The sequence below is a fragment of the Arachis hypogaea genome, chromosome 6 (genome assembly GCF_003086295.3).
Source record: "Arachis hypogaea cultivar Tifrunner chromosome 6, arahy.Tifrunner.gnm2.J5K5, whole genome shotgun sequence".
In the NCBI taxonomy this organism is placed as follows: domain Eukaryota; kingdom Viridiplantae; phylum Streptophyta; class Magnoliopsida; order Fabales; family Fabaceae; genus Arachis; species Arachis hypogaea.
This window is the reverse complement of record NC_092041.1, coordinates 99,276,508-99,343,967: the sequence shown is the minus strand read 5'-3', so window position 1 is coordinate 99,343,967 and position 67,460 is coordinate 99,276,508. Positions and strand designations below refer to the sequence as shown.

Genomic DNA, 67,460 nt, shown 5'->3' with positions numbered 1-67,460 from the left:
CCCAAAACAAGTTCTCACCGTGATAGAGAAAATTTTGACGCCGGGTTCCTTATTGACTTGCTGGGCACTGAGAACTTCTTCCAAGACAAGGATCAGGCCACTCAAGCAAGGTGGACATACTAGAGTCTTCTCCGGGCTGCCGATATAATTAGAAAAGTGGAGCCAGTTTTAGCTCAGTGCCAGGTTTTGGAGGAGAAACCTAGAGCTGCTCAAAAAGACATTTCCAACTTGGAAGGCCGAGGGGGAGGCCATGAGGACCCAACTTGGTGAGGGCAAGAAAAAGCTAAAGAGATCAATCACCTCGTTGACCAGGACCTCTCCCTCTCCAAGCAACTTAGCGATGCTCAAGGTCGGGCCACTGCGGCAGAAGCCAAAGTGATGAGTTAGACGAGAAGCTAGCAAAGGCTATGAAATCAGTGGACTCTACTTGCCAGGAGGCCGCAAATGTGAAAAAGAAAAATAAGGAGATTCACAAGGATGCCAGGGACGCCATAGCTGCTACCGTGGAGGCGATCAAGGCCCAAGTCTCTTTGCTTGCTTCCGACTTCAACACTTCCACTGTTAGTACCTTTAAGATGATTCAAGATGGCAAGATCGTCGATCTGCCGAGAAAATGACATATTTCTGAACTTTGTAATTTTTAATCCTCTTTTGTTATCGAGCCGATGTGATGCCCTTCTATTCTTGAACTTGTTTCTTGTTGGGCCGTTGTGATTCCCTTTCGAATCCCCGGTTTCTAAGTTTCATAACTTGTGAATTTTGTATGCTTAAAAAATCTAATAATGATTGCTTACTATTATATTGTTCCTTTACTTGGCCGTTTAGCCGTATTATAATGGATATCAGTGTCTTCGCGTAGGGGCTTCCAGGGTGATCAATCCCGAGAAGCCGATTTGATAGCTGGGTAACAATTAATAAATCTCAAAACAAAAAAAAGAATGTTTTTCAAAAATGGGCTTCATTAAAAGCCCTTGCTGCCGTCCTGTTCTAACGACAAGGGAAAAGAGTACCCCTTCTTTTACTAAGTCATGACAATACAAGTAGACTTGAAAAAGTAAGACAAGGTAAATGAAAATGAAAACATTTAAACGAACTTATGAGAAAGAAAAAGATAACCATGGAGATGGGAAATCGTTAGACTGCTAGTGGTAAAATCTTCTAAGGTTTGTTGCATTCCAGGTCATCGGTGCCTGCTTCCCATCTAATTGCTCCAGTTTGCAAGCGCCTTTTCCATGCACTTCCTTTACTCTGAAGAGTTCTTCCCAGTTAGGGGAGAGCTTCTCCCAGAGTTGGTGGACCGATATCGTTGCATTGTAACACCAAGTCTCTCTCTTCAAACCTTCTATAAAGAACTTTATGGTTGTACTTTAGTGCTAGCCTTTGTTTTAATGTTGCTTCCGACAAGTGGGTCATCGCCATGGTTTCATCGATCAAGTCTTTTTCGGTTGCCTCGTCGCCTCCCCCCAATAGCAGTCTTGGACTTGGCTCCCTTATTTCAACGGGAATCACAACATCCACTCCGTAGGTAATCCAGAAGGCGTCTCCCCGGTGGAGAATTGCGGTGTCGTTCTATAAGACCACAAAACTAAGGCTAACTCATCTACCTAGAAATCCTTCCTTTGATCCAAGCACTTCTTCATCCCATTCAGAATAATCTTATTCGCTGCCTCGACCTGTCCGTTGCTTTGGAAATGCTCTATAGAAGAGAACTTTTGCTTGATGCCAATGTCTGACAGGAACTCTCCAAACTTTCTGTCGGAGAACTGTGTTACGTTATCCGACACCACGACCTCGGGAATTTCAAATCTTGCGACCACCTGTCTCCATAGGAATTTTCGATAATTCGTGAATGATATGCTTGCCAAGGGCTCTGCTTCCATCTACTTGCTATTATGGCCACAATTTAGATATTTGACTTGTCTTGGGGCCATCGGAAAAGTGCCCAACAAGCCAACTCCTCATTGGGAGAAAGGCCGTGAGGCTAAGATGGAGCTTAACTCTTCCGCCGGTGCCTTGTGAAAACTTGCATTTTCTTGGCACCTATGATCTTCTTAATGAACTCATTGGCATCAATCATCATGGAGGGCTAATAATAGACAGCACTGATGAGCTTCCAGGCCAAGTATTTTTCCTCTATGTGGTGCCCACAACACCCCTCGTGTACCTCCTTTGATACATACTCCACCTGTTCGCAAGGGTTGGCTAAGTCTTTTTTTTATATAACTGCTCTTGTACCACCCTGTATTTGGCGGCCCCTTTCCTTATGACCTTAGCTTCTTCCCCATTTTTTGGCAGTTCTCCTTCCTCGAGAAACCGTTGGATCGGGCTAATCCAAAAAGGAGGTTCCTTTTGGCTTTGAGTCAAGCATAGGGTCACCAACGGCTCCTTTATCAAGCTTTGGATGAGAGATCGCTTTTTCATTCTAGGATTGGTGCTCGCCATTTTTGACAAGAGGTCTGCTCTGACATTTCTCTCCCTAGGTAAATGTTGGACCACTACCTCCTCAAAATCTTTGCACAATTGTTTGGTTATTTCCGAATATTTTTGCAACAAGAAATCCCAAGCTTAGTATGTCCTATTTACCTGAGCTGTTATGACCTGTGAGTTGCTGTTAACTTTAAGCTTTGCTACTCCGTCCTCCTTGGCTAGTATTAAGCCTCTGACCATAGCTTCATATTCTGCTTAGTTGTTAGAGACCAAGAACTCAAATTTAATGGATTGCTTGTAAGTCACTCCTTCCAAGCTTTCTAAAATGATCCAGCTCATCCGAACACTTGGTTGGAGGCTCCGTCCACATGGAGCTACCATCGTGTGCTTGGGACCTCGAGAGCATCGCCATTCACTTCAACCAAGAAATCCACCATTGCATGTGCTTTGATGGCGTGTCGGGGTTCATATCGGATATCATATTGGGACAACTCTATTGCCCAGGTCATTCACCCCGCTAGGTCAGGCTTCTACAGGATTTGTCGGATCGTCTGGTTAGCTTGCAGAGTGATTAGGTGCCTTTGAAAATATTGCCTCAGCCTTCGGGAGGAAATCAACAGGGCAACAACCACTTTTTCTAGCCTTGTGTACCTTTGCTCTGCACCTTGAAGCACCTTGCTTATGAAATACACAGGCTGTTGTTGCTTGCCATCCTCTCGGACCAATGCAGCCGCCATGGCTTCTTCCGTGACCACCAAGTACAAGAACAAGGGCTCCCCTGCTTTCGGTTTCTCGAGAACCGACGGCTCTGACAAGATCTTCTTGAAATAGTTGAAAGCTTCTTCGCAAGACGGGGTCCATTCAAAGGCCATTCCCTTTTTCATCAAGTTAAAGAAAGGTAGAGCTTTGGCTGCCGATTCCCCAAGGAAACAAGGTAAAGTTGTCAACCTCCCTGCTAGTCTTTCACATCTTTCACGTATCCGGGGCTTGCTTGCGAAGGACGGCTTCACATTTGTCTGGGTTGGCCCCTACTCTCCTCTGGGTGATCATAAACCCCAAGATTTTTTTCCGCTTCCATGGCGAACGCGCACTTCAAAGGATTCAATCTCATGTTGTGCTTTCGGTGTGAGTCAAAGATGACCTGCAAATCGGTTACCAGGCTGTTCAGCATGGCCGTCTTTACCATGTCATTGATGTAGACCTCTAATGACTTGACGTGTGTTACTTGAAGAACTTGTTCATTAACCTTTGGTACATTGCCCTTGCATTTTTCTGTCCAAATGGCATGACCTTGTAATAGTACGTCCCTTCTGGCGTTATGAACACCATCTTATCCTCGTTAGGTCAGTGCATTAGGATCTGGTTGTATCCTGAATACGCGTTCATAAAGCTTAAGAACTTGTATCCCGACGCCGCACCCACCAAGGCATCTACGTTAGGGAGGTGGAATGAGTCTTTTGGGTATGCCTTGTTAAGGTCTGAATAATCGACACACATGCTCCACTTTCCGTTTGCTTTTTTCACAAGAACTACATTTGATAGCCATGTGGAGTAAGTGAGTTCTCTAATGAAACCAGCTTCCAACAAGCTAGCCGTTTGTTTGGCTACCTCGCTTGATCTTTCCAACGACATTTTCCTCCTCCTTTGTGCCACAGGGTATGCTTCCGAGCTCACGTCCTGACAGTGTCACATAAAGTCTGGGTCTATCCCTGACATGTCGGCTGGGATCCAGGAAAAGAGATCCAACATTAGCATGGATGGCCTCTATCAGAGGCCCTTTCAACTCGTGCGCGGGGGTGGGGTGATTATGGTCCACAAACGTGAACTTGTCCTCCGTTTCCCCTACTCGAAACTTTTCCAGATCACCTTGTGGCTCGGGACTTGGGTGCTCGTCAATCCTAGCGTCCAAGTATGCTAGGAATACCTCGGCCACGTCCTTAGACTTTTTCCTCAATGTTAAGCTGGCATTGTCACAAGCAATAACATTTCTGGGTCTCCTCAAATAGTGCCCACCGACCCGTTATCCGCACGAACTTTATTGTGAAGAACTTCATGTAGATTACCGCCAGTAATTTGTTGATAGTTCTCCTTCCAAGGATGACGTTGTATGCCGTGGAATCTCTTAGCACCACAAACGCAGCCATTGCCAACTTCCTGCTCGAACCAGAACCTACAGAGATCGGCAGGACAACGGAAGCATCTGGCTTGATATAGTTGTCCCCCAAACCTACAAATCTATAGTGATAATCCTTAATATCACTTTCTTTGAAGCCCAGGGCATTGAACAGATTTCAAAACATGATGTTCAAGTCAACCCCGTGTCGACCAGGATTCGCTTGACCAGCCCGGTCCCGATTCTAGCCGTAATAACCATTGGCAGGTCCTCTGGTAGGTCATCACACCAGTGATCTCCCGGACCAAAGGATATCTTAGAAAGTTCCTTAGGAGACAATTTTTTGTTGTCCAATGTCATGGCCAGCATCTTGGCGTCTTTCTTTGCCGCGGATCTTGACTTTGGTGGGGCATTTCTACCGATCACCACAGTTACGTCCACCATTGGGGTTGTGTCCGAGTTCTCGGGATGGTCCTGCCTTGGCTTGACGATTCGGCTCCAGTCTTCTTTAGAATGCTCTCTCTCTTTCTTTCTTGGTTCTCGGATGAACTGTGAAAACTTGTTTAGCTTCCCTTCTCGGATAGCTTGTTCCAACGTGACCTTCAGGTCAAAATAATCATGTGTCTTGTGACCAAACCCCTTGAGATAATCGTAGTAAAGGCTCTTGTTTCCCCCAGTCTGGTCTTTTAGTTGTCTGGATTTGGCCAAGATGCCTTTATCGGCAATCTGTTGGTAGACTTTCACGATGGGGCGGTCAAGGGAGTGTAATTTGTAAACTTTTCCACCCGGGAAAATGGCTTGAACGGTCTCATGGATGTCATTTTTCTTGGTACCTCCCTTGGCTTTTCGGCACTGCTAGTCTGACGAGTAGGCGGGGTGGTTAGCTGTCGTTTGTTGGCAGCTACCACCTGGCTTACCTCCTCAACGTTTATGTACTTCCTCGCCACGCTTTGTATTTCTTGCATCGTCCAGACAGGCTTGGTGGTTAGATGCTTCTCGAAGTCTTCATTCAACAGGCCATTAGTGAGGCAAAAACTGGCCACAGAGTCCGTGAGGCCGTCAATTTCCAGACACTCATCATTAAATCGGTCCAGATACTTCCTCGTGGGTTCACCAACGCGTTGGGTCAACCCTAATAGGTTGATCAGGTGCTTTTATTTGGCAATTTGGGTGGTGAATTGTGCAAGAAACTTCTGAGAAATATCCGCAAAGGCCGTGATGAACCCTTGTGGTAAGGAGTTGAACCAACCAAGTTGTCAAACTCGCGAGTCTTGGTAAACTCGTGGAGCTGACCTAGACTTGTACGAGTTTACCTGTTATAAATTTTTTGTAAAAAATATATATATCGTATATAATATATATTTACTCAAATATAAGCATCAAATTTAACAATTTCAACGTCAAAATACATAATAAATTAACATAATATTACAATTATAATAAGTACTCTAGAACACACATTCAAATCCTTCACAAGTATGCATCTAGTTCAACATAAAACACACAGTCACACAATTAAAGTTTCATATAACACAACCGAAAAAAACAACAAAATAACAATTAAATATTCTAATAATCTAAACGTCTAAAACTGAAATCCTCCAAATATCTTCATCTTCCATGGCATCAACATCATCATCTTATCCTTTTTTGTCCCTAAATCAACAAAGTATAAACTAAATAATTAAGCAAAATTATCCACTTTTCCTTGTTAACAAAGTTGATAAATTCATATTTCAAAATTTTAGTCATTCAGATTCATTAACAACTAACTAACATAATAACACTAACAAGTAAGAAGTAAGAACTACAAATTCAGATTTAGGATATAAAAACTACATTACGAGTGAGTTGTAGTTATGGACACTTATAAGCTATAAGTTAAAGCTGTAGTTATGGACAAATAATTAACTAACATAATGTAATAGATGGTTAGAAGTTAGAACACACTTCTAGTTCCATTGTATGTGATAATCAATCCAAAACCATATAGCAACTTCTCTTTTATATCTGTTGTAAACGTAAGACCTCATTCACAGTTAGTAAATTTATCAAGTGATTTAGCTAAGATGCCTCTGTGCCTAAATAGAACTATCCTAAACTACATTAAAGATTAAAAGATTTAAAAAAAATTGATTCTACTTTAAGGATCATATTGTATATTCCTTTAAAGATTTTTCTTCAACAAAATATACCAAACTTACATGAAATTCAATTATAACAACACCTGAGGGAAGACTTGACTTGAAAAATGAAGAAAAATTTCATAAATACATCAAATAAAAATAAGTAAACAAGATCTGCTCTTGAGTACCGGAAAGAAAGCTATAAAAGAAATTAGCAGATTCAGATTTCAGAGTTTCAAATTCAATAACAACTAATAGTCTAACACACATTAACAAATAAGAAGTAACAACTACAAATTCCAAAATACAGCAATTCAGAACAGATTAAACTCACACTAACAAGTAACAATTACCAAATGCATCAATTGATTTAATTCAGTAACTAATTTTTTTTAAACATACCTGAAAGATGAATCTGAATGGCTAAATGGAGTAGGCTCAGCTGACACTGGCGTTGCTGTGCTGTGTGTGCAGACAAGCGACGGGCTGAGGATACGACGAGCGACGAAAGTGCGATGACCGGTAAAGGACATGACGACTGACGGAAGCGTGGCAGACGGCAGAGGCTCCACGAGTCCGTGTTCTTCGACGCAAAATAGGGAGTGAGAGAGTGAGCGTGTGTTCCGCTGAATGAGAGAGCGAGAGTGAGAGAACGGTGGTTTGGGGAACGGCAAACGACAGCGAGAGACCAGGGGGGACGGACGACGGCGAGGGATGGACCGTGGACGACCAAACGTGAAGACGAAGAGGGCTTGGAGGTGAGAGTGAGTAAGATCAAAGTGAGAGGTTTAATCGTTTAGGGTTAGTGGGTTATGTTGCTGCCTGTTTTTTGGGCCAAAAACGGCGTCGTTCTAGCGAAAGAGGCCAACCAAAGCAAACTCGCTGACTCGTGAATAAACTTGCGAGTTTGATCGAGTTTACCCGAGTCTACCCAGAAATGAGTTTGTGTCCGAGTTAACTCGATTCCACTACCTAAACTCGTAAATTCGTACGAGTTTACGAGTTAACTCGCGAGTTTGACAACAATGGAATCAACGGATCGCTGGCCCCACAAGGGTTATTGGGAAAGCCTGACTTCCTCTCCTACACCTTCCAGTTTCATCCTGGCCTCGAAGGTCGTGATGTACTCTTGTGGATCTTTGGTGCCATCGTATCTCATTTCTGTTGGTTTGTCAAAATTCTTAGGTAAGCAGACTTTGAGAATATAGGAGTGAAAGGGAGTTGCGCTGATCACTACGGGATCTCGACATTTCCTTTTCCTCTCCACCATGTGTTCCCGGCTTCTTGACTTGTCGCAGGAGTAAGGGGGCTGGGTTCGACGGTCAGTTTAGTCATGCCTGTCGTCCTCCTCTCCCTGGCACCGTTCTCCCGACCTCCTTACGTGGTACCAGGTGCGAGAATGACTAGGCTGGGGCTCAATGCGCGAGCCAGTGTTACGGCTAACCTTGGGATTGTAGGAATTCCTCGCGGCCAACTCTTTCTCCAAGTTTTGGACTCTATACCTAAGCTCCTGCATGATCCAGGAGCTATCGCTGCCGGTACCGCCGAATAGATGCTTCTCTGAAGATCGATCACGGGTGTGGTCTCGGTCAAAGGGAGTTTCTGGGCACCTCCGAGAGGTCCTCAAGCTCACTCTGCTCATGAGCCGACCTCCAGGACGTTCGGTGCCTCCACCTTCCTCTCGTACCTGCTCAGGATGAGGAATGAGTTCCATCTTCTGCCTGCGTTAGGTTCCCACAGACAGAGCCAGCAATTGTTCGTCGATTCGTTGAGCCGGTTGGTTGGGTGAAACGGTTGATGGTAAGTACCGGGACCTGTGTGCACTCGTCGCGGAGAGAGATGACGTCCACGAATGTCGGTAAGTCGGCGGGTGGAGTTACCTGTCAAGGACACTCCGATGCTAAAATAAGTATCTATACGAAAAGATAGCTAATTAGAATAAGAATATGACGTACTTTGGAAAAGGGGTAAATCCCTCCCTTTTATTCACTGTATCCAGGTAGACTCCGTCGCTTGGGCCTATTCACCTGGAAACTCCTGCCATCTGATCAGGATTTTTCTAAGAGATCGTGTAATGCATAGACTACTTTAACTTATGTGGGTCGAAGACTCACCGGGTCGACAATCCACCAAATAGATCTCCAGCCTTTATTGGACTAGTCCAAAACAAATTTGTTATTCATTTATTCAAGTAAAAGTTTAACAATTTCTACTAACAATAATTTTATGTCTTTAGGGCACATACTATCTATACCCTTAATTAAATTAGTTCCCAAGTTTTTTAAGACTGTCAAACGTCATAAATGTATCATATAATTGTATCATACTGGCATTCATTCATCAAGGTTTGATTAAGACGCAAAACGCTTATACTAGAAATGTACCCTTGCAAAAACGACGGATTTTGACTCCAATGTATTAATGAGAATGCTCAACAGATCAATCGTTTTAAAAGTTTCTCTTTCTATTATTTTTTGTATGAAGTTTATCACATATGAAAAAAGCATTTTTAACTCAAAAAGTAAACGTCCTTATCCAAAGGAAGAAATAACTGAGAAGAGAAATTTTCAACAAATCGTCAATGTCTTTAGACCTTGAAATCCTGAATAAAAAACAAAGTGCTGTAAAAATAAAAATGTTCATATTTTCTTAAATTCTCATTTCTTTTTTTTTTTGCTTTTCTCTTCTAAAAAAAATTAAAATAATTTGTAATATAGACCTTTTTAGTTCATATTTTAGTCCAAATTATATTATTCGAAATCTAAGATAGTTTACGTATATTTAATAACATCTTTGAATAAGATATCAAAAATTGTAGAATTTTTACAATTATTCTTAGATTAATGTTTGATCTATCTAAATCAAATTTCGTACAGAGCACAATGAAAGAGAGAAAAACTCTTCAAATGGTTGACTTCTTGAGCACATTGGTTAATGCAATTGATTTTGTGGTTGATAAAATACTTTATAATCACTTCGAAGTTATGCAAATATTGTGTAGTCTTTTTAGGTTTAATTTTATCTAGTTTGCTTTGATTATTTAAAAAAAAAATTCTTAGTATATTTAAACACTTGAACAAATGTTAGATAATAATTAATAAAATTTTTAAATTATATTTATGCTTATTAATGACCAAAATTCAATTTAAAATATAGAGCTAGCAGATAAATTTGAAATTCATCTCTGTATATAAAATTATTTCTCCTTTTTCTAATTGCATTTTTGTTGCTTCTTTTTACTCTTTATTTACTTTATATTCAGAATTGCTCAGTTATAATTTTCCTAGTAGTTAGTCTTCTTATTAAATGATATTATTAATTTCTTATTATTGTTAATAATCATGAAATAAAAAAGTCTAAAAACTAAAGGGCAAATGATATATAATTTCAAAGAAAATGTCTAGTTGTGCAGAAAAAGGAGGTTGAATCATGTTTTGATATTCCTTTTCAGAAAGTAAACTTTAATAAAGCTTATCAAGTTATTTAATTTGTGAGTAGCAAAAGATATACGTTAATTCAAAAAAAAAATTAATATAAAAAAAAACTTTTAAGGTGTGTAGACACCTCAGAACGAGTCTAAAAATAATTTTAGATATATATAAAGTATAAACACAATAAAGAAGAAATAAAGAGAGACAAGGAAAGAAAATATACATAAACAATATATATTGTTTTGATTTCAAATATCTACCTAACCTCCTCAATCAAATTAAGAGTTTTACTATTTGAATATGTATACAAGATATTATTTTTTTAAGTCTTTCCAAGATAAAGTTACTCGAATCACTTTTGATCTAAAAGTTATTAGATATTATTGCATCAAATCTTTTTAAGCTAAATTTGACTCAGAATCGACACCTAGATCTAAGAATTATAGATAATTTTAACATTTTTTCAAGTCTTCAATGACTCAAATCAACTAAAATAATCTAAAAGATTTATAGTCAGTGGTGGAGCTTAGTTCAGACAAGGGAGACATACCCCCAAATTTTTTATAAAAAAATTAGTAATATTTTTTTAAAAAATAAAAAATAGTTCAATTAGTTTACATACTTTACTATGACTTAAAGTACCCAATAAATTCAATAAGCAACACTTTCTCTACCTTTAAGTTCAAATATAAAAAATTAGATATTTTTATTTATTTAATTTAATATTATTTTATATTTTACTATTTATTTAATTTAATTTTTTATATGATAAAAAATAATAGAATATTCAATAAGTATTAATATTATTGTATTTGTATAAATTGATAAAAAAATTCAATAAATATTATAAATTTTAATATTTATACTTCTAACTTCTTCTTTACATATTCTATAGGATATATATTCCAATTTTTATATAAAATAATAATAAAAAATCAAAGAATTAATACATTTTTTAAGAAGAAGGCTAATATTTAAAAAGGAAAACATATAACTTTTATAATATCAACACCTGTAGATAGTTCTTCTACTTTAATGAATCACGAAAAAAGTGAGATACAACCTTCAAAAGTTCAAAAGTTACATCTGATGAGTTGACCTTAATTTTTTGGAACAAGACCTTGAAAACGGCTTTAAATTTGGCAATATCATCCAAATCAGAGAGATGAAATTAGACGAGTTTATCTTAAATGGAGTTCATATCAAAAGTTTTTTGATAATTATTTTCTATCATAGCCCCCTAAAAATTTATTTCAAGTTCCGCTACTGTTTATAATTTTCTCAAAATTTCTCAGGTTAAACATGATCACAAATGCATCAGATTGCAAAGATAGAAGTAAGTAATTTTTGAGGTTTTGATTATAGAATTTAACAAGTATTTGAACTATCTAAGATTTGTGCTTGAATCTAGTATAAGATAAACTCAATGTTTTGGACCTAAATTACAATTTCCGAAAATTCTAGAGTAAGCAGGGATTTTACAATGAATAAAGATTAAAGAATGAATACAATGGAGAACATTTGAAAGAATTTCGCAACAGTTAAATACTATTTTTAAATATAGGAGAATAAAAAATACTAAAAAAATAAAAAACAAAATATACTAAAACAACTATACTCCGGGCACAAAAAAATTAGTAATCAAATTAGTTACGGACAAATCGCAGTATTAAGCCAATTTGGATGAGATATTACATGATTCAACCAAATCGAAAAATGAGACATAGATCAACTAAAAGCATGTCTCTATGTAATTCGAATCAATCTAATTCGAACTAAAAACAGTAGTAATTCGAATCAACGCTGTTCGAATTATGAGGGAGTATGCATGCTAGGTAGTTCAAACCAAACTGATTCGAATCATGCATGGGGTAATTCGAATCACTCTTATTCGAGTTATGCATGGGCAGTTCAAATCACTCTGATTCGAATTATATGGTGAGCAATTCGATAGGCAGTTCGAATCTAGCTGATTTGAATTATGTATATATAATTCAAAATTGGCTGTTTCGAATTAGGAAGTCCCAGACGTGTATAAATATGGTGTGAACGTGAATTGAGTTCATTTGAGCGAGACAAAATGGCTAGTGAGGAGAGTTTTGTAGTGTTAGTGCATTATAAAGGGTCGATTAAGAGAAAAACACGCTCTGGTATGAAGTTCACTGATAAAGATTCTCTGAGTATTTTTATGAGACTTACGACGAGATTCGATGACTTCTTGAATTCTATAATACAAAAACTTGGGTTGTAAGGCGTGAAACGGGTTCAGAATTTATTTTATCGCATTTCGATCTTAGTGCTTAGAGATGACGTGAAGTACGATTCTTTCATTATAGGGAGTGACGAGGATTTGCAGGTCCTAGTCCATTGTCGTCGGCAGTTTTCCGAAGTCAGGACACCTGAGCTGTTGGCAAAGTTGGTTGATGTGGTATCTAGCTCGGGAGGTTCGAACCGGAATACCCAAACTCTAGGCACGGTAGCCGGTTCTAGCTCGAGACTTGTTGGTGCATCTTCGCCCGTGCCTGTGAATGCACCTCGGGACGAGCTTGTCGCGTCCCCATCGTTCGCCGTTGATCTCAACTGCAGTGGTGGCGGAGAGGTTGGTATCGTGGAGAGGGTGCCGATTTTTTTACAATGTGGGGCACCGGTTGGGATGGGTGATGCATTGTTGGATGATGATGGCAATGATGATATGGAGCCTGACCTCATTGCTAATGACAGTGGCGATGATATTGCAGCGAGTAATCCAAGTGGGGCTGGCGGTGGTTCTAGCTCTGGGACTCAATAGTACCCTCCGCACTTTTCATCTTTTGACTTGGATGCCATGAGACAGGACATAAAAAAATAACTTATTCACTCCTATTTTAAAAGAACAAGTTCTCACTAACCTCTTCATTGATAACACCAGCTATATGGGCTACTCCATCCAAACGATAAAGTCAGTCCGGATTATCTCCCATTGGCTAAATCTTCTGCTCAAGCCTTTTTTGGGAGTCGTACTGGATCGTTTTCTCTGGAATTTGGTGGGGCATGAATTTGAAATAGTGGTTCAAATGAGTTTATTTCAAACTCTTTATCTATAGGGAAATAGGGGGTAATTCGAAACAGTTTGTTTTGAATTACTGTGGGCACGAAATTTCGGACTAGTTTGAATGATGCTGTTTCGAATTAGTGTGTGTAATTCGAATCAGGGTAATTCGGATTAGTGTGTGTAATTCGTGACTCTAATTCAAACTATATAAAAAAGTGCTCTTAGTAGAACCTTGTAACATTTTTATCTTTGGTGAAATTGTGTAAAATCACCCTCTACTTAGTTTATATGCATCATTTGCCTTAAATATTTTATATTTTAATATAAATTTTGTACGAATGACTAGTATTTTTTGCACACATAACATGATTATTTGAGGATATTTTGTTTTTTATTTTTTGGTATTTTTTATTGTCCTGGATTTAGGATTAATATCTTTTTAGAGTGTCTAATGTTTTGTTGGGAAATCCCATTCTTTTGTACTTTTGTAAAATCTTTAGTGATATATCCTTTTAATTTATTTCTAATATATTTATTCTATGAATGAATACTATTTTTGAAAAAAAAATATGATAAACCCTTCTCTGATCGCCAAAAATATCTTCCCTTTCTTATCAACACATACTAAAAATATGAATTTAAATCTTTTAAAATTAAAAAAAATTAGCAAAATAATATAATAAAAAATTAATTACCATAAATTTATAACTCCTATCATATGTAAATTTTACTTAACTTAAAAGTGATTAATTATTTTTTCATTTCACTATTATTTTTTACTTTAGAAAAACCTGATCCAAAAATATAACCCACCATTATCAATTTTTTCTACTTTTAAAGGACAAAGAGGTAAAATTAAGATTCCTTAGACTCTGGAAAACGTAAATAGGAGAAATTGATCAAAATCATAACCAACTTGAAGCCATTAAATTACAAAAAAATTATTCATAAATGACTTGGCCTACCACCTACTTACGGTTTAATAATGTGGGTATCTAAGTTACTCTCTCATGCATTATAGTGCCCAAATGCACCTTCATTTTTGGTAGTTATTGGTAGTTTTCGGTAATTGTAGCTTTTTGGTTGTCAATTTCTGATAGTAGAAGAAAAAACTTGCAGCTTGGAAGAGTTCCAGTAAGTTTTAAAAATAAATTAGAATTTCATCGCCAACAATAAATAATAAATAATGCAGTCATTTCCTTAACATTGACTTTCCAGTTTCCACTACCTTTAATACAGGTAATTTAGACCAAATAAACTATCAAAATAATAGAATTTTAATCAAATACTTCCGAGATAATAACCAATAATATCACTCTAATCTCCAAGAGATTTAGGAAGCAAATACTTGATAAGATGACGAAAAAACTTTAGTATGTAAATATATAACAAGTGAACTCCACCTTAGTGCTTCTTTACCCCCCTACACCCTAGCTTTCCTGTGAGATAAGATAAGACGAGACGAGACAAGACAACAGGATAAGCTCTATCCTTAAGCACGCCGATAACCGACAATCAATTCATAGTTCAAACAACAATCAGTGTCCCCACCAACATTTTTCCAAGCAAACACACTGCAGGTTTTACGCACAGTTGGGTCCAATAAATATCTGTGATCAAAATGATCAATATACAAATATATATAATTTACATTACAACGGAATACGGCTTTCCTCTTTTGATAAGAGAGGGAGAATGGTTAGTAGGCTAGAAACGTGTATACCTAAGGTCAATGCATGAATAAATAAATCAAGCCTCGTTAATTGGTCTTCTAAGACCAGAATAAACAGCCGATCGAAAAAGAGGAGGTGCTTCTTCTGTCAATACCTCAGCATCCAGCTTCTCAATATGAGGCCATATCTGCCATCAACAATATAAATGTATGATAACGTCAACGTCTTATATAACTCCTACTTCAAGAAGCGTTCACTTACTAAAACATGATAACTAATACTGAATTAATTTCATTTCATCTGTCACTGCCACATTTTATTCAAGACAAGTGCAACTGACAAATAAAACCAAAGGGAAAGAGTATCAATCTTGAGGATGCTACTTCAGCAATACTTGACGAGATATAGAATGAAAAACCATTATATAAGATTTGGATTTTGTGCACATCAAAGAAAAACTCAAACTAGGTAAATTAGCAAATGCAAGCGCCGTGAATCAAACAATACCTCAGCCGCATACTGCCTGGAAAAGGCCTTCACATAACCCAAAGTGGTGATACACCATTGCTCCTTTTCGCCTACATTGTAAGCACCACTTTTCTTCCCGCCATTTGACTGACTGCAGAATACAAAAGAAACCAACAAGTTATTTATTTGCGTGCATCTACTAAGCAGGACAGTAATTTGGTCATTCTTTATTATCCATCTAGGTCAGAAGGGCAGGAACTGGAACCTGTTTTGGGGTTGTTGATTCTCATTATCTAGTTCCATTGTTGATGGTTCTTGAGGATCCACTGCCATCACATCAACTTCTGCAGCCTTCAATTCGTGCAGTGATCTAGCTTTAGATCCTTCAGGAAGGCGCTCCACCAACACATTTGAGAAGCTTTTGTACAACATTAGAAATAATGCCTACATGTGCAACACCACCAACGCAAGGAAAGAACCATTAGAACTTAAAATACATGCAATTCCGATTATGTGGGTCTGCCACCCTCTTTGCTCCTCTCCTCCACTCTCTCAATTTGTTCTTCTCTATTATTATTTTATTTTATTAATAATTTTAAATCTGATACTAGTTTTTTAATTGTATTTTATGGTGGTGGTTTGAGATATTGGAAAACAGATGGTGGTGGTGGTGGTAGTGGTTGTTGTTCTAGTGATCACAGGTGGTGTAGTAGTAGAAATGGCGTAAGAATAAAATGGACACTTTAATAGAAAAAAGTAAAATAGGCCACCGTACATAAACACTGGCATAGAAATAAATAATTTGAAAACAGTAGCAATTTAGTACTAAGTTTGATAGCACATTCGTAAGAATTTAGATCCTCTAAAGTGAAGAAGTTGGTAAAGTGGTAAAGTGAGGAGTTAATCACCATTGATTTTGTAACTTCCATATAATGTATGCCCCACTATCTTATTTTAAGAGTGATTTCATTTTACCAACTTTCTCACTTTAGATCCTTAAATGCTCAGGAAAACAAGCAAGATCCAAGAATAGATTGTGCAAATACAATAAAAGGGTAATCTGAATTGCCTCAATTATAGCTGACAGACAAGTAAAACCTAACATCTACAACAAAGTCTTAGAATATCTTTTTCGGATAGAATAATTTATAATATCTTGGAAGAACTTCATGATACATCAGGTAATCAATTAGTCATACACGTGAGAAAAACAAGCTTGAGAGTTATCTCAGTTTGTTTCCTTATTTAAACACTACAACCAAGTATAAACAAGACCAATGGATATATGAAATTATTACAGATCATATCAACTTAAAATCCTTTTTATAGTATAAGGAATAATTTAAAAATTTCTTAACTGTAAAGAAAAGGAAAGCTGTGTAGTAACTAGTAATATAACACTAAAACTGGACAGGAATCCAGACTTGGAAGTGGCAAAGTGATATCCCCTCAAGCTCTTTGCTTTTCCTACTTAAGTGGATTCCCTATCCTCCTTTATTATTTCTTCTTTTTATCCTTATCCTATAATATTTTTATATGATAAATCCTTATCCTCGTTTATTCTGCACTTTGTATTCGTTTTTTCTATGATTTATTGTAGATGTGCTGGAACAATAATGCAGTATCCTCTCTAAAATATGGAGTTAAGTAACTAGACCAAACAACACTATCATTGATCTCTTAATAGAAATATAACACTTCCATATTTACCAGAAGCAACTTTTGCAATCTAGCACAGGCTATCTATGGCTGTGAAGTATTCAAAAAGATAAAATTTCAATAATAAATGGTAAAAAGATATTCTGCTAGTCCATCCACAGCCACATTACTACGAAGTCCTATGCAGTTTCTGACCACTAAAAAATTTTTGTCCAAAGTGTCATAACAGCATTTCAGTTGTCATGTCTCATAAGGAAAAAACTGTCTGCAGACATGTTAATACCAGTTTTAGTTAATTACCTCATTTTCTTCAATTGCTCGGACAAGAAGAGCTTCCTTAGCTTCAAAAGATTCTTGAAGAGAAACCACCTCCTCCTTTGCTTTTGCAGCTTGCGACTTCAATCTATTCAACCTAGCAGGATTTTCACCAAGAACTGGTTCACCATCTACAAGTGTCAGTTTCGACTCTGCAGCATCTAACTCTTCTTTTGCTTGCTTTGCAGCTTCTTCAGCTGATAAAATATTCCTTTTAAGAGATAATATCTCTTTCCTTAAATCAGAAATACGATTATATGTCTTGCTTACTGCATTTCGAAGAACCTGTTTGATGGGATACACAAAGGATGGAATTTCAAACAAAAGAAATACAAATGGCTATGAACATCAATTAAATTAATGCTACATATTTTGATATGCTAACAATGACGATAAAAACAAGAACAAGAAATATTAAGTATCCAGCACCTAAATGTAAAAGGCATTATGTGCAAAGCAGATCAAGTTAAAACACATCTTTAAAGAAAATGATAGTGTTCCCCATCCTCCTGGGAGTTATATTCGGGAAGGAAACAGTGCTTTTGGCTCATAAAGATGCAAGGATTCTGTGTGAATCCTCGGTTTTTGCGGTGCTTTATTGTCTTTGATTGGAAAGGAATTATGGGATTTTAACGATCCTTCTTCCGCTATTGAAATTGTTTGGGATAAGATTACCAATTTGGTTGGTGCTCAACTAATTGTTTGTTTAATGGTGTTCCTCTAGCTGATTTCAAAAGGTGTGGTGGCATGCATTGTTACATAGTCTATTTCATAGATATCTCTTTTGTATCTACGATAATTACGTTTTCTTTTATACATTCTCTTCTCTTTAAAATAATTTATGTTTTTACTATCAAAAGCAAAGAACCACGATATTGAACTATCCATAAATTGAAGTACCTCCCATGGACGATCTGATGTATGAAATTGCTCAATATTTTCTAAGGAGAAAACCCATCTCACGATGGCCAAATTTGATACAAGTCGATAACCCATCATCCTGTCAATTGCTATTGCTGTCATTTGGGTGTTACTCTTCCAAAATGAACCCACTTCAGCAATCAGCATGACTTGCTTATCCTGGTCAGGACATAGTTTTGCAAAAACTTGACCATATCTCTCTAAGACGGTTATCAAATGTGTGAAACTTTTAGATCCAATATTGAGAAGAGTTTGTACAACCACTCTTAGTGTAACTTCTAGACCATTATTTGGAAGTACGCTTTCATCAATCCACGAGATTATTTCACGAACAGGTGCCTTTCCTTTAACCATGTTGTTAAGCTCTCCAGAGAGCACATTTTCATTGTTCTCTGTACCGTCTGCCCCCAAAGTTAAGTTTGGTCCACCTTTTGGAGGAAGTAATTCTTCTAAACCAGCTGCATTTTCAACGCTCTGTGAATAACATGAATGGACAATAGAAACATTATTAGTACCGGTTGAGAGTATAAGGAGTGAAGAGAAGAGCCAAGAAAATGTGCTCAAGATAACCACCATTTCCACTCCCAAATATTTGTACCAAATTCCTAACTTTCTTCCTCCTATATCCTAACTCATTTCAGTTTCTGTTACAACTGACTATAGCAACTGACTGGAATGCACCTCATACCAGATCAATTTCATTGAAGGTCTGCTACCAATTATATGAATAAAAACTAAATTACATGGAATAAATTCAACTTCAAACATAAAAGCCTCAACTACTATAGACTGACAACAACAAAAATGTTAATACCCTATTAGGTTTTTCCTTAATCAGCAATTACTGTATGAGAGATTACTGGGTAGCATTGCATTATAGTACTGCCACATATTGAGGTCGTGTAAACTTTAAAATTAATCAATAATCACTTTTGTGGTTCGTCCATGATTAATTACCTGCTTAACTTTGTCCCAGTAAGATAAGCGAACTTCTCGCTCCAAAACCTCCTGAACAAACACACGTTGCGGGGCCCACTTTGGGAGGTCTAAGACATAAGCCCACTCTTCCCATGGCCAGATGAACTGAAAGTTCGACCTGCAGTGTAGTAAATCCATCAACCAAGTTGAACAGGACCAGACTAGAGAAACAACTTGTCAAGCACGTTAATTTTGAAAGTAAAAACAGAACTGATCTTAAAAAGATATTTTATTTAACCTGAGTCATGAAAACCGAAAATTGTTAAACCTAATTCATGAACATGGCACAAGAACAGGAAGTAAGAGTTTAAAGGTGACAGGAAGAGGTCGAGCAACCTGCATCAACCATATTGTAGACTTGCCTCATAATTATACAGGCATGAATCTACAATAATGACTTCACACTAGATAGAATCCCATATTTTTTTCTTCCAGAAAACAGTTTCTTCCCTGGTTTTTTTTGAAAATTGAAAATGATCTATATTTCGTGTAAATATGAATTTCATTACCACTTAAGTTTCAGGCAACAATTTGCATATTGTTTCACAAGACATACATCTCACTACTGACAATGCAATCTTTTAATGGGAAATTATGAATACTATTTTCAATATAAGAATGTCATACGTCAGTCATTTATTTTTGTTTTTATTTTTATTATTATAGAAAAAAAGAAATAAAGTATTAGAGAGGTGAAAGAAAGCAACAAAAACACCAAAGAAAGAGGATTCGATTTAAATCAAGGGAAAGCATGAAAACATAAATAGTATCTGGAACATACAAATGATGTGAAAACCAAAGGATGAGACGTGTTCGACACTCCATATCCAAATCAGCAATCTTCTCAAAGAGAGCACGAACTGCTCCAGCAACAACTGCAGGAAATGCTCCAGGAAGAGCCTATTTTGTAGCCAAAGGTGTGTCAAACCAAAAATCAGAATTTAAAAATCATGAATGTGTATTAGAGAGCTAATAAATCACCAGCGACAAAGAAACAATTTTAAAATCCAACAAATAATACCTTACAAAGGTCAATAATAACCAGTGTGTAGTATATTGGCTTGAAAGGTGGTTGAGGTAGCATCAGCAACTGCAGGAGTGATGGAGATAGCATAAATAAGGCTGCCCGATACATAATCGAGCATTCATATAGAAAAGTAAAAGAACCTCAGAAAAATAAATTTAAAAAAAAGTAAAAAAAAAAAAAACATCTCTTACTAAATCAGTAAGGATCAATAAGCAAAATTACACTATGCATAACTTTGTATAGAATATACACTTTAGTGATTCAACCATTGAATCACAATGACACATAATGAGATCCTTTATACTAAATTTCATGAAAATTCAAATATATAAAAAGTATTTCAAATGCTTTTCATATTTTAAAAACTGGCCTTTAAGCTGCAATACTAAAAATTGGGAAAAATATAAGATTACTAAGAAGGAGAAAAAAGAGGCAGTGAGCAAAGCAAGAACAAGAGCGTATGAGGGTGTTTATCAGTCTTTGGGTACGAAGGAAAGGGAAAAAAGTATATATAAGATCTCAAAGAGTCGATAAAGAAGAACAATAGATTTGGACCAAGTTAAGTGCATCAAGGACAAGAATGGAGAGCTTTTAGTCCAAGATGAGAGCATTAACAAAACAAAGAAGAGCTACTTTTATGAGTTATTTAATGAAGAACAAGAGACTTTTCCGTGCTTAGGTTGGTTACACACGAGGGAAGACGACTAAAACTTCAACTATTATCGAAGGATTCAAGACTTAGAAGTAAGGGAGGCTCTAAAGCAGATGAATAATGGAATGACAGTAGGATCAGATAATATTCCGACTGAAATGTGGAAAGACTTAGGAGGTAAGGGCATCAGTTGGTTAACCAAATTTTTTTATGAAGTGGTCAAAAGAAATCTGCGTGTCAATAGTCTCACTGTAGACATGATATATGATAGGACGAAATGGCAAAATTACTACCAAATATACAAAAGCATCCTTCATTCAAACATATCTAAGAAACATTTATAATATTCCCTATATTTCAGTATATGATAAATTCTTGACATTCAAGCACATCTTTGCAAAACTATCAATTAGTTCTTACTAATTAAACCAACCCCAAAATGTCAACTCGTGTAAAGAAATACCCACAACTACTGAGTCACCACTATAACCAAAAAAACTCAAAATCATCCTCAGGCACCTGAGAGTGCAAAATCACATCATTGCTTCTTTTCAATGAATATATGGTACTGTCCCACCTTAATAGTAACTTGCACAGAACTCTGCAATCTTGAATGCTTAAGTGGAACATAGAACAACATCTGGCTTAGGATCTCAAATACTAAGAAAAGAGGACAAGCTTCTATTAGATTTATTGTTTCATGGCATTGCCTTCTAGATTTTTAGACATTAAATGTTACTGAACATGTCACTCAATTTAGTAACATCATTATTTTAAAGCCTGTAATGGCAACCAACCAAAGCCAGTGTAGAGACCCAAATCAAGCTTCAATCCACAATATTATAGTGCTAAAGCTTTACAGGTACCAGGGTCCAATCAAAAGCATCGAGGTAGGTAGGTGCAAATACCTGAGAGAATATTGTCTCAGCCATGAGGTACTCATATCTGAAGGGCACTGGCAAGCCAACCATAAAGGAAGCACATTCCTTTCGACTAGCTTTGCATGAACACAACGAAAACAGTTAAAATTATGTCAAACAATTTTAGAGAAGGATGCAAAGCAAAAAGAGAGGAAATAAAAGGACCAAAGGAATTCTAACTAAACACCAAATAATAGTTTTTTGTAAAACACAACAGAAATCGGTCAGAACTAAGAGTTTGCAACATCAGAAATGTTTTTTCTATTCTTTAAACGACAGTAGTGATGTTTGAACCTAAGATCACTAAATCAAAAAATGGTTTTGAAAGGGTAAAAATAGGCATGTCATTGCATTGAAAAGAATCAACAATTCATACAAACCAGCCATTGAAGAACAGAAGCACATCCAGGAGATATTCTTCCATAACAAATCGATCAATAGGCTGCAGATCCTGCCATCCAAAAGATTATTTTCCATTTAATCCTCAGATATAATGGTGGCGAAAAAAGTTCAAAATTTTCAAAACCTGAAACTGCAGTGTAGGTAATACAATCATACATGTAAACCAAACAGCTTTGCATATCAAGGAATTAATCAGCAAGTTTATCACGTGAAAGTCTGCTCCTCACTTAACAAAAGTAAAATTATTTGTTTTGGAGATGTCTACAGAACAAATCTAGTCTGACAAGAAAAATAGAAGCACAAGAGCAGACAATGCTAACATATCTTAAAGGAACAAATAAAAAAAATACAATATGCCGACAAAATAAAACCTCAGAATAGGTTGTCTTTCATCATGGCAGGGAGGGGGTGGATGAAAAGCTATTTTCACATAAAGATTATAGCAGCAAACTCCAAGGAAATTTCCTTTTATCTGAAAATGCTTGATGGTAGTAAGTTACTGTTTATCCGAAAATACTTGATAGTTGATAGTAGTAAGTTAATGAAGTTTGTAATGAAACAACAAATTTGGATCCAAATACAAATGTGAGAATGTTCAAACAATGGCCTGGCTTGGAAATGTTTAGGCTTTAGAGAAAAGTTGCTGAAATCTTACCACGTCTTGGAAATGTTTTGGCTTTAGAGAAAAGTTGCTGAAATCTTACCACCAAAAAACATTCAAATATTGGTGGATTATCATGTAAAAGGTTATAAGGACATGTGCCTGGTTTTGAAAGCAATTTTAGAAAATTATATGGTTGACTTTGAAATTTAAGTAACGGTGAAGGTAGAATATCAATTTTTGGCAGCCACAACACCTTTGACAAGCCTTGCCGGGTACTTTTCCATGGAACTTGTAGCTTCCAAGCAGCTCGTAAAAACATTCGATCAAAAATACTTATTAATTTTGCTACCATTATGCACCCAAAGCACAGGCCACAACACTCCCAAACAGGAGCATAAACTATATAACTACTTAAGAAGAAAAACAATCACACACAAAGAGAACAAACACAAGAAAGAATACACAATTGTATGCACTTCTTACAAGAAGATATAAACAACTGCTTCAACACTTATAAGGAAAGCACAAGGTATGCAATCTCTATATCTCTATATCTATATTAAAAGCCACAAACTTGGACTAGCCAAAGGAAACAACAACTAAGAATTATTAAGTGCGCTCAGCTATGTAGATCAGACAATGCTATAATATCATATCTAATTAACATCTAAATATCTTTGTCTAACCATACTTGTTTATGTCAACATGCTCATCTCTGCAACTATTAACTTGATTTGTTTGTTGAGTTTTTACCACTAAATAACATAGCCAGTCTCAGCTGCACAGTAAGGGTATGCACAAACCCACAAATTATGTCACAAATTTTCTTCTACAGAGAAACAATGCCTAAACAAAGCTCTTGAAAACAATGTCAAAAGATGCAGAAAAACAATGAAATATCCAAACAAATATAAGGTTCAATTTACTGTCAAAAAGAGGTCCAAGTCAAACAATGAATTATATAAGTTTCCATAATGTAATATTAAAAGCAACAAAATCAGTGTAAATGCACAAGACCAATATCATAAGGTGAAAAAAAATCACCTCAGTTTTACTGGGGGGAAATATGTTAAGCCGGTGTATCCTTTGGGGATATTTTAACTCTGCTTCATGCTTTTGTTTACCATTAGATATGCCAGAAGGTACTGAAGGTGGGCTTGGTATGTTAAGGCAGCTCACTGTCCCAAATTCATGGGACTTCCCAGCAACAAGCTGAGCTTCAAATGATAGATGTGGTCTTGGAACTAACAACCCAGGCAGTACAAATAATCAAAGCAGGGAATAAAACATAGGTAAACAATGGAAAAAAAATGCAAGAAGAAAGAGATGACCCGAAAAAACCAGAGAAGAAAAGGAAAACAATAAGCCAGATTAAAATCTCACCACAAGATTCGACTAGATATGCTAAGCTCAAGTTAGTATTTCTTATTTTCTTTCCAAGGAAACATTCTGTTATCATTATGCCATTAATGTAAACTATGCGGAACTTGATCTTCAGACATATGGAATCAAATAATGTCCTAAAGACTAAAAAGCAGGAGAGAAAACATAATAAACCATAAGTGTTGAAATTTTTCATTTAGATATCGAACCACCTATACTACCATGCTTATCAAGTAAAAAAAGAGAGAAAATTACCACTTTCAACTTTCCATCCATTACTAGATAAAGCTTGTATTCTGTCATATAAGTCTTCTACAAAATCCTAGAAAATAGCAACCAAATGTTAGAGAAGAATTATTTGTGTCGAAAGCTTCAAAGAAGGATACAAGGGTGAAACCATACGACAACTACGAGATCTGAAAGGAAGAAAGAGGTAACACCAAGAGAAATAGAAGTTTAAAAAGGAATAAAGAATAAATAATAATCTACCAATACTCAGCAAATAACAGTTCCAAGATAACTTATAAATTTCATCAAATAAACAGAAATGCCAAATTAGCATTCCGAAAGAAATTCTTTCAAGCTCATCCTCAAATTTATGATTGTTATTAACTTAATCTAAACTGCAATCCCTTTTTGTTGTCCTGCCAAACTAAGGCAGGTGACCTGAGTTCAGTGCTTCAAATCCTAACATGTACTTTCAGACCATGATATTCTATAGTAATAGAAAAATCACAAGGATAATTGTACCGTGTACAATGGAATGAAAAACTTCACAGGTACTGTTATGCCATCACTATATGCACCACAGCAGGCAAGGCCAAAACAACATAAATATTTCATGGGAAGAATTGTGTTTGCAAGGAAACATTGATATGGTCTTCAAACGAGGACAGAACTCATAATGAAGTGGAAATAGTAACCAACCTTATCACCGGAACCTCTCTCGTTTGCATCATCTTTTTCAAAAAAGAATAAACCAGTGTCAGAGTCACGCCTTCTGATGCTCAAATAAGCTTCAACACTAACCATCAGTCTCTCAATCTCTTCAGGAACTTGCTGTTTACAGACATGAGACATGATCGGCCATTCAATGGAAGTTTCAGGAGACTAATTAAATGCCCATTATAATTCAAACATGCATGCATTATGCATGCCAAGTACCGACTAGAGAAGCTGTTATATCATTTACAAAAAAATTTGTAACTTCTCAAGATACTGAAAGTTTACATTTTCTGCATCAAATTATTTCTTGGCTTCACACCCTTAACAATTCCAACTGGTGCTTCAATAAATCATAAAGTTCATCTCATTAGTTTAAGACTAGTAAACCAAAACATCATTTCAGCTAACATTATGTCATGACAGCTTAAGCAGCAAAAAGGCAGAAAAATCCAATCATCAATAAGTAGTAACAAAAAGGAAGCTCTGGAACCATCCACAGATAAGAACACTCCAATACAAATGGTTCAATTATCAACTGCCATATTGTGGTCATACGTCAAACAATGCTGCCAAGTACCAACAAATTTGATTTAACTTCAAGAGGAATTATTTAAGCTAAAATAAGTGGTTTATGTTAGATTTGAATGTTTCAAAAGCAAGTTTCAGAGAATATTTTGGTCTGGATGGGATAAAGCAAAATCATCTTCAGAGATAAGTAGGATGCATTTGGTTTTCATTTTCATTTTCTATTTTCATTTTCAGTATTTTCTGTTTTCTGGATTTTGTGAAGGAAAAGGTAAAAACAGTGAAAATAATAAAATCCTGTTGTTTGTTTACACCTTGTTTTCTCTTCTTTCTTTCCAAAATTCCAAAAATAGAAATTACTGAAAATGAAAACGCAAACCAAATGTGCCCTAAAGCAAAACAAATAACTACAATTTTAGAACGAATTTTGGTGTTCAGGCAATGCTTGGAAAAAACTGAAAAACGAGGGTTGATACAGTGAAATTACTTTTCACATTAGTCATCCAAAAATGAGAATCAAGTATATTCTACTTTTATTGAAAGTCATTATTTTCCCCTGAATGAATTAAAATCAAAAACTGTAAACTGAACATATACCCCATTCAGGTATTTGGATCAAATAAAAACAAACAAGCTAAGCCCCCCAATTGACAAAAGGAAAATACAGCCAGTCTTATTTCCATTCACATTTCACAGATCTCTAAATTTTATAATATAGATAGAAGATGACTCCAACCATTGGAAGGAAAATAAAATCTTGAATGCAAATGAACATTCAGAATCATAATGGTTCATATAAACTTTAAAGAAGCCAGTAAATAACAACAAATTCAGAAATTAATAAATATGATAATGATAAAAGGAACAGTTAAGAGAATATATGAATATGTAAACTTTTAACACTAAAATGCAAAGAAATATTTTTTCTTATGTTGCTAAAACATGATGCAATCAGATTACCAAATGTTCAAGCATCAAATACTTACCTCAACAAGTTCTGCTCCACCCCATGGGAGGCATGATAAAATACAAGTTATATAAAAGTCTGCACAAGGCTGCCACAAGGGATTTCCTTTTTCCTCATCAACTATTGTAGCAGCTGATGATAAAAACGTATCAAAGATGCCAACCAAAGAGCTTAGTTGAAGAACCTTACTGCACATCTATATAGAAATTTACAAGAAAGTGACTGTAGGATCCTGGTACCATTGCAGCTAAACTAAACAGATAACGGGCAGAATATAATGAATAGTGGCAGATAATTCAGAATAATAGAGTAAAGAACAGAAGATGGAATAGAAGCTACAGGGCTGAATGATACTGAGATATCATTCTTGCCTCAGTAAATGTATTAGGGAATGTAAGAGATATATGCAGAAAAGGAAGATACAACTAGCATTCGAGAGGCTACTACTCTCCTATCAGTTCTATCCAGCCTAATTTCAAAGATGAATCCCCATAACACTCTTCTCCTCTCTTATATACAATCTCATTTCTCTCTCTCCTAGTCTCCTTATCAAAATGACCATATACCAACTCTGCCAAGCTAGCAGAGTTAGTTGTAAGACCCCCCCCCCCCTTCCCCAAAAAAAAAAATTACCCTTACTATCTATTTGTTTCCCCTAAACCCCATGGAGGGGTGCATAACAGTGACATAAAAAAAACTGCAATCAATTACCTGAATAAAAAAAATCTATAAAAAGAAAATAAAGACGGATGGATGATAATAAGAATAAGATGAAAACATATAATTGGGACTTCATGAAAAGTAGCAAAGCAAAATAAAATTTACATGCGGAAATTTTAATGATCGGGAAGCGTATAACAAACCAATTGTAAAACAATTTAGACAAGTTATGTAAACCAGTTATGTAAAACGGCTTAACAAATATGAGAACTTGAAGAACTCCCTAACTACCTCATGCTATATAGAGTATACTGTCATATAATAACAATGTCAATAAAGGTACATATTTTTATAAATAACGATGCAATACATACCATGACAGTCATAAGCCGCATTAGGATACGAACCCCATTGCAGTCTCCAGAATTTAACGCATCCTATTTTTAAAAAAATAAATAAAAGCCAAGCAACAAAAATTATAGGTGATTAAAACTCAAACATATGCACCAAAAGATCCACATAAAACTAAGAGAATTTACTGCATTCGAGCATTGAAGCAAATTATTTAAAAAAATGCAATGGGAAATTTTATTATATGAACAAATAAATTCAAAATAACAGTATATGTATCGTGGAACACAGCCACTCAGCCAGTAAGTACCATTATATAGGCAGCTCATATTGGCACCAAGTTAGTTAGAAGAGTTTGTTGATTATAAACATCGAGAGAGGGGGATTAATTTGGAGTGTTGGCATTTTCTTAGTCTTGGTAAGTCGGGAAATCTAACTCTTCCTCAAATCAATGTAATCAATCTTCTAGTGTTCTTAACATTTTTTATCAATCCTATTAAAAACATGATAACATATATACTTTCCTATCCTGTGATCTTTATGGATGACTTTCCCTTGAGAAGCTGGAAAGCTATACTGCAATGATCTTTTGTTTGTTTGTGGCTTTTGCAAGGAGAATCTGTTATCCTCCCATCTTCTTGTACATTGTAACATTCTTCTTCCCATCTTAATGATATTATTCTTTTATCAATAAATAAAATAATAATAACATAGATACTTTCTCTTCCCATTCCAGTTCAAGTCATCTCATTGCATAATTGCATCAAATCAAATCTTAATTAAAATCCCATTGAGAATGTTAATTTATAGAAATTTGTTTCAACGACAACTGAATATTTCAAATCGCTGTCCTTAATTCTCATGGAAAAAGCCCTATCTACAATTGCATGTACAAGCAAAATAAAATAAGAGAATGAAGACAATGCAAATACAACTTAAACTTTAGAACAGCTGGTTCATTACATGGTATCAAAACTTCGCTAACCAAAAGATCTAGAGTTCTATCCTTTTTACCCTCATTCTTCTGAATAAGGATAGAATTTCAACACAAGAAAAAAATAGACCAGTGCATATTCAATCCACACTTGAAGCCCAAAAGACACTCTGTGAGATAGCGTATTAGATATACAATCATTCTTGTGTTTCTACTAAACAATTTCAGTTTTTAGGAGAGACAATTTATGACACATCATCAAGAAACTAATATAGAAGCCTCAATGGATGAACTGCTCACCTGAAATTTAGTCCGAGTTTTGTCCACTAGTTTTTTAACGAAGTCCTCATTTTCTAAGTTAATCAAGCCAATCTGAAAGAAGTGAGTATTAAAGGAAATGAAAGATGCTCAGGAACATCATTTAGGGAATTGAACTAGGAGCAAATGAAATTTCACAACACATAGCAAAGATAGTAATCACTGATAAAAATAATAGACAATGATTGCAACAAACAGCAAATAAAAGGACAATAGTAAGCAAGGGAAACAAATGTTTCACAATAAGCTAATCTGCTAATCATATATTTTATTTTTTCTTTTACCATTGCAAATATATATTTGCAAGATTGTGTCAAAATCATGCTGCTTATATGCATCTAGCAAGTAACAAATATGCAAAGCATCAACATCAAACTTAGTAAGCTACCAAGCTTGCATTTAGAAAGTAAACAGCTCATAAAGGGAAAAGTGAGTAAGTCAACAATGCTAAAATCTTTTATGAAGTGCAAAGAGGAAATAATTTACAATGTCAAACATTAGGTAGATTGTATACATACTAGATTGCCTTAAGTAACAGTTTCGATCGTATATACATGACATGCCATAATACTTTGATGAATTACCACTGCACAACTATGACAATGACTAACTCAGAATAATTTCCAGCAGGAGTTCATCAAAATAATTCTGCACATTCGAATACATAAATATATCCCCCTGGGCATGGGGAAGGAGGGTCATTTGCTATTCAATCAAGACAGAGAGAAGAAAAAAACCTACCAGGGTTCCATACAACGGAATCTTGTGAGGCAATTGCTCAGCACATGCCAAAAGGAACTGCATGAAGAAAAATAAAGATATTATAAGAAACCACAATGATAGAGAAAACAAGCATGTCTTAGTATGTTAGATCTGGAGTCCATTATACATGAACATTTTGAAAGACCAGCCTAGACTTCCAGAAACAAATTAAAAAAAAAAAGTGTCAATATCAATATTTGGAACAATATATACAGGAAATTATATACTAGTCCGCACACCAAATACTATCCTCGTTCTAATAAAAAACAAGTATTGCTATTGCCTATCGGAAAACAGCCACTCAGCCAACTATAACTAACAACGAAACTAGTACTAATATTTAAAGCCACCAATATAGTTTCTCCATAATCTCTAAAGAAAGCTCATAACACATGCATAATACAGATGTTAGCTACAACAGTATGCCTCATAGCTCAAAAATCCCCAAATTTCAATTGGTCCAAACAGAACAACAAGAACAAAGTAGTTACCTAACAAACCACGATAAATCATAAATGGCAAAGAAGGGAATCGAAAAGCTAACCTCCAAAATCTCGGTTTGGGAGTGGTCGAGCTCTCTGCGAATGGCGCCAAAACATGTTTCCTGAAAAGAAAAGAATTGAAATTAAGATCGAAGAAAGAAAGAAAGAAGAAGAAGAAGAAGAAGAAGAAGAAGAAGAAGAAGAAGAAGAAGAAGAAGAAGAAGAAGAAGAAGAAGAAGGAGGAGGGGATGCGAACAATGTGGTCCTTGAAGTCGCCGGCGGCACCGTATTCGGGACTCTTGTCGCCGATTCGCAGAAGAAGGCTTCTCCAGCTGCTCATTGTTGCGTCTTACAGTGAGCAGTGTAATGGTAAAGAGTAAGAGAAAAACGAAGGGCAGAAGAGAAAGGGGGATAATATTAGGGGTTTGGAGGGTTTTAATGTCTTCAATACCAGACCGGGGAAAAGAGAAGACAAGAACAGCTCAGCCGCTGAGACCGAAAATCAATTTCAGTTGAACCCTACATTGAGTACATTCACTAGGAATTTTTTTTTTTTTTCCTACGTTTGTTTTATATGCTTTTTTATTAAAAAGTAATTTATAAAAAATAAACAGATAATTTACTTTTTATACTTTGAAAAAAACTGTATAAGGTAAAAATTCACAAAAAATTATGTAAAACACTAAATATCATTTATCCTTCCTGATTGGTTTATACACTTTTCGAACTAATTTTGTTCAAAAATTATTCTTTTTTAAAAAAATCTTACCTATATTATTCATTTTTTATTAAAGTTAGATTTATTATTGTTCGTTTACCTTTTCTATCCTTTAAAAATAAAATAATCTTGGTTGAAGAAAAAAATCAAAAAAATAAATGATGTAAAAAATGGCTAATTTTTTAGGTTATGAAAATGCAGAATGTGATATGCTTAATTATGAAAAAATGGTGTGTTTTTTATAGATATAGAGATAACAAAAAAATCAAAGGTTTAAATTTGTGTGGGCTGAAACTTTTTTTACGAGATAAGCAAATTGATGTGTTAGTTTTGTAGAAAAAAAAATTATAAACTATAAATCTGATCCTCATATTTATATTTTAAAAAAAATAATAAAACCACAAATTTAACCCTTAGAATTATAATATTTACACCCAAAAAAAATATATCAATTATTCACATTTCTGAAAAATACTATTTGAATTTCAATGCTAAAAATAAAAAGCATTATTATGTTTCATTTTTTTTAATATATTTTATACATAAAAGTAACGTTATTTATTTTATAGTATTTATTAAACTAAAATAAATAAAAATTCACTCAATTTTTTTTATTTTATCATTTTAAATTATGCGAAAATTTCATATCCCATAATCAGTATTTATATTTGTAGGATCAAAAACTTCAAATGTAATAAAAAAATAATTAAAAATATATAAAAGAGATCACCAGAAAAAGAAGATTTGGTGGCAAAAATACCAAAAAAGTAAAAATGAATGCGATAGGCTATTAAACATATAGAAGATAATGCCCCCGAACCCGAAGAAAATAAGGAAACTGAATACCGCATAGAGGATGCTGAAGCTGAACTAGAGATTGAGGTTGTTCTAGAACACTACCTGTCCAGCCCTCTAAAGTCTCTTACAGGGATGGATTCGTAGGTGATGGGTTGGAGAAGCTGAACCCGGAAGAGATAGTAGAAATGGTGGCTGAAGAGTATATCTCTGATTGTAAATCCCATAAAATTGGCAAGTAATTAGTTAATAAATTAATTTTTAATAAAAAAATTAGAAATGTGAATTTTATAGTAAAATAGGATAGAGCTAATTAAAACAAGAATTTTAATACTAATTTCAATAAATTTGGCACAAAATTGGGCTAAACTGGGTGTACCAGCCCATATTGGGCCCAAGGCCCAACCCAACTCAGCCCAATTAAACAAAACAGCACCCCTTCCCTTCTTGGCATTCATTTCCACGCTGAAACTCAGCATGAAAGGGGAAGAAGCTCTCTCACAAAACATAAACCTAGGTTGAACTTCAAACCAAGATAACTTTTGATTCGGAGCTCCGATTGACGAGCCGATTGTGGCCACGCGCTCATCGGAGTCCTCTTCAATTCTATCTAAACAAAAAGGTATGTCTCTCTCAAATTCGTGCCCAGTGTTCTGTTTTCCCTTTATATGCGAAATTGGTTTGAGTTTTGAGTGATTTTGATGATTTTGGTGGTTTAGGTGCAATCTAACATTGGATAGTTGTTGGATTATACTCCAATCATCAATGGGTAAGGTAAGAAGACTCTAAACCCTTGTGAGTTATCCAATTTTGTGTACCTAGTGCTAATTTAGTGAATTGTGTAAATTAGATTGAAATTATGTTAGATTGAAATTTGAATTGGTGAATCGGAGCTTTTGGAAACAACTTTGGTGGCTGAATTTTTGGAAGTGGAACTTGTGAGCTTGCATGGTGGGGTTGTCTCGGGTTATACGTGGAAATCAGTTAAGGTATAGTTTAAGTTTCGTGTGTTTAATATATAAGGTTTTGTGAAAACTTAGGATAGAGAACTATAGGATAAGTTGAAAAGGGTTTTATGCATTAAATGGTTAGCTCTATGATGTTGATGGTAAATTGATGATTAGGCTTGTGTTGGAATTAACGGTCATGAGATGAATGCAGTTAATGAGAATGTGTTATTGAAACTAATAATGGTGAATTGATGATGTTGTTGATATATGTCAATGAGATTTTGTGGTTATGACTTGTTGATTGGTTAATGATGATTTATGGGTTGTTATTAATGAATTGAAGAAGTAAATTAATGAAATTTTAAAGTTGTAGTTTGTGGTTGGAATGGTGAATGTTAGAATTAATGTATGGATTTTATGGACTTGTGTGTATTAATGTGCTAGTGGTTGGTGTTAGTGAAAAGAGACTTGATATGTGGAAAATTTGCAGGTTTTGTGGGTAAGGAATATGAATTTGGTAAAAAGTTGGGTTTGGAATATTTTGGTAAAAAGTGAATTTTGGTAAATTTTGGTAGTCCATAATTTGCTCTACAAATTTTTATAAAGATGAGGTTTGTTTCAAATTAAAGAAGGTTTTAAAAGCTTGAAAATGATATAAGGTATACGAAAAACCGAATTCTGTAGAGGAAGTTATGGACGTCGAAAATTTAGTGCGAAAAACTGAAATTTTGAATGTTGCAGCAGAGCCAGGTTTTTCTTATGTGTGCCCACGCACACAGCTATGCGCACACACCCAACAGAAGTAAAAAATTTACCTGTGCGTACGCACACCTTTGTGCGCACGCACACCTGGTGTTTTTCATAAAGTTTGCGTACGCACGCCCTTGTGCGCACGCACACACCAGGATAGGCCTTCTGTTGGTGGCGCTAGCACAGGTGAAGCGCTTGCACACCAAGTGATGGGTGCGCACGCACACGTTCTGCTTTGCACACGCCCTATTTTTCAACACCTGTATTTTTCTGTTCTAAACATAATTTTGAACCCCTAAACCCCTATTTTTGCCCTGTTAACCTTAGATTCTACTAGCAAACTTAGTAAATAGCAGAAGTTAGAATTTTAAAGTAACTTGGGAATGAAGAAAGAGGTAAATATGATGAGTTATATGAAAGGGAAGTGGTTATTGAATGAAGTAATGATGCCATGGCTTGATAAATGACTAAACAATGATTATGAATATTAAATAGCTTATGAATGATGATATCTGAGATACGAGTTTCTCTGGGTAACAAAATCATGGTTTGCCACCACGTGTTCTAGGTTGAATCTCGATACTCTATTGACACTACGTCGTAAGGGTGACTGGGCACGTATAAATTCCCGGGTATGGATAGCCCCCATTGAATGATTTATGAATGAATGTTTGAATGATGAATGAATGTGAAATCTATGCATAGACTCATGGAGATGCGCGACGGGGGACAGTCTAAGGTTTTTGGACTTGTCGTGTTGGCTGGATAATCGACAGATGAGTCTCATCAATCATAGGATAGACATACATCATGTGCATTTGTTTGTTTTGATTGCTACGCATTACATGGGATTGCCTAACTGAATATATGTATTCTGCTACCTATTATACTTGCTACTTGTACTATCTGTTTCTTACTTGTGCATGAACTTGTTTGGTTACTTGTCTTTGCTGAATTATGGATGATGGAGGAATGGGGGAAGGGTGAATTGGTTAGACGTTAGAGGTTAGGTTTTAAGGCAAATAAGTATAGGGTACTTAGATTATTTACCCCTTTCTTATGATTTCTGCTTAAAACTTAAGTTTTATAATTGTATGATGGAGTTCTAGGATCGCCTCTGGCATTCTCAGGACCTTATTTATTATACGTGTGGCATCTTTACCATGCTAAGAACCTCTGGTTCTCACCCCATACTGTGTTGTTGTTTTCAGATGCAGGTCGAAAGGCTCAAAATCGCTAGGCGTCTAGATTTCTTGAAGCGGAGTAGTCCTTTGGGATGTTTTGGTTTATCAGTTTATGTATATATGTACTTAGTTACTTAGCTTGCTCTCCAAGAAACTTGACTATTTTGTTCCTCATAGAGGTTACGGGAGAGTTAGGGAACTCATTTCTGTGTTTTGAGAATTTTGGGATACCTGTATATATATGTATATATATATATATCTAAATATTCTCCGATCAGCCTTGGTTTCGCAGGCTGAGTCAGGAGCTAGTTTCATTGTATTCTCGGCTCTCTTTTCACTATTTCACTTATTTACATTTATACCCTTTAGGTTTCTTAGCACGCAAGTAATTCTATTTCCTGAGCGTTGCGCATTTCATTTTGCGATTTCGTTTTACCCATTTTTCAAGGCTCCTCATATATTATATCTTTCCAATTATTATACTATATATATTTTTATTTTAGAGGGCGTAGCGCCTTGCCACCTCTGCTTTACATCCTAGGTGTAAAGCTCTGAGTGGTAGGGTGTTACACTGATAATGAGGCTTTTGAGTTTGGGGGTGAAGATCAAGCTCCTTTCAATCTAATGCCAAATATCGAAGTTACTCTTGAGGAATATGAGGATTGGTGTAAACCTTAGAAACAAACCCTTATCATCAAACCTCTGGAAAAGAAGATCAACCTGCAGATGATGGGAAGATGGATCACTAGGCGATGGGCTAATAAGGAGACTGCTAAAGTGATGGATTTGGAGGGTGGTTTCTTCTTGGTTAGATTCTCTAGTCAAGACAATTATGCTCATGCTCTATTTGAGGGGCGGACCACTATCTGGTAGTCCAAAGATGGTGACCGTTGTTCATGTCCCAATAAACAGAGGTGAAGAAAGTGGTTGTTTGGGTCAGAATTTCGAATCTTTCGGTAGAGCTCTACAACAGCTACTTCTTGTAGAAGGTAGAAAAAACTATGGGAACTATGCTTCATGTCGATGAAAGCACATCTATTCACTCAAGAAGTTTGCTCGCATCTGCATAGAACTTGACTTGAGAAATCAATTGGTACCATCTCTTACTGCGTTGGGGGAAGGAATTTCACCTGGTTTATGAAGGTCTCCACCAGATTTGTTTCTATTGTGGAAGGTATGGGCACAAGGTAGATGGGTGTCCAGAAGTGAAGATACAACTGACGGCAGAAAAAATCGCTCAATATACAGCTAAGGACCACCGTGAATATGACAACCCTGGCGGTGGCCACCCCGCACCAAATCAAAACAATCAGAATCAGGAAAAAGGGAAGGAGATAATTGGGGAGAAAAATCAGGGAGTGATTAATGATATTGTATCCGTTGAAAACTCCCGACCAAATCAAATCCCCAAAATCGTGGATTCTAAGGTGGACAGCAAATCTATAAAAGAGGAAGGTTCATTCGATCCCTGGATGGTTATGAAAAAAATCCAAAGGAGAAAGATTCTGAAAATTAATGAGTCCACAGGAGCTAGGAGAAGCAGATTTCTGGCTCCAGATTTAGTGCCCTACAAAAGGAAAGCAATTATGATGAGAGAGGGACGTTTAAGGGAGGAAATAATCAAGCAATTCAAAATAAAGAAAAAACCACTATCAAAAAGGAATCACAGCGTCATAATAGAGCAAAATTTAATCCAAAGATTTCCAAATCGGGAAGTAGAAACAGCACAGGTGGCAACGACAACAAAAACAAGAATAATGAATTTAGCAAAAAAAGTCAAGTGAATCAGATCATAGGCAGCAGCTCCAAATCGAAGCAACAGGCAATACTTATCAATCAGAAAAATGTTAAACAAAATCAAATTAAAACATCTAAAACCAATGATGTCTATCCATATTATTGGAAAGCAATTCAGAAGACTTGGCAATGAGATATATAATCAACACTGGAAAAGAAAGCTCTTCACTACTAATGGTAACTTTGAACTTAACATAAATCCCCTTATTTCCAAATTTATAGGGGAGGTAAGGGAAGGGAACCATGTGAGCAATTTTAAAGATAAACCACCTGAACTGGAAGGGAATGTGATTGTGCTTCTATCTTAGGTACAGATATGCCTATGCAAGATGACAATAATCCTAATGGATTGAACGTAGAGGCCAACTCTGCTCAGGATATGGAAGCTTAATTGCTTTCTTTATGCATCAGTTTAGGGAGTTTTTCCTATCTCTCTTGTTTATGTTACTTTATTTTTTTAGTTTATGATGAATATTATTATTTAGAACTGTAGAGGTGCCTCTGCAAAGGGGTTCCACATTATTTTTACTGATTTAACTAGATAAAAAACTAATTTTTGCATCCTCCTTGAAACTCACATTTTAAGCAAAAAAGCTAAAAATATTATTAAAAGGTTGGGGTTTGATGCCTGGTGTATAAGCAAAGCTGAAAGCTTTTCAAGCGGCATTTGGTGTCTCTAAAAGTCTGGTGTTTGGAGGATAAAACCGCATATCATACAGAAACAACTTGTACACCTAAAAATCAAATGGGGGAGTGATAGCCCTTGGTTTTTTACAGTAATTTATGGCAACCCCCAAGCAAGTGGTAGAATCCTTTGGGAAAAGATTGAAGACATTTCCGAAAACATGAATGGTCCTTGGTGCCAGGGAGCGGATTTCAACTCTATATTAACCTTGGAGGATATAGGGGGTTCTTCTAACCTTTCTTTCGATACCACTAATTTTATTAATTGGATTAAGTTATGTGAGTTTAACGATTTAGGTTTTTCGGGTCCCCCTTTTACTTAGCATAGAAGTAATGTAAAAAGAAGGCTGGACCATTTTTTAAATAATTTGGATTTTTTTATCGTTTTGTAGAAGTGAGTGTTAAACACCTCCCTAAATTTAAATTTGACCATCTACCTATTCTCCTTGATTTTCAATTAGTTAATCAGGATGGAGGGAACAAGCCTTTTCGTTTTCTAGCACCTTGGGTCCTTCATGAAGACTATAATAATCTTGTCAAACAAAGTTGGAACAGTAGTACCAACTTTACCAAGAATATAGCAACGTTCATTGAGAAAGCAAAAGTCTAAAATAGAGAAGTCTTTTGCCACAATTGTAGAAAGAAGCACAGAATTTTATCTAGATTAAAGGGATATCTAATAGCCTATCTTTCAACCCAAACCTTTTCTTGAGAAGTTAAATAGGGATCTTTAGAAGGATTATGAGGCTATCGCTATTCAAGAAGAAAGTTATTGGTTGCAAATGTCTAGGAGTAAAACTATTAATTTTGGAGACAAAAACACAAAATATTTTCATTAGAAAGTAAATGGGAGAAGGAAAAGAAATAAAATCATAGCTCTTAAGAATGGTGAGGGTGTTTGGGTTGATGATATGGAGCTACTAAAAAGGTAGGAAATGTATCACTTTAAAACTTTATATGCAGCAGATTTTGATTACATTAATTATCCAATATTCGGTTGCTTTCCAAGGCTGCACAACAACGATTATATTAATATTGAGAGGGAAGTCACACAAGAGGAGATTAAGGCTGTGGTGTTTGCCATGGGGAGTTAGAAGGCTCCCGATAGTGATGATTTATCAGTGAAGTTTTACCAACAATCATGGAATATTATTGCTAAATCTATCACAACCTGGGTGAAATCTATCTTTTAAAACCCAGCTAATATTGCAAAAGTCAATAAAACGCTTATTGCGATCATTCCCAAAAATCCTGTCCCCGAAAACTTTAGCCACTTTAGACCCATTAGTTTGTGTAACACTTGTTATAAAGTGGTTACTAAAATTATTGCTTCTAGACTGAAAAATTATATGCCTATACTTATTTCTAACACACAATCAAATTTTATTCCTGGCAGGGTCAGTGCAGATAACATCTTGGTGGCGCAGGAAGTGGTTCACACTATGCGCGATCGAAATCAGGGTAGAGGTCTCATGGCAATTAAAATAGACTTGGAGAAAGCCTACGATAGACTGAACTGGGCTTTTGTGGTGGACACTCTTAAGGATGCAGGTATCCCTGATAATATTATAAATGTTATTGTTTTCTGTATATCTATTCCTACAATGAAAATGCTTTGGAATGGATCTCCATCAGAATCCTTCACTCTAATAAGAGGCATACGACAGGAAGACCCTCTTTCATCTTATCTTTTTGTTTTATACGTTGAGAGATTATCACATCTTATTAATAAGTTGGTTAAGAAAAAAAATGGGAACCTATATCTATTTCTAGAAATAGACCTAATCTTTTCCATCTTTATCTCGCATATGATTTGGTGCTTTTTGCCAGAGCCAATAGTGAGCAAGTTCACATGATCAAGAATAAGTTGCACATATTCTGCGATAGTTCGGGGTAGAAGATCGGTTTTGATAAGTCGTGTGTGTACTTCTCAAAGAATGTGAATCACAACATCCGTCATGAGCTTAGTTAGGAGCTTGGAGTCACTCTCACGATCAGTTTAGATAGATACCTCGGAGTTTCGCTTATTCATGAAAGGTGCAGTTAACACCACTTTCAATTCATCATCAACCGTATTCAATCCAAGCTCTCTAGTTGAAAAAAAAAACTCTCTCTCTAGCAGGACGATGTACCCTTATCGAATCTGTATTATCAACCATTCCTAGCTACTGTATGCTGACTATGAAGATTCTAACTACCATATGCTCTAAAATTGACAAAATCTGTAGGGACTTCTTATGGGGCAGCAACGAAGAAGATAGAAAGGTCCATCTTCTAAAATGGGACGAAGTTTGTAAACTAAGGAGGAGGGTGGGCTTGGTATACGAAAAGCCCAGGAGACAAACCAACTCTTTCTTATGAAGCCTGCTTGGGGCTAATCTATAATTGAGAGGCGCTTTGGGTAAAATTCATGCGAGCGAAGTATGGGAGTGGAAATGATACTATTCCAAAAGTAAAGAGAAAGGCCAGCAACTCAAATGCATGGACTGGTATCTTGAAGGTTTGGGATAAATTCAAAGAAAACCTAATATGGAGGATAGATGATGAGAATAATACCTACTTTGGGGATGATCACTGGATCCCAGATATTTCCAATTTAAGGGAGCATGCACTAATTGACCTTAATGGGGAGAAACTTTGTGAGCGGGTTTGCAACTATACAAATAATCTAGGGTCTTGGAACTGGATAGCTCTCTTCCAGGTTCTATCGGAGGAGATTGTTGACCACATTCAAGTTCTAAAGACTCCTAATCCAACTATTGCAAAAGATGTTAATGGGTGGCTACCAACAGTAGATGGCATTTTCTCAGTAAAATCAGTTTATACCTATTTCAGAAATAGTGAAAATACTAACAAAATTTAAAAGCAGCTCTGGAAGATTGAGTTTTCTCAAATACTCAAATCCTTTAGCTGGCTCACGATGCATGAGGCACTTTTAACAAATAGAAAAAGAAAGAATAGAAATCTCACAGAAGATAGCAATTGCCCTAGAGGTTGCGGATAAGAAGAGACGTTGCTCTATGTCCTGCTGGATTGCCCCTACATCCGTACAACTTGGATTAGCATCGTAAACAAAGATGCACAAGATATGTTTTTCAATCTATCCTTTCAAGATTGACTAAGAACAAATCTCACCCTAGTCTCTCAAAGGCAGTATGGAACTCCCTGGCCCATAATCTTTGTAACAGCTTGTAACACAGCTCGGAGATGTCGAAATAACTTCATCTTAAAGAATGAGAACCTACAAAATGCATTATTACACCATATGATACGAATGTTAGCTGGAGATTACAATTTTATCATGAGGATTACAAAGCATAGTAGTCGTATTCTCAAGGTTACCAGAGATGAGCTTCTAAGAAGGGAACCACCAAATTGGAGTTAGGCCAAGCTTAACGTCGATAATTCGGTCCTACAACCCAATTATAAAGGAGCTTATGGTGGCCTTATTAGAGACTAGAGAGATTGCACCATTGCAGGCTTTAGTATGAATATAGGGGGTTTGCACCATAACCCAGGCAAAGTTTTGGGGTTCTATGTTGGAGTTAAGCTGGCTAAGGAATTGGGCATCAGCAAGATAGTGGTGGAAACAGACTCACAGTATGCGTTGTCGCTGATTCAAAAAGCGTCACAGGGGAGACATGGAAGCTCGTCCCTGATTCGGTCCATTCAAGAGCTCAAGGTAAAATTCGAGGGAATTGATATAAGGCACATCTTCAAAGAGGCAAATTTTTGCGCTGATTTTCTTGCAAAAGCTGGCAAGATCATCCTCAAGGAATCCAATTTTTCGAAGAAACTTTTCCTTGTTGCAGCACCACCTTATCGCAGATGCTTGTAGAGTGAAGTTTATTAGACCTGTTGTGATGTAATCTTTAGTTTTCTTTGGGCTATGACCCTGCCTTCAATAAAAAAAAGTTGGAAAAAAATATCTAAATATCTTAGTTAGATCGTTAAATTTGAGTTGAGAGAGATTTAAAAAAATTATTTTAAAGACTATCTTATTATATTATTGTCTTATATAGTAGAAATCTCAACCAATTTAAAAAATTAAATATAGATAAAATTTAGTCAAAATCCAGTATATTGTATATAGATTATTGTGATCATCTTTTGAATTCAAATATCTTATTTACTGGCTTTATGTTAACTATTTGGATCCCTTAAATATATCCTTTAAACACAAAACTAAAGTTTTTCTAAGATCAGAATTTACTAATATGTATACTTCTACTGCTCACAGTAGCAAATGCTTTTTGGTGACTCAAATAAACTACACAAAGGAAAACAAAACTAACAAAACAAAGAAACTGCTTAAATAGATGGATAGTCCCTTTAAGACTACTCTTAAACTCTTCCAAAGGTGAAGGAAGCTCCACATGAGGAAGTTATAACTTCATCGCCATCTTTGCCATAGTGTCTGCCACCATATTTGCATCTCATAATTAAACGAAAGTCAACACGCTAATTCCAATGCATGATATCTTTTATTTTGAGCATCAATGGATCAATAAACCGAAAACCATCTTGGTTATTAGTAACAAGATTAAACGCTTCCACACAATCCGTTTCACAAATAACATCTCGTTGACCCACATCCCAAGCTAAGAGATATCCTCTCCAAATAGCAAACAACTCTCCTTGAAGAATACTATTACTCTCAATCATTCCCAAACACCCCATTTGTCAATTCCCATTATAATCTCTAATAACACAAGCAAAACCAACACTACCACCCAAACCAGGATAACTAGCATCACAACTAATCTTGAAAGTACCAATGGATGGGAGATTCCAAAATCCATTTAGAATAGAGGGAAATGACATATGTTGTAATTAAAAAAATATTCCTAAGCTCCTTTTCTGAAGTTAATGCTAGATAAATCAATTTTTTTCGGAGGCCAAGTTTCATGAGGATTAAATATGTCATTATTCCTTGCTCGCCATATCCACCAAAGTTCCGAAAAGAACCTGAACGGATGCTCTCTGCTATGATACAAGAACCAGTTATTTAAATCCAAAGGATGACAAGAAATATCCAACCTATACCATACAAGCTGAGCTTTTGGACAATCCCAAATACAATATAAAACCAATTTCTGGCTAGAAAGACATCTTGGGCACCTATCCGATGACGACATCTCTCTTCTGAAGCAAAAACTTGCAATAGAAAGAGCCTCCTTAAGACACAGTCAAGCCAAAAAATTGGGATTTTCCGAAACAAGCTGGCGCCAAAGCCATAGTCAATTCTCCTGCTCCTCCCAACCAAACAGCCGCTTACCCAACCACAAGTAACCATTGCGTGAGTCGTAGACTTTGGCAGCAAACCAAACCAATACCAACCCACTTCCGGACCTGCTTGCACATCTGGATTGTAAGAAAGAATATTACCTTTCAGATTTTGAGATAAAGGAGAATAAAGAATATCCAAATGCCACCTACCAACCGACCAAATATCTTGTATCCAGAGATTCGAATCAGAAATGTGAATATAATCCATCTCATCAAGTAACCGTCCTTCTCTCCTCCAGCTAGAAAACCAAAAATTTTGGTTCAAAACCCCAATACACCAAACAAACCCATCTTTCAATACTTCCCAAGCCTTGCAAAGATTCCTCCAAATGGGAGAGCCCTTGTTCTTAAGACAACTAAAATAGTCATATAGAGATGATCGATATTTGGCACCCAACAATTGAACCTATAAATTATTTGATTGCTGGAAAAAAGTCCAAACTAGCTTCCCAAGAAGAGCAATATTCACACAATAAGGATCTCTAATCCCCAAACCTCCATGTTTTTTTGGAGTAACCAGTACCTTCCAACTAATAAGATTCAATCCTCTTCCATCAATTTGTCATTTTCAAAGAAAATTCATCATTATAGACTCCAATTTACTAGTGATTCCTTTGGGAAAAAAAGAGACCTGCATCTGGTACGTGGGAATAGCGGCTGCAACAGAATTAACCAAGCAGAATCTACCAGCCCGATTGAGTAAACTCCCTTTCCAGCTTGCTAGTCTACCCCGAATCTTATCCAGGACACCATTGAAAGCTGAACGGGTCACCCTAGAATGGCTAAGGGTAACTCCAAGATACTTGCCCAAGTCCTGGATAAATTTGATAGAGGATACCCCAGTAAAACCTCTTTCCTTATTGCGGAGACATTTTTGGAGCAAAACGCTTTAGACTTCTCTACATTAATCTTCATCTATCCCAGATGCTTTGCAAAAAGTCTCTAAAACCAACATCATATTTTGCATTTGTCTCTTTGTAACTTTGCAGAATAGAAGCAAGTCATCCGTAAACATTAAGTAAGATATTTTTGGTCCCCTCTAGAAACAGCAACCAGCTCCCATAAGCCCAAATCAACCCGATGACTAATAAAACATGCTAATCTCTCCATACACAACACAAAAAGATAGGGTGGCATAAGATTTTCTTATCTAAGATCCCGACTAAGAATAAAGTCATTCAAATGATTTCTATTCTAAAAAATAGATAAAGAGAAAGCAGTGACACAATTTTAAACACAGTTAAAGCATATCCTTCTTGTTTATTTTTAGTCATTGCAAAGAATATTTGAAAATTAGAAAAAAATTTAATTCTTTTGCCAATGAACCGATTCTTTTTTCTAATAATATTAGACGACATCTGCTATGTTAAAAAATTAATCAATTTAATCATTAACTAACCGATTAAGAGAATAGATTATTTCACTTATATAATCAATATTTTTTCCAAAAAAATGTTTGATTATAATAAAATAGTACAAAATTGATTCTTTTGCTTTATTTTGGCATCTTTTAACTTTTAAACATGGTTTTAAGAATCAAATTAAACTGATCAAATTTAATTGGAATAACCGAAACTATCCAGCAGATTGATCCGATTCAGCCATTCAGGATAAAAAAAAATAATTGTTAGCAAATCGATAAAAATAAAAAAAGAAATTAGTTAAAAAATTGATAAATCAGTCAATTTAGACTTTTTTAACAATTAATCATTTAAAATAATAAAACACAAAAAATTATTTTTAAAATATATTTTATACATAAATGTATTATTTTATTGGAATTTTTTAAATAAATAAAATAAATATTTATTTACCAAAATAAATAATTTATAACATTTTTATGAAAATTTATCACACACTTATTTCATTTACCGTATAAACAAAATAATAATGCACGTATTTTGTTTACACTGTAAACGAAATAGGGCTAAAAATAGGTGACGTGTATATGTCGTTTACGGTGTAAATGAAATACATACATTATTATTTCGTTTAATAAGTGTATTATTATAAAAAAAATACGATTAAAATAATATCAATTTAATTTTTATTTTTAAATTAATTCAATTTTTAAAAGTTATATCTTAAAATTTCACTCTAATATTTAAAATTAGTTATTTGAAATTGTCAATCACTAATTTTAAATACGTAGGGTATGATATAACTTTTAAAAATTAGATTAATTTAAAAGTAAAAATGAAAGTGATATTGTTTTAATCATAAATTTTTTTATAATAATACATTTATTTTATCTACAGTGTAAACGAAATAATAATACATGTATTTTGTTCACATCATAACCAAAATATACACGTCACATATTTACTGTCTTATTTCGTTTACTCTGTAAATGAAATAAAAGATGTGATAAATTTTCATAAAAATATTATAAATTATTTATTTTGATAAATAAAATATTTATTTTATTTATTAAAAATTTCAATTTTATTATATCTTATTTAATCTCGACTTAATCTTTAAATTTTTTAATATCTAACTCTACTAATTTGATGACCAATTTAATTTTTAGAACCATGGTTTAAAACATTTAGGCTAATGTTTTTCAAAAGTTTGACCCTCAAATTTATAAAAACTTATACTTTTGAAAACATTTTAAGACACTTATAAGAGAAATATTTGAGTTATAATTTTTTAATAAGAATTTACGCAAATCCTATATATTAATATCTTTTGTCTTGGACTTCAATTCTTGTTGTTTTAAAAAATTATTGTCCTATATATTACTTTTTCTCTCTCTTTACTAAGCCACCTCTTTTCATTCTTTTTTTATTTGTTTAAACGGTGGGTTTTACTTGAGTTGAGAACCCACTAACAAATTTCTCTCTCACCAACTCAAGTAAGGATAGGATGTTCCACTAAGTCTGCCTTCTCTTTGCAAAATCAAATTTCATTCTAGGTAAACTCTTAATCATCATATCTGAACCATTATCATCAGTATAGATCTTCTCAAGTGTATATGACTTTATCTTAAGCGCTTGATGTATCCAATGATATCTCACCTTTATTTGCTTCAATCTGGAACGAAACGTCAAATTTTACTGAGATGGATAGCACATTAGCTGTTACAAAATAACACAGATTTCTCTTGATTAATGCCTAACTCTAATAAAAATTTCTTCATCCATAAGAGTTTCTTATAAACTTCAATAATAGTAATGTATTCTGTCTCTGTAATAGATAAAGTAACATATTTCTGAAGTTGGGATTGACATGACATAGCTTTTCCTGCAAAGGTCATCATATAACAAGAAGTAGACTTTCTTGAATCAAGATTCCTAACCATATATGTATATGTGTAACCATCCAACACAGGTTGGCCACTCCCAAAGTAAAAACATACTCTAAAAGTACCATTAAGGTATTTAAGAATCCACTTCAATGTTCGCTAGTGTTCTTTGCTAGGATTAGAGAGAAACTGACTAACAACTCCAACAGCATGAGCAATATCTGCTCTAGTGCAAATCATAGCATATATCAAACTGCCAACTGCATATACGTATGGAGTTTTTTTTCATTTCTTCTTTTTCTTTCTCACTTGTAGGACATTGCTACGAGCTCAGCTTGAAATGACTAGTAAGTTTATCACTAACAGGTTTAGAATTACTCATGCTAAACCTCTCTAAAATTTTGTCAATATACTTTCTTAAAACTTTCAATCTTCTTAGTGTCATGACCAACAATTGGCATGTCATCAACATAAAACAAGAGAATTATAAAGTTACCATCAGAGAATTTCTTGACATACACACAATTATCAAAGGAAGTCTTACTATACCCATGACCTTTCATGAAGAAATCAAATTTCGTGTACCATTGTCTTTGAACTTGTTTCAGCCCATATAAACTCGTTTTCAATTTTACATACAAGATGCTCCTTTCCTTTAACCTTGAAACTCTCTGCTTGTTCCATATAAATTTCTTTATTTATGTCACCATGAAGGAACGTAGTCTTCACATCAAGCTAGTCAACCTCTAAATTCAAGCACAATTCGAGTAGAAGACATCTTCACAACTGAAGAGAAAATCTCTTCAAAATCAATACCTTCTTTCTGCTCAAAGTCTCTCACAATCAACTGAGTTTATCTGTCTTCTCAAGGTCTACAATAATTTGTTCTTCAAGAAAAATCACATCTCAACTTCTGATTATTTTCTTGCGCACCGAATCCCATAATCTGTAACCAAATTTTTCGTGACTATAACCTATCTGCTTTGACTTTCTATCGTGGTTGGACCTTTCAACTCTTAGAATGTGAACAAAAGCCTTGCAGTCGAATACTCACAAGTGACTATAAGAAGTATCTTTTTTCTCTCCAAACTTTCTCTTGAACATTACCTTTTAGTAGAACAAAAGGAAAAAGGTTGATCAAATAAACTGCAGTCCTCATCGCTTCACCCAAAAAGAATTTAGGCAACTTTTTATGAGAGAGCATATGCTCGACTTTATCATTGATAGTACAATTTATTCTCTCTACAACTTCATTATGTTGAGGAGTCTTAGGAACTATTTTTTCAAACTTGATCCCATGTCCTTTGCAATACTCTTCAAATGTACCCTTGTATTCCCTACCATTATCTGCACGAACACATTTCAACGTCTTTTCTGTTTCTCTTTCAACACTTGCATGAAAGTGCTTGAAAATACCAAGCACCTGGTCTTTAGATTTCAAAATAAAAGTTCACACATTTTGAGAATAATCATTAATAAAAATAATAAAATATGATGCACCTCCTATTGTTTTAGCATCCATAGTGTATACATCAGTGTGAATTAAATCTAGAACGAATAATCTCTTATGAGGTCTAGAATTATGAAATGATACTCTAGCATGCTTTCTAACAAAATAATGAGTATACGTATTTAAAGTTATACCTTTCACTAGAAGTTAGTGCTTTTTAGTTAAGACGCTAAGTCCTTTCTTGCTCAAATGACCGAGACGTATATGCCACAAGTTAGAAGAGAAATCATCAGCAACATTCACCTCTTCTTTACATAACTTTGCTTTCAATCGGTAGAGAGTAGTGAGACTATTATCTTCTTTAGCAACAATAAAAGTCTATTTGTTAATCTTGCATTTTTTTACCAAAAGAAGTGCAATACCCTTCTTGATCCAATGCCTTTTGCTGAAATCATATTGAACCGCATATCTGGCACATGCCTAACATTCTTCAACTGCAACTTGCATCCCATATTAGTTTCAAGCTACACATCACCCATACCAATGATGTCACACACTCTTTTATCTCCTAATTTGATCTTGTCAAAATTTTCAGCAGTATAAAAAGTAAAAAATTCACGCCTCGAAATGACATGACATGAGGCACCCGAGTTAGTAATCCAAGAAGAATCATCATAGATAAGATTAATATAATTTTCATCATGGGTGATAAGAACATCTTCATAAACAATAACAACATTTTTATTATTACTATCTTTATCTTTGTCTTCGTTTCTTCTCCTTGATTGTCTCTTTTCAAAAACATACAATACCTCTTAATATGCCCTGTCTTACCTGATGTCTTGACCTCTATAGTGATTTTTACATCTCTTTTTAGTAATTTTCTTATGTTTAAATTAAAGTTTTTATAATTAATTTCTATATTTAGACTTGTTTTAGAATCATTGTGTGTTCAAAATTATTCTTTAAAGAAATCAGGTAAAAAGAGACAAATAAAAAAGGCTCCTAGGAAGAAACAAGTGTGGGCGTTTAAAGCCCACAATCTGGCACCTAATTTCAAGAAGTTGGCGCTTGACTTCAAAAATTGAAGCTCAACGCTTGCGAAAAAAGAAGAAGGATTGACGCCCAACTTCAAGATCTAGCGTCCAACTTCAAGATCTGATGCTCAACTTCAATAATTTTGCAGCATATTGGGCCAGCACCCATGCTTTGGCACCCAATGCTAGAAATTCTTCACTCCCAAGGGGTCTAAAGTCAAGCATCAAATTTTGGCACTCAATGTGTTCAAAGAAAGATAAGACTAACTCTCGACACCCATACCTAAAATACATTGGTGCCCAATGCCAAAGGATGGCGACAGACGCCCAAAAAGACCAAAGGAGTAGATGCCCAATGCCAAAACTCCAAGTCCAGCGCCAGCACTCCAAAGCCCAGCGCCCATGGCCCAAGTTCAGCGCTAGTGACCAGAAATCTCTTCCAGAATACTTTGATTTGGCCCAGATTCTCCAAAATTTTAAAATTTGAATGATTAATTACTATTAGCTTCTTCTAGAAAGATAAGAGTTGTTTTAGTTATCTTATTCTTCGAAAGATAAGACTAGATTTAGTTTGAATTTGAATATTAGGATAGATTTAGGATATAAATAAGCAAAGAGATGATTCACGAATAATCCAGCATCTTACATTCATTGATATAGTTTGTTTTTTTGTTTATTATGAGTCACTAATTCTCTTTTATTAGGGTTCGGAGCTATATTTATTTTCATGAATTGGTAATTTGATTGTTTATTTTATTTTTACTAATGTATTAATATCTTTTCAAGAATTGAGTTTAGTTTTTATTTTTAATGATTAGAAGTATATTGTAACTCTGTCTTAGATTCTTTTATTATCTTAAAAAATTTAATATTGGGATTAGCTTGAAACTCATTCTCATAATTTTTCAAACTCATTAGGGACAACTTTTAAAAGGTTATGCGACTTTAAATTAGAATTATGCTTAACCTCTTTTTCTTAATTATTTAACCGAGAAATTGACGATTAAATAAGATAAAGAGAAATTAAATTGTTAAGAAATTAGAGTTTAATTATATATAATTTGTTGTGAAAGTATCTTGTATGAGTCAAAATGAATAAACATGAACATTTTCTTTTCTAAAAATTAAACAGCTCCAAAACCTTAACATCTCCATTTATTATATATTTCTTTAATTATTCATAAGCATTCATTCGCATACTTTAACTGGTATTATTTCAAGATCTCATTCTTCTTTTACAAAGGTTCATTAATCTAATTAAAGATTCGATTAAAAGTTGCATGCTCAATCCTTTAATCTTCGTGGAAATAATATTCACTCACCGTGGTATTACTTGAAGTGATTTAGTACACTTGCCAATATTAGTCCGTCAAGTTTGGGCTCATCATTGTCACTGTGGTGACAAATGAACTCCTCTCTTGACTTGTACTTTTCTCTTAACTTGTTTCGACTTTCTAATCTATCAGAACTGTGAGATTTTTTTACTTTGACTTCTTCCCTATAACTCTGAAACAAGCATTTATGACTGAGAGGAAACATTAATCAAGCATCGCTTTCTTCTTCTAACTTCTTCATTCAATATGCTCTCTTTAACCATTATTAACGTCAACTTTTCTTTTGGAGCTAAATTAGTCATTATCACAACTAGAACTTTTCAACTATTTGGCAAAGAACTCTGCAACAACAAGACTTGTAACTCATCTTTTAAAGTGTTGTCATTATTTGTCAGTTGGATCACAGCCTCCTAAAAAATGTTCAAGTGCTCAAACATTGATTTACTTTTAATATATTTTGTATTGACTAGCTTTTGAATCAATAGTGCTTTGTTTTGCACATTCTTTCTCTCATATAACTTCTTTAATTTCTTCCACATCTTCTCGGCATTAATTTTAGTATCAACATGTGGATACATACTAAGATCAAGCCATTATCTAATCAAAACAACTGCCTTTCGATTCAACTTCTTCCATTTAGCATTGAATTTGTTACCTTTGAATTTATCCCTCGCCACAAGATCATACAAGTCCTTACTATACAACATATCTTCTAAGAGAGTCTTTCAAATCGAGTAATTTTTAGAATTTAATTTGATCTTATTTGGCCTCTGAATATTTTTTCAGCACATAAATAAACAATCAAAATTCTGGATATCGCTTTGTTGAAAAAATTGAGGTTTAGATAAAAACTTATCTTATAGTAGAAGTACCAAAAATAAATTTTTTACAACATGTGTAATTAAATAGGCAACTCCAAAGATACTCCAAACAGCGAATATAATGGTAGAAATTAAACAATAAAATACCGAAACTTTTATCTTTGAAAAACTTCCAAAAGATGGACAAAAAATCTATGACACCAAATTTAGTAAAATCTTCCACTATCAAAATAATGGGTACATAATTAGTCTTTCTAATAGTACTAGGACATCTCAACAATCAACAAAATATATTATCAAAATTGATAGAATCAATATAAATCCTTTATAAAGTGAATATCTCAAATCAAATAAAAAATAATACAATTAGCAAATTATATCTTAATATTTATCTTTATATCTAAAATAACATACTAAAATTTCATAAAAAAATAGAATAAATTTATGAATTCAATGAAATCAAAATGAAACGGTCTTTTCTCCTTTTTTCTTTTCTTCTCTTCAACGTTGATCCTCTCTCTCATTTTGTGTTTTTTTTTTCTTTTTTTTCTTATGTGTGTTAATACACACACTCCCTTTCTTTCTTTTTACCATGATTAAGTCATTTTTTTTATTTGTTTAAACTGTGAGTTTCATTTGAGTTAGGAACCTGAAACATTAACAGCTAAGGGTGTGTTTAGTTTAATGTTGGAAAATAAAGAAGTATGTTTGAATTTCTTAAACATTTTTTTTTAATGTTAGGTAACTTTTTTATATTCTGAATACTAGAGTGATTCCACCTCTAAATGCACATTTACGTAAAGTTAAAAGTTATAATTTTTGCATTCACGTTCACGTTAGCTTATTACTGTTAAAAATTTAAGCGAAAAGATTTATTTTTTTCCTACTAACTCTACCCTTAATTTTTTTTCTATGAAAAGATACAAGTAACAATCTAGTTAGCTTGTAACTTTTATATATTATGTTTATTATTAAATTTTTGTATAATATGAATTATGATCCAATTAAAAAGATAAAGTAAATAAAAAAAAACCATAAGTAATAATATAGTCATAAATAATAAAATTTATAATTCAAAATAATACTAAATTAAAGAGTATTGAGAATACTAAAAAATTATAGAATATTTTTTATTTGATATTTAAAAATAAAATTGTATTACTCTCTTTCGTATTTTTATTTTTTATTATATTTATTTTATTTATATAATAAGTATTTTTTATATTTTTTCTAGTATTCTGATTTCTCATGTATTTTATTGTTTTTTGGAATTTTTATTGTTTTTTAATTTATATGAACTTTTTTTTATTATTTACGATACTATTTTTTATATCTATTTTTTAGGAAGTCTTTTTATTTTTTATTTAACTTTGTTCATTTGATTTTTTATTTATTTTTATTTGGCTATGTATAAGATATTATTTTTTATGTATTTATTGGTGTTTTATCTTTTAATTCAATATTTATTTACATTAACATATTAAACTATTAGTTTATTCATATATTTTTTATTTTTAATATAAAGTATATTTTATAAATTTTATATGTTATTTTTAAATTAGTAATTAAATATTAATTTTATTATAAAATTAATTAATAAGATCTATTCAAATATTTAAATTAAAATGATTGGATAATATAAAAAAATTTATTTAAATTAATGTCTCTTTTAGTAATTTTTATTCAAAAGTGATTTTAAGTAGTATAATCTAAATAATATTTATTTTACTACAATCTACTTTGATATAAAAATTGCCAAACATAAACTACGTTAACACAAATTTATTTTTTTATCAAAATTAAGTTTGTAAAATTAATTTTATATAGACTCTCATTTATAAACTTTAATCCAAACACACACTAAAATTTCAAAAGAATTATAGAATTTGTAATCCATATTCAATAGACTTGTTTAAATCCAAAAAAAAGGCTAAACTAGCTATACGTATTTCAGATAACAAAATAAATACTTAATAATATGCAAGTAAACAAAAATGGTTATTTTTTGCTAGTTTTTGGGTTTCATAAAATGAGAAGGAGAGTTTGAAACTTTGTTTATGATGAAATTAAATAAGATAGAACAAGTATTAATTAGTTAATAGTTTATTACTTTATATTTGAAGTTATTAAAATATTTATTTTATTTCATGTATTAGAATATATTAGGATTCATTAATATTCATTAGAATTATTTTCATGTTAGAAAAAGTAAGAGAGAATAGTAAAAAAAAGTCTATGTGTATTCAAATCATGTGAAATGATACAATATAGAAAGGTATTTATAGGTATTAAAAGAATAAAAAATACAGACTTAATATCCTATAATAAATATTTAGATATACTAAATAATTCTAGCGAATACTAATTGATTCTAATATATTCTTATGTATTTTCAAATTTAATTATATGTAGTTAGCCAATAATTGAGCTTATGTCAGTGGTTTAGCTAGATATTTTTCAACCTAATATGAAAGATATAAATATTTTCCAAAATATTGCAGCTGTCAGTTTTGATGAATGATAATTTTCATTCAGTGTTGTAACAAAATTATAGTGTAGATATGTAAAATTGTCAAAATGTAGAGTGATTTCTTTTTATTCCATTTCAAAATTATAATAAGTATTCACATTATCTAAAATTATAGTAAAATTGAGATAAGTATTTAAGAAATTCTTTTAGGTCACTAGGTGTAAATCTTTGAGAATTTGTCAGAATTAATGACTAATTTTTAATTTTGTTTATAGAACATTTTAGGACAAATCACAATAATAAGTCAAGAGAAGTAAAATTTTACACGAATAAGCTAAAACGAAAACTGTTTCATGAATTCACCAATGCACGTTTATATATAGTTCGAACCAGTTAAATTCAAACTCCATTTCTACATAATTCGAACCAGCTGTGTTCGAATTATACACAAACACACGCACACAGTAATTCGAACTAGGTGGGTTCGAATTATACACAAATACACGCACACACTAATTCGAACCAGCTAGGATCGAATTACACACAGTAATTCCTATGCTGTTAAAAAATTAATAATTTATTAAAAAAATTATTAAAAAATTTATTAAAAAAATTAATAATTTAAAAATTAAAAAAATATTTTATTTCATACATTAAAAAAAAGCTAACAAAATATTTAATTACGAGACTTCTTTAAAATATTTATGATCTATCAATTCGAATTCCATACAATACTCTTTTATCCATTTTTAATAGCTCATGAATATTTTTTAATAAATTTATTTAAATTATACTACAAAAAATATTTTATCCTATGCAAAACAATTTAAACAAAAATGGCTTAAAAAATGTTAGGAGTACCATAAAAATTTGTAATGTTCTAATAACTTAAGTAAATATATGCATGTACTCAAATTTTAAATAAAATACTCTACATAGTCAATAATAATTTAGAAATGAAAGAAAATATTTTATTCTATACAAAATAATTAAAAAATATATTTTATTCCAATACAAAATAATTTTAAAAAAATAGCTTAAAAGATGTTATGAGTACTATCAAAGTTTGTAATATTCTAGTGATTTAGGTAAATACATGATAAATATATTTTTTAATTGTTTTGTATTAGAATAAAATATATTTTTTAATTGTTTTGTATTAGAATAATATTTTAAATTATTATTGACTATGTAGTATAATTTTAAGCCATTTTTTAAAATTATTTTGTATTAGAATAAAATATATTTTTTAATTATTTTGTATGGAATAAAATATTTTCTTTCATTTCTAAATTATTATTGACTATGTAGAGTATTTTATTTAAAATTTGAGTACATGCATGTATTTACTTAAGTTATTAGAACATTACAAATTTTTATAGTACTCCTAACATTTTTAAGCCATTTTTGTTTAAATTGTTTTGCATAGGATAAAATATTTTTTTGTAGTATAATTTAAATAAATTTATTAAAAAATTTATTAAAAAATATTCATGAGCTATTAAAAATGGACAAAAGAGTATTGTATGGAATTCGAATTGATAGATCACAAATATTTTAAAGAAGTCTCGTAATTAAATATTTTGTTAACTTTTTTTAATGTATGAAATAAAATATATATTTTTTAATTTTTAAATTATTAATTTTTTAATAAATTTTTTAATAAATTATTAATCTTTGAACAGCATAGGAATTACTGTGTGTAATTCGAACCTAGCTGGGTTCGAATTAGTGTGTGCGTGTGTTTGTGTATAATTTGAACCCACCTGGTTTGAATTACTGTGTGCGTGTGTTTGTGTATAATTCGAATCCAGCTGGTTCGAATTATGTAAAAATGGAGTTCGAATTTAACTGATTCGAACTACATATAAACGTGCATTGGTAAATTTATGAAACAGTTTTTGTTTTGGCTGATCAGTGTAAAATTTTGCTCCTCTTGACTTATTATTGTGATTTGTCCACATTTTAATGAGAAAGTATACATATAATATAAAACATCACTCATTACATAGAAAGTATATATATATATATATATATATATATGCATATGCAATTATGCATTTTTGCATGGAAAAGACATCCCGGAAAACGTGTTCGATGTTCTTAAAATTAAACATGCAAACAAAGGAAAAAGACAACAACAATAAGCTTTCCAAGTAGCAATACAATATAATTGAACCCACTACCATTTTGTCTCATGTTAATCTTTTTCCTATGTCATTCTGAGTTTGTTTAACTACTTTAAAGTTAATGATTTAGTGTTAATTACAAAAAAGTAATAACTAGATATAAAGCCTAGAAGCATGGGACAAAATAATCCCAGACAATTCCAACCATGTTGTACAGCTGGTGGGTTCATCAATGTACTGTGTTGTCTGACGGCTGTTTTCTTATGATCAATAACATGATTATTGTAATTCTGAAATTAGAGGTATACTCTTACATGTGAAACAATATTTCTATTATTGAAGTTTTAAAATTTTTTATAGAAGCTATATATTAATTAATCTCTTTTATAACACGGAATATTTTTTATAGGTTTATCTATCTTGTGTTCTAAACACACATATTAAATTTGTAAATTAAAAAGTTTATATAAATATAAAAAATTTAAAATTTTTAATATATTTATTTTATATTTATTAGTAAAAATATTTAAAATTTTTTATTAATAATAAATTTATTATGTGTTCTGTTAACTAAACTTTTTTTATTTACGAAATTTGCAGTTACATAATCGGAAGAGCTATTAATTGTATGTAACTCTAATACTAAAACTATTAAAATTTAATTTTATATAGTAAAAATTTAAATACAATTAATTTTATATAAAATTAATAATTAAAAATTATTAAATAATTTAATTAATTTAATAATTTAATAATTTGATTAAATTTTTATTTAATAATTTTTAATTATTAATTTCACGTAAAATTAACCGAAGCTAAATTTTTACTTTATTATATACTAGTTGACTATAGAATGACTCCCTCACTAGCTCTTTCTGAATATGCCATGTAATTTATATGCTAGTTTTTAATTAATTTAATTTGCTGGAATAGGATGAGGGTTAAGGTGCCTCATATGAGTCATCACCCAATTGGGCAAATCAGCCACAAAAGCCAAAAAGCCCTTGGCTATAGCACTATATAGTACTAATAAATTACTGGAAATAACATTTACTCGTATTTTTTATATCAATCTGACTAGTCAATTTAAACAACGTTTTAAAATTATTAAAAAGTAAAATTCTTAATTTTTAATAATAAAATTTTAAATTTATAATGGCTTTTAAAAAATAAAACTTCAAATTTTTTAAAATAGAATTTTATCTCATTCCCTTTTTATCAGATTACGGTGTTTCATTTTTAATCGTCCGTCGTGTTATTATTGTATTTTTTGTCGTAATTCTTCTGTACGCTACACAGGACTGACCTACATCAAAATATATTCTAAATTTACAAAAAAATATGTAAAGTTTAATAAAAGAAACATCTCAACATAATAATAACAATATATATTTCAGCTTTTACAAAATAAACATCCTAAATCCTAAGTATAACAAAAACAATCCCAAATTTAATAAAAGAAACCTTTCAAGTTAAATAGAAAGAAACATCTAGAGTTAATTTAACAAAACTAAACATTTTAAGTTTTACAAAATAAATATTTCAAGTGTAACAATTTTTTTTCAAATTTAATAAAAAAATCCCAAGTTAAACAAAAAGAAACATCCCACGATTAGTTTAATAAAATAAAACATTCTAAGTTTTACAAAAAAAAAAAATTTCAAGTATAACAAAAAAATCTCAAATTTAATAAAGAAAACATTCCAAATTAAATAGAAAGAAACTTTTTCATGTTAAAGGTTCGATGGAGTCTTACAAGACCTTGCATGCATAGCCGCACATCGCAGCAAAGAGAATTAGAAGTAGGAAGAATGATGACGCCGTTTACGAGGATCGGCAGCGAACTCCGATAAACTAAACACGACGTCGACAGAGGAGGTTTTGCAATTTTTATATTTGCTTCTCTAAAATTTTATACAACGACCACGCTTTATATAAATATAGAGAGGAAAAAAATTAACATTGATTTCGTTTTTAAGACAATCTAGTATGATTGATTTTCAACTAGTTTATTTAAGTAAATTATCGAAGATATGACATTATGAATTCAAGATTTACGGATGCCAGCTTTAGTGGATTCACAAAGTAAAAAAGTAAATCTTATTAATAAAACAATTGTGAAGATTTTTAAGAACAATGCTACATGACTAACAAGTATTATCATTTCTTGTCAGTACTTAGTCGGTAATAATTTGTACCCATATTTATAGAGATTTTGTACATAATAAATATGTAGTTTGCATCTATGTTTAATTGTTTATCAAAATTTTACACACATGAACCATTACTATTTGCACTCAAAATTTTTAAAGTTTGAACACATAAATTAATAAAATTTATCTGTTAAAAATAATTTAGTATTTATATTTACCAAAAGATGAGCAAAATTATTACTAAAAATTACTAATCTCAAAAAATTTCTCTTTTAATAATAATAATAATAATAATAATAATAATAATAATAATAATAACAAAAATAATAATAACTATTATAATATCAACAATACTGTTTAATAATTATTATAAGGGTTAACCACCAAAAACGTCCCCGAATTATTCAAACGCTGACAATAATGACCTCCACTTTTATTATCGACAAAAATAACCTTTAAAAATTTAAAAACGTGCACAAAATACCCATCCGTCAAGAGAGGCATATTCCGTTAACGGAAAAACATATGTGACGCTCTCTCTCTCTTATTTCTTCTTCTTCCTCACTGAGTATCTCCATCCCCCATCTCCCAAAAACCCCAAATTTACTCTCTCTCTCTCTCTCTCTCTCTCTCTCTCTCTCTCTCTCTCTCTCTCTCTCTCTCTCTCTTATTTCTTCTTCTTCCTCACCGTGTATTCCCATCCCCCATCCCCCAAATCTTCTTTCTCACCGTGTATCCCCATCCCCCATCCCCAACCCTAAAATCCCAAATCTCCCAAATCTCTAGCTCTTCTCCTCCCGATGCCATAGCCACAGCTCTAACTTTGTCGACTTCTCTTTGCAACACCAAAAGATACAACACAACAGTAAAAAACTACACCTAGAACTACAACGCGAGCACGATCGGAATGGAAGAGAAGCTTGACGGTCGGAGTTGGAAGGTGAGCGCCACAACCAGAACTGAAAGGCGAGCACCGTCAGATCTGGAAGGCAAGTGTCGCCGAGTCTGAAAGGCGAACTTCACGAGTGGGAGTTGGCTCCCAATTCTCTTTCCTCCATCATTCGTCACAACAACAACCTCTGCCTTCTCCTCTATTTCGCTCACTGTCGTTGACTTAGCTATTCACTATTCGCTTCTGATTTTGTTTCAATTTTAAATCTGTTGTTGAAATCAGAGTGAGTTATTATTGGTGTTGATATTGTTTTTGTTGTTGTTGTTGTTGTTGTTGTTGTTGTTGTTGTTGTTGTTGTTAACGGACTGTGAGAGTGGGACAAATTTTTAGAAGGATGACCATGGGATATGGTGGCGGCAAGATAGGTGAAGGTTGTAGTTTGAGTTTCAGATTGGGGTGAGATTCATGGTGTTACAGCAAGTATGAGAAGATGGCGACCATGTGATGGTGGCAAGGGTGAGGATGAAGGTCAGGTAATGGTTCATTTTTGGTGGGCTTGAGGGATTTGAAAGAGTGGTGTCGAGTGGTGTAGTAGCTGTGACGGAAGAGAGAGTGTCTCCATTTATCACATCAGACATTTCCGTTGACAGAATATGTCTCTCTTGACAGATGGGTATCTTGCGCACGTTTTTAAATTTTTAAAGGTTATTTTTGTCGATAATAAAAGTGGAGGTCATTATTGTCAGTGTTTGAATAATTCGGGGGCGTTTTTGGTAGTTAACCCTCAAAATAATAATATTTTCTTATAAAATTTTAACACTTTATAAATTTATACTCTCATATAATTCATGCCATAAATACATTAGTAATAGGAGCCCACACAAATATCACATGATTTAGTTTTTTTTATTACTTTTATCATTAATAGTTCATGACTTCTTATCGATCCATTATTTTATAATGAATTTTCATACTAAGGCCTAACCATTGAAGTTTTGGAATTATCCACTCAAAAACACTAATAATTTTTTTCTTTTAAATAAAAAGTCCACATGATATACACATTATTTTGGTCAGTTTATTTACTGTTTTGTCCTGCAGTAATCACTAACAATAAGAGCCTATCACTCTAACTAACAACTTGTACCAACTTTCTACATGTCATGTGTTCATTGGTCAGTCAAAATTTGATCACTCTTAATCATTATAACCTTAGCCACCAAAGACCTGACCAATATAAAATTTACCAAAACCAAAACTAGAAAGAGGCATTATGTGAAGGTGATTAAGCGCTTGTTTGGACGTCATTAAGTTGATAAAAAAATATCTTTTTATAAAAAAAAAATTTTAACGTGTTTGGTAAATTTCTAGTAGTAAAAGTAAAAGTACTAGAGAAATTAAAAAAAATCTTTTTTGAGAAGTTATAATTTACATATTTTTTTAAAAGTCTTAAAAAAAATATGTTTTTCACATAATAAATAAACAAAAAAGTACTTTTATTTGGTTATACCCAAATATAATTGATTAATAAAAAGATCTTTTTGCATGAGTTATTGGTGCACGAAATTGTTATCCCTTGGCATGGCTCCAAAAACTTGGTGCGCAATACCATGATTCACACGTCTCTTCACAACTTCGCACAGCTGACCAGCAAGTGCACTGAGTCGTCCAAGTAATACCTTACGTGAGTAAGGGTCGATCCCACGGAGATTGTCGGCTTGAAGCAAGCTATGGTCATCTTGTAAATCTCAGTCAGGCGGATTCAAATGGTTATGGAGTTTTGATAATTAAAAGATAAATAACCATAAAATAAAGATAGATATACTTATGTAATTCATTGGTGGGAATTTCAGATAAGCGTATGGAGATGCGTTATTCCTTCTAAATCTCTGCTTTCTACTGTCTTCATTCAATCATTCATACTCCTTTCCATGGCAAGCTGTATATTGGGGGATCACCGTTGTCAATGGCTACCTTCCATCCTCTCAGTGAAAATGGTCCTCTACGATTTCTGTACGGCTAATCAACTGTCAGATTTCTCGTATCGGATGAAAAATACCAGGCACAGCTACCGCATGGCTAATCAGCTGTTGGTTCTCGATCGTGTCGAAATAAGATCCAATGATCTTTTTGTGTCTGTCACTACGCCCCACAGTCGCGAGTTTGAAGCTCGTCACAGTCATCCTCCCAAATCCTACTCGGAATACCACAGACAAGATTTAGACTTTCCGGATCTCATGAATGCTGCCAAATATTTCTAGCCTATACCACGAAGGTTCTAATCTCAGATTCAGATGCCCCATTGTTAGAGGGGAGTTGATGTGAATCATTGATTAGAAACCCAAGAGATATACACTCAAGCGATTGCAGATAGAACGGAAGTGGTTATCAGGCACGCGTTCATGAGTGAGAATGGTGATGAGTGTCACGAATCATCACATTCATCAGGTTGAAGTGCGAGTGAATATCTTAGAATAAGAATAAGCTTGAATTAAATAAAAGAACAATAGTACTTTGCATTAATACTCGAGGAACAGCAGAGCTTCACACCTTAATCTATGGTGTGCAGAAACTCCACCGTTGAGAATACATAAGTGATGAAGGTCCAGGTATGGCCGAATGGCCAGCCTCCCATAAAAGTATAAGATAGCATAAAACTGATCAAAGATGTTGATCTAAGGACTAAACGTCCAAAGATGTCTAATACATAGTAAAGGGTCTAATTTATACTAGACTAGTTACTAGGGTTTACAGAAATAAGTAAATGATGCAGAAATCCGCTTCCGGGCCCACTTGGTGTGTGCTTGGGCTGAGAATTGAAGCTTTCATATGTAGAGACTTTTCGTGGAGTTAAACGCCAGCTTTTATGCCAGTTTGGGCATTTAACTGCAGCTTCTATCCTGTTTCTGGCGTTTAACGCAAGAATATGGCAGGAAGTTGGCGTTTGAACGCCAGTTTGTGTCGTCAAAACTCAAGCAAAGTATGGACTATTATATATTGCTGGAAATCCCAGGATGTCTACTTTCCAACGCAATTGAGAATGTGCCATTTGGGTTTTTATTGCTCCAAAAAATCTATTTCGAGTGCAGGGAGGTCAGAATCCAACAGCATCAGTAGTCCTTTTTCAGCCTCTGAATCAGATTTTTGCTCAGGTCCCTCAATTTCAGCCAGAAAATACCTAAAATCACAGAAAAATACATAAACTCATAGTATAGTCCAGAAATGTGAATTTTTCTTAAAAACTAATAAAAATATACTAAAAAGTAGCTAAATCCTACTAAAAACTACCTAAAAACAATGCCAAAAAGCGTATAAATTATCCGCTCATTAATTATCCAAACATAAAATTACTTTTACTTTTCTATAATATCTTTTAAAAAAAGATAACTTAAAAAATATATTTTTTAGAAGCTCACCCAAACAAACCCTAAGTAGGGTCCATTATAGGCTCGATCTCAACCTCTTTTGGTAGAGTGGAGGCAGCATTGGACCAAACAATAAACCCTAAAAGAAAATATATATATTTTTTCAATTAATTTTTTTTTTAATTGTATGTTATTGTTTCACTTGATTTTTGATAATCTTAACAAGGTGTCGAATCAAGTTTGTATTACGATGTTAATTCGGAGAGCAGATATGACTCCTTTGAAAAAGAGTGGGCTTGACTCAGGAATTACTTAGCGTTGGTATCGAATCTTTGTATATCAAAATATTTGTGATAAACTACAAAGCAAGAAAATAGATAAAGCAAAGTAAAACTTGGAAATAAAAGTCTTAAAAGAAAAAAATTAAAATAAAACAAAGTAAAGAGAAAAATAATAAGGGAAAGAAATGAAACAAATAAAAAATGTAAATGAACTAACAAGTAAATTGAAGTTTAAAATAAATGAAACAAACTGAAAATAAAAGAAAAATTAAGGTAATAAAATTAAAATGAATAAAAGAAAATTGACTCCAGACACTCACATGCACTTGCACTCTATGAATTTCCTTAGCATTAGTGTGATTTTGAATTTTGCAGAATTTTGTGTGATGGTATAATGTTCAGATTGAAATTCCTTTTTCACTTCTGCATTTCTCTTATTTATAGACCACAAGGACATACTTGTAGATAGGGGTGATCATGGGTTGGTTGGTTCAAGTTTGGGATAAAATTAGAACCAAACCAATTGAATTGTAATGAGTTCGGTTTGGTTTCAAATTTACGTTTTTTTTGTGTATGTATCTGAACCAAATCAAACCAATTAAGAACGGATTAGTTCGGTTCCGATAATTAGGTACCCGATGAAACAGAAATTAAAAAAAACGAACCTTTTATCTTAAAAATTCTGTAAGTATAATAAACATGTAAAATTAATAGAAATAATCCAAATATGTTAAACACAAAACACATTAAAAATTAAATACATTAAAATCTAAACATATTAAACACTAAACACATTAAAATCCAAACATGTTAAACACCAAACACATTAAAAACTAAATACAAAGGTGCAACAAAAATAATCCTTCAAAGGAATAATCTTTCAAAGTTTTCACTCCATAATCCTTCATTCCATCAACCAAGCATGTTTAAGATGAGTTGTGACCTTCAAAAAATCAGCATATAATTAGCTAATGTCAATATATAAAATTGATTAATTGAAAGTAATTCCACAAACAAATAATTAGTGAAAAATGTTAACCTCAAATTGTTGTAAACAACATCAACTCCAATGACTTGATTAGATATTGTTAAAGATGAAAGTTCTACACTAACAATAATTAAATTATTATTAGAGACTCAACAATAACAACAATTACATAATGATTTAAAAAAATATGATTTAAAAATAGTTATCTAATTTAAGTTTTTCTTGGTCCTCAAGTTCTTTCTTTAAATCATGCATCTTCTTTTGAGTCCTCAACCAATTTTGTGAGGATTTAGAGACTCAACAGTAGAAGAACTTAAAGAACTTTTAAATTGGTCAAGCACACGACCACTAATACTAAATGCCGACCCAAAAGACACGGTAGAGACGGAAATAGTCAACAAATCCCTAGCCATGTGAGCAAGTGCATAATACTTCATTGATTTCAACTTCCACCAGCAAAATGTCAAAAACGGGAATGTTATCCTCCATATCATCTTCTATGTATCTTTCCAACTCATTCCTTTTGACCTCACCTTGCTTTTTTTTAACCTTCAATCTAAAATCATCCTCGAAACCATCTTCCTCTTCATTTGCATTTTCACCACCAACTCCATGATCATGAGAGGCAATGCTATAATTGAAACTACCAGAAGAACTTTCATTTAAAAGGAGATACATCATGGAGTAATACTCAAGTGGCTTATGAATGATATCCTTCAACTTTTTTAACACATCTTTGGCTTAATTCAACCCATACACCCGATTAAGATAAAATTCAACATACCCATCCTTGTATCGAGGATAAAGAAAAACAACCACAAAAAAAATAATTTATACCATCACCCTCCTAATATTTTTCTAGTTTCACTTTCATTTGTGTCGCCATCTTTTGCAAACCAACATCATTACTCTTTCTCCACTTATTCAAAATTTTTTGAATGTCACACAATTTATTGAAAAAATTATTATATATAACTTTCAAAGAACCAAAAAAAAGTAAGAGTTACATCATAAAATATTTTCAAGAACTTGACAAATACACGTGTCCTTTTCCAATTATTAGCATCAGGAGGTCCTCCTTCATACTCAAGCGCCAACAAATAAAATGAGTCTTGATAACTAAACCTACTAAAAGCCGATTCAAACTTTTCAGCAGCATCTAGCATCAAATAAGTAGAGTTTCACCTAGTAGGCACATCTAACACTACCATAGCCTTACAAGTTATATTAGCCTCTTGAAGGCACCTCTTAAAAACTTGCATTCTACCAAGATATGACCTAACAAACTTGCATGCAATTCTGATTTTACTTATTGAGCTATCAATCTCCTTTATACCATCATCGACAATTAGATTTAATATGTGAGCACAACATTTCATATGTATGAAATTCCCATTTAATAATGTTGACCCATTCCAATCATTGATGCCTCTAAATAAATATGAAATTGTAACACCATTAATATTAGCATTGTCAATAGTTACACAATATATTCTTCTAATACCCCACTTTTGCAAGCATTGTTCTAAGACGCTCTCTATGGTCTCACCCTTATAATTAGTAATCAAACCAAAATTCAATATTTTTTTTATGCAATGTCCAAGACTCATCAATATCATGCAAAGTCACGCACATATAATTTAAATTCTGAATTGAGATCCAAGTATCAATAGTAAAAAAAACGATTTGGTAATTTTCAAATAACATCTTTTTCAATTTTTCTTTCTCATATCTAAACAAAGCCATACAGTTTCTAGCAATTGTGAAATGTGAGGGAACCTTAAACTTAGGTTGTGCTTCACTCATAAATTTTCTAAAACCTTGAGCCTCAATAAATTTTAAATGAAGTTCATCAACAATTATTTTTGCAAGAGCAAGACGAGTTTGCTCTTGATTAAAATCAACATGCTTCATAGCAATCGAATTAGGGTTATCCTCAAATTGGCTCCCAAGTACAATAGTTTTCTGTCCCTTTTCAACTTGCTTATGAGGATTTTTAGTGCAAATTCTTAAATATTTATGCAAGTTTGTTGTACCATGACTAGAACTATTGCATGGATATTTTTTTTATAATAGTTGCAACAGGCTTCTTTAGGAGAACTTTTAGAAAAATGAGCCCAAACACTACTAGGTGCCCTACTGGGTTTATATTTTACTTCTTTTGGAGGCCTACCAGTAGCTCCAGTAGTTTTGGTCTGTGTTTATGCATCAGGTTCTGATGAAGGTTTTGAGGTAGGCAATAGTGGGGGAGTTGGACTTTACGATGTTTCACCAAAAATACCATCGTCAATGGCAGTGAGAGTGGTTATACTTGGAGAAGAAGTGCTTCCAACAACAGTGTCACTTACAGGGTTAATTTTTCCATTTTTAAACCTGCAAAACATATAACAGAGGTACAGAACCATCACAAGAACTCATAACAGTGAAAATTGAAAAAAATTATCAATAAGAACTAAGAATTTATAATTTTAACAAAAAATTAAACAGACCAAAAAAGTTGAACAAAAAAATTATCACTTTAACAGATAACATAAACAAAAATGGAACAGAAAATAAAACAATTAATACTTTAACAGATAACATAAACAAAAAATTAACGCTTACCTGACCGGAGAAGACAATGCTAGAGGAAGCTGGTTGCTGGAGAGGACGACGCTGACGGAAGACAAAGCTAGCTACTGGAGAGGATGATGCTGATGAAAGACAAAGTTGGCTGCTGGAGAAGATGACATTGATGGAGAAGACGATACTACCGCTACCAGAAAAGATGATGCTGACAGTCCCACAGACAACGATGCTGACAGAGACAACGCCGACAAAGACGATGTTGACGGAGATGCCGACGACGGAAAGGAAGCTAATGCTGATTTGGTCACATGAGTAACGGTTTGAGGATTGAGAAAGCTCTGCTAGGGTTTATTCCATGGGGTGAGGGCACCGCTGCAGATTTCTATGGGTTAGAGTTATTGGGTCAGAAACTCAGAATCATTAAATTTTTATTTTTTTATTTCATTAGTACATGGTCGGGTCCACAGGTTGGTTCGGGTTCCGCACTCCCAGAACCGTTACTCGGACCAATTACTAGAGAGAGTCATTGCTTTGGTTTGGATTGGACCCAATTACACGTTGATTTCAGAACTAATTTAATTGGTTCGGTTCGAGTTCGGACAGGTTATCGAGTACCCGATATCCGTGATCACCCCTACTTGTAAAGTATTTTTCTCTTCCCACAATCTAGCTTCCTCCTATTTCTCAGGCCACGACACTTCCTTGACCATGAAGAATCTTGACTCTCAAGTTTGACGTCTCACATCTTCTCTTACCTCAGTCTTCAAGCCCCACGTTTCATAAAGTGCTTTTGGATAAAACCACGTGTGATTATCTCATTTCGACTTTTAGAAGTCACTAACTCAACTCCCTCTTTTAATTATTTTTCTTTCCACTTTCTATTATAAGTTGAACTCTTATGCTAACTCTATTATCGAACAACCTATGTGTTATAATACTTCAACCTACATTCTCATGGAACAACCACGTGCTATGATACTTTGATTTACATATTATCAACTCACCTATTATAGTGGTCAAAACGACCATGATCGAGTTATCTGTGATGTCGAGTTATCTGTCATGGAATCCCTGCATTCTTTAAGCCAAATGGCATGACTAGCCATTCGTAGCTGCTGATAGCTCCTAAGCATCGAAACACCGTCTTTGACATGTCTTCTTGGGATATGAATATTTGATTATATTCCGAGTATCCATCCATGAAGCTCAGAAGTTTGCTTCCTGCTGCAGAGTCGATTAACATCTTTGCAATTGGCATGTGATACTCATCATTTGGAGTAGCTTTATTCAGATCCCATAAATTAATACACACTTTTAGCTTTCTATTTTTCTTAATTACAAGTACAATATTAAAAATCCATTCAACATACCTAGCTGTTCAAATGAATCCAGCTTTTAGCAATCGTTCGACCTCTTTTTTTATTTTTTTCATGATTTCAGGGCCAAAATGTCTTGGAGCTTGCTTGATAGGTAGAGTGTTCTCAAGGATAGGAAGCTTATGCTTGACAAGAGATCTATCCAATCCAAGCATATCCTCATATTGTCAAGCAAAACAATCTTGGTATTCTTTCAACACCTTTATTAACTCCTCTTTGAAATCAGGGTCTAAGCATTTACTTACATAAGTAATTTGACCTTCTCCTCCAATCTCGACTTCACCGAGAGGATCTTGTACTTCAACCTTTCTATTAGGCAAATCTTCTGAAAATAAATCAGACTTCTCAAACTCTAAGGAGTTGAGATCATATATACAATTTAGTGTATGTTCACCTGTGCACTCCTTCTTCTCAGTCATGTAGGTTGATAGTCGAGTCCAATCGCTCGATATATCTATTAAGTGGATTTTGTGGCCAAGTTCTCTTTGGCCTTAGGGACCAACTTCATGCCATGAGTCCCAACATAGCAACTTTTGATGAGAGTGGGGTCAAAGGTACTCATATCAATATCTAGTAGTCGAACACTAATATGATATTCTTTGAAGTTGGCATTCATCTGTTTGACATAGCAAGGGTTGTCATTAGCTTTGATCTCTTCAATCCTTCCATCCTCATCCCAAAGTACCAATTTCTGATGCAAGGTCAAGGGTATTGCCCATACTCCATGGATCTAATCTCTTCCCAATAGCATGTTAAAAGTTGCTTTAGTATGTACTACTATAAATACTGTTAGTCGTTCGACATTTCCTACCTTAACCCTGAGTGGGATTGTTTCAAGGGCTCTTGTCGACTTACTATTGAATTCAATGACAGCCAAGTTTGTTTCTACCAGATCTTCGACTGTCTTTTGGAACAAAGGTAGCATACTTTTAGGTAGTAAATTAATCACTGCTTCTCCATCAACCAGGATGCAATTGATCATAAGTCCTTCGATCTTAGCTTTAATATGCAAAGGTCGAAGATGACCTTTGGTTCATCAAGTCTCTCGAACAATCCTTCTTTAATCAATTCATTCTCGATAAACCTGCATTTGTCTCCTAAAATGACA

At 33.7% G+C, this 67,460-nt stretch overlaps 1 protein-coding gene across 1 annotated transcript; it reads right to left on the bottom strand.

Moving 5' to 3' along the window:
- Window positions 1-14,684: 14,684 nt before the first annotated feature.
- Window positions 14,685-30,625, bottom strand: LOC112697121 (nuclear cap-binding protein subunit 1). Its single transcript, XM_025750155.3, has 19 exons — window positions 30,331-30,625; window positions 30,137-30,196; window positions 29,572-29,628; window positions 28,813-28,884; window positions 27,602-27,664; window positions 26,587-26,763; window positions 25,058-25,189; window positions 24,386-24,452; window positions 23,792-23,991; window positions 22,122-22,192; window positions 21,730-21,814; window positions 20,164-20,232; window positions 19,924-20,042; window positions 19,122-19,260; window positions 18,144-18,638; window positions 17,229-17,528; window positions 15,535-15,713; window positions 15,309-15,420; window positions 14,685-14,988 (listed from the first exon to the last, which is right to left on the bottom strand). The coding sequence occupies exons 1-19, from the start codon at window positions 30,412-30,414 to the stop codon at window positions 14,878-14,880; spliced, it is 2,592 nt and encodes an 863-aa protein (XP_025605940.1). The 5' UTR covers window positions 30,415-30,625; the 3' UTR covers window positions 14,685-14,877.
- Between the last annotated feature and the right edge of the window lie 36,835 nt (window positions 30,626-67,460).

Excerpts from the sequence above, each read along its gene's own strand:
- LOC112697121 (XM_025750155.3), bottom strand. The coding sequence starts at position 30,414 with ATGAGCAGCTGGAGAAGCCTTCTTCTGCGAATCGGCGACAAGAGTCCC. Across the intron at positions 25,190-26,586 it reads GTGGAGCAGAACTTGTTGAG|CAAGTTCCTGAAGAGATTGA; the intron begins GTAAGTATTTGA and ends GTCTGTAAACAG. Across the intron at positions 14,989-15,308 it reads CCAGGCAGTATGCGGCTGAG|ATATGGCCTCATATTGAGAA; the intron begins GTATTGTTTGAT and ends TGTTGATGGCAG.